We start from the raw sequence: 72089 nt of genomic DNA, 5'->3' as shown, positions 1-72089 counted from the left end.
ATCCTGAAGAAGTTTCAGTTCCAGAAATTATTAATGACACTGGCCCTCCTCATCCCTAAGCTAGTTTGGCAGCCTTTGCTGAAACTGTGAATCCTCTGTTCTCTTACTAGTGATTGCCCTGGAGTAATACTGCAATCAAAGTACATGAGACATTGTCTAAAAAATTGTAAAAATATTTTAAAAATTCTGTTTCCAAATCTATTTAATTGCAGACAAGTGCACATCTAGGAGTTGGACTGCTTATATTATACCGTGTTGTATGGCTAGGAATGAGAGAACACCATTTCACACCAACATTTTGCCAACAGGGCGAGTCTAGGTGAGAAAATGGAAATCAGAAAAGAATGGAGGAATTAACCTCTGAGCAACAATTGATAGTCATCCTAGTCAAATCTCCAATTACTTGGGGGAGGGGCAGCTGTTTTTTAAAAAAAACAAAACAGAGAGTTGGAAGTGTTTGGAGATGTTGAGAATGCAGAAACCACATTTGTGTCTTAAGTTTTTAGCTTTTATTTAGACTGGAGAACTGTAGTGAATACCGCTTGGGAAGTCTTGTCATATTCAGAAGTATGTCTAATTGCATTTCCTGATGCCTGTTTTGCCACAGCAAATGTCTCACATACAATATTATTTCCCTTTCCAGATTTACTTCCTGAAACACTAATGCTTGCACAATGATTCTGAAAAACTGTGAATCACAATCTGTAGTCTTATTACAAGATCCTTATGTGCCTGCGCCGCAATAATGCATTGTGACATTTCTGTTGCAGATGCATTCTGAAATCAACCCTGCTGTTGCACAGATATCTCTGTTCAATCTGAGTCAAGAGAGGCCATGCATAAGGTGAAACAGTTCCTGAATGCTGAGAATGTAGTGGGCTGATTAAGGTCCAATAAGCTGACCCTGATTTGTGCTAAAAGTGGGGTCCCAAAGCGGTCTGTGGACCACCAGTGGTCCGCAAGCTTCATGGAGATGGTCCATGGCATCTCTGCAGTAGCATTCATCCTGATTTCTGGGGTATATTTGGACCCCAGGTACTTTTTTCATTATGTAATTTATGCAATAATAGACCTACATAGGCAACCTTCTAGGACAATGTCACAAATTTTAACCTGTACAACATCCCCAAATTTCAGCCACTTACCACTTAATGGCTTTCTACTGGAAACAAAAAATACCTGGGGTCCAAATATACCCCAATGAAAAGCCCTAAGGGCAAATTTCTGCTTCAGGTGTACTTTTCTTGTGTAATTTACACATGCACAGACCCACCAGCTTGTCCTTCTAGGACATTGTCTCAAACTGTCACCCATACAACGTCCCCAAATTTTAGTCAGTTACCACTTACCATTTTCCTTCTGGAAACAAAAAACCACTGAGGACCACATATATTCTGGCAAAAGACACTGGGGGCAAATTGTATTGTTTACTCATTATGCAGGGGGAAGGGGCCAGCTCAGAAAAATTCTGCCTTCTCTGAATAAGTGTCTTTTGACTCAAGGTCCTTTAATGTTGTCAAATACACTTATGGTGACAACACAGGAAAAAAATGGTCTCTAGGAGACAAAGTTACCCCATCTTTCTGTTAGAAGGATCACACTGGGGTACAAACATATGCCCAAGATGGCCAGTGTGATTTTTTTTTTTGCCAGGTCTGGGTGATACTGATTTTAATTGTATTTTTATTGCTGCTTTTATTTTCTGTATTTATTGTATTACAACTCGAATTCTATGGAATGCAAACTCTAATACAATAAAATACAATATAAGAAATAAAAGAAGCAATAAAAACAATTCAAATCATATAGTGTTCAGCACAGTGCATTACAATTGCTGTAACAGTGAAGAAAAATCATTAAGTGGTCTCCCAGGTCCAAAAGTTGGGGATTTTGCCTGTTCTAGATGGGGTTACACTACCTCTGAAGGAACAGGATGTAGTTTAGGTGTGCACTTGGAGCCGTCTTTGTCCATGGATGACCAGGCGGCCTTCATGGCAAAGAGCGCCTGTTATATTATCAGCTTGGGTGGGTCATCTTTCCTGGGTAGGGATAGCCTGGCCGATGTGACACACGTGCCAGTAGCTTCACATGTAGACTACTGTAACATCCTGCATGCAGGGCTAGCCTGGTCTGGAAGTTGTAGCTCATGCAGAAAGGTGATGTATGGTGCATTAAAATCAATTAAAGTCTTGCCACAGCCTAATCATTATTAGTCCTGGTGATGCAGATGTAGGCATTTTCACTGGTGGCATGAATGTCATGGAATGTACTCCCTGGTGAAATATGAGAGGCTCCATCTGTACTGGCATTCCACGCCCCTGCTGGAATCTCCGCCTGGCACTTCAAACGCTTCCCCACCAACCAGCTTCCCACTCCCTGAAGTCGAACCATCACCTAGCGAAGCCCCACTGTCAGATGGGCCGTTGGAAGCTCGCCCCCCTCCCCAGCATGAGACGGCATGAGAAAAGGGACCTTTAGAGGATGAAATGTTGGAGGAGCCATCGTTTATGGGCAAAGACCTTCCCTACTTAATCAGGTGTCCGCCCAGGCTTCAGTGCTGATTCAACTCTCCCCACATGCTGCAGAGACTGTTTAGGTAGCTTAGCTAGGGAAAGTAGTGAGCTAGAGCAGACAGGTTTATGAAGTGTGCTGCTTTGGATGTAACTATCACTCTAATAAAAAGAGAATTAAATCAAGTCTCACCTCCGTCTCATGTCTCGGGCTCTGGGCAGGACAACTACCTCTGAATACCTCTTACCATGAAAACCCTATGAATATATCAAAAAAGATTCATAGGGTCACCATAAGCCACAAGTGACCTGAAGGCATGTATCAACATCAACAAGAAATTTAGCATGAAGTCTATTACTGTACCAGGCATGCTCAGTAAAAACCAACTGTCAGTGTTCTAAAAGCCAGACTCACAGCTGTTTGGCTTGGCTAATCAGATGGCCACATCCACGCCAGACATTTATTTCACTTTAAACAGTCATGGCTTCCCTCAAAGAATCCTGGGAAGTGTAGTTTGTGAAAGGTGCCGAGAGTTGTTAGGAGACTCCTATTCCCCTGAGAGAGCTCCAGTGGCCAGAGTGATTTAACAGCCAGCCCCTCTTCTGGGGATTGCCCCTCTCTGAGGGGAATGGGGCATCTCCTAGCACCTCACAGCACCCTTCACATTATTGGGCAAGGGCACTCTGTTCGAGGTTTCACTTCAATCAATGCATTGTCTTGCTGTGTCCTCTGAATCTATTGATAATTAGGGGCAATAGATATCGTTAATCAGTTGAAGTGGCCCCTGCTTGAATTTTCTCCTTGTTACTTTCCTAAGGTTTAAGCATGCCTCTGATTGGTTAGACTGATATTCTCAGGGCTATCATCACTTCCAGTTTCTCATTCTTCTTCCCACAGTTCTCTTTCTCCCTACCTTTTGAATTCAGCTAGTATAGATGATTAGGCTTTCCTATCCACGTGTAATAAATTATTTCTTAATAAAATGAATTTATTTTGTTTAAGATAAACACCACTCTCTTTCATATTCTTTTATATCTCCAATGAACTCTACTGCATAAAGCAACTCTCTTCACACTCTTCAGGGATCTGCTGGGTCTTCAGGTCTGGGGGGAACTGGGGATGCCAGGCACATTGGGGTAAATGCAAATACAGCGGGGCCACGGTGTGTATGAGGGATCCACACTGAAAGCTCACCTAGCAAGGAGTGAATGAGTTATTCCACATCCTTGGCTGGGGAGCCACAGCTGTTTGCTGTATATTATGCCCAGGGGTCTGGAGGGATTCTTAGTGGGATTCCTCATCTTCCCATAGTTTCTAATTTGGTTAATTGGTTATATATAATTTTTTCCTCATGTTATATTTTAATAAATATAACATTTAATCCAAGTTCTGTCTTATGAGTCTTCTTTGGGGATGTGGGGGCAATGTGACTTTTCTCCCATGTGTGAAATTTTCTGGTCTTCTTTTTGCTTCCCTCAATATCTTTGACACTTTCTGAGCTGTGAAATGTTGCTTTAGGCAAAGCTTTATGACAGTTCTCATAGAGTCATAGAATCATAGAGTTGGAATGGGCCTATAAAGCCATCGAGTCCAACCCCCTGTTCAATGAAGGAATCCAAACTAAAGCATACCCGGCAGGCGGCTGTCCAGCTCCCACTTGAAAGCCTCCAGGCATTCAGCCCTCCTTGAGCCCATTATTTCGTGTCTTGCACTATGAGATGATCAAGAAGAGATCCTGGCCCTCCTCTGTGTGGCAACCTTTCAAGTACTTGAAGAGTGCTGTCATATCTCCCCTCAGTCTTCTCTTCTCAAGGCTAAACATGCCCAGTTTTTTCAGTCTATCCTCATAGGGCTTTGTTTCCAATCCCCTGATAATCCTCGCTGCCCTCCTCTGAACCTGTTCCAGTTTGTCTGCATCCTTCTTAAAATGTGGTGTCCAGAACTGGACACAGTACTCAAGATGAGGCCTAACCAGGGCCAAATAGAGGGGAACCAATGCTTGATGCAATTTTGAAACTATACTTCTGTTAATGCAGCCTAAAATAGCATTTGCCTTTTTTGCAGCCACATCACACTGTTGGCTCATATTCAGCTTGTGATCAATAACAATCTCAAGATCCTTCTCACATGTAGTATTGCTGAGCCAAGTATCCACCATCTTATAACTGTGTATTTGGTTTCTTTTTCTTAGGTGTAGAACTTTGAACTTATCCCTGTTTAATTTCATTCTGTTGTTTTCAGGCCAATGCGCCAGCCTACCAAGATCCCTTTGAATTTTGTTTCTGTCTTCCAAGGTATTCGGTATCCCTCCCAATTTCATATCATCTGCAATTTTGATAAGCATTCCCTGCACCTCCTTATCCAAGTCATTGATAAAAATGTTTAAAAGCATTGGGTCCAGGACTGAGCCCTGTGGTACCCCATTTGTTACCTCCCCCCAGTTTGAGAAGGAACCACTGATAAGCACTCTTTGAATACGATTCTGTAACCAACTGTGGATCTACCTGATAGTTGTTCCATCCAAGCCTATGTTTAGCTAGCTTGCTCATCAGAATATCATGGGGCACTTTGTCAAAAGCTTTGCTGAAGTTGAGATATATTATGTCCACAGCATTCCCACAGTTTACCAGGGAGGTTATACGATCAAATAATGAGATAAGATTAGTCTGGTAGGATTTGTTCTTGATAAATCCACTTTGCCTTCCAGTAATCACTGCATTGTTTTCAAGGTGATTACAGACTGACTGCTCCAGAATTTTCCCCGGGATCAATGTCAGGGTGACTGGTCTGTAGTTCCCAGGTTCCTCCTTTTTGCCCTTTTTGAAGACAGAGACAACATTAGCCCTCCTCCAGTCATCTGGCACTTCACCCATCCTCCAGCATATCTCAGAGATAAAGTTCTAGTGATGGGCAAGCTTCTCTGGTTTCAATTTTGAAAAGGCTCATCTAAACAGAGCTGATTTGGATTGGGCTCTAATTCATTTTAAGACGGCTCATTCCAGACTCCAGGTTTTGGACAATGATGCCCTTGGGAAAAATGACAAGACCTTGGGGAGGGGGGCTTCCAATGCCTCATGAATGAACTTGCTGCCCCCTTCCATTTTCCCCAGTTATCTGGTCAGAAGCTGATTAGAATTATCTTGGAATTGCAGGTTACCTAGTCTAATAGATCCTTAGTAAGAACCCAGAAGCCCTGGCAAATTACAAATCTCAGGACTACATTCCACACTTCTGCATGTCTAATGAGGGCCAGAGTGGCACCAGATTGCTATAACTACTGAAACTTATTTTGGGAGGAGGATGGGGGTATTAGAATGAAACAGAAGCTTCTCTGAGGGGGATGGGGCCTCATTTTACACTGTTGTATGAAGGAGGGCTAGTGCTTGACTCAAACTAATAATTAGCTGAAAACATACAGCAGAGAGATTAAGCTTAGTTTCCAATCAGCTCCAAAATTCTGTACTCTGATCTTTCGGATTCTGAATTCAGCAGTGTCACTAATAGAAATATACAGAACAACCCTGAAAAAATTCACTGATCTTATTGAAACTCTGCTTTCTTTTACATTTTGGGGATTTTTGCATGACTAGGAGGAGCCTTTCCTCCTCTATGATGCACCCCTTAACGTGGTGAGTGGGTTTGAGAGTGTTGAAGAAGCTAAGAGTAATGCTGTCAGGAGTCTAGACCAAGAGGCTAGACTCCTAGCAGGGACACCCAAGGCAGAATGGTCAAAGCTGAGACACCAGACTAACATGCATCCAGACTCAGAGGAAGGCAATGGCAAACCACCTCTGAATACCTCTTACCATGAAAACCCTATCCAAAATGCAACACAAGATAGTTCTGGAAAGTGAGAGCCCCAGGTCAGATGGCATTCAGCGAGCTACTGGGGAAGAACAACGGTGAAGCACGAGTAGTGCTGTGACTAATGACGCCACTGGGTCAAAGATAAAAGGAAACCCAAAGATGCACACAGATACGCAAGGGGAGTCCAGAGTTGTACAATGTACACAATAGGGTCATGGAATGTGAGAAGCATGAATGAGGGAAAGTTAGAAATTGTCAAGCAAGAAATGGAATGCATCAACATTACAATACTTGGCATGAGTGAATTAAAATGGACGGGAATATGACATTTTCAGTCAGGCAACTACAAAATATTTTATGCAGGAAATGAGAAAAATTAGAAAAAATGGGGTTGCTTTAATAGTGAGAAGTGATGTAGCAAAAGAAATTAGGAACTATAACGCAAGGTCTGAGTGAGTGATATCAATGAGATTGAACGGGAAACCTATTAACATAACTATCATCCAAGTCTATACTCCAACAGCAAAAGCAGAAGAAGAGGAATTTGAGAGATTTTACATAGAAGTACAGAAGGAAATTGATCACATACCAAAAACAAGATGTTCTGATAATCGTGGGGGACTGGAATGCAAAAGTAGGGAACAGAGAAGAACTAGGAATTGTGGGGAAATGGGGCTTACGAGATAGAAATGAAACAGGAGACAGACTTACTGAATTCTGTGAAGCCAATAATTTGTTTCTTGCCAACACATTTTTTGAGCAACCCAAAAGATGACTGTACACGTGGACATCACCAACCGGTCAATATAGGAATCAAACTGATTATATAATTGGTAGCAGAAGATGGAGAAGTTCCATATTTTCTGAGAAAACAAGACCAGGAGCAGACTGCAGATCAAGAACTGGTAATATTGAAAATCAGAATAAAGCTAAAGAAGAACAAAGCAATCAGAATGCCAAAATACAATTTCAATAACATCCCAGAAGAATATAAAAATTAAATAAGGAACAGATTTGAGACTTTAAACTTAGTTGATAGAGAACCAGAAGAACTATGGATTGAAATCAAAGAAATTATCAGGGAAGCAGAGCTTGGAAGATTACATTTAAAAAGTAATAAATTACAGTTACAATTACTTGGAAAAAAGTAGTAATTACAGTTACAATTACAATTGCTCTGAAAGTAACTGCTTACTTTGCTTTTTCTCAAAAGTAATCACTACAATTACATTTCAGTTACTTTAAAAAAAACACCTACAAGGAGCTGGCCTTGGCTGCTTCACATCTAAGTAGCCTAAAACAATATTAAAACTAAACACACACACATAGGGGGTAGTAGAAGGGTTCGAATCCCCACATAGCCATGAAGCTCACTGGGTGACCTTGGGCGAGTCACTGCCTCTCATGAAAACCCTATTCATAGGGTCACCATAAGTCAGAATCAACTTGAAGGCAGTACATTTATTATTTATTTTGAAGATGATGATTATGATAATGCAGCATTTCAAATTAATTCTGTATGAGAAGCATTCCATGCCAAGCTTGGAAAACCAAGGAGGGGGTATAAAATGTAGACAAAAATACTTTTGACAAAATGCCGTTTATCCTTTATATCTATATCTATAATTAGCAATACAGCTGAATGATGTATGTAAAGTATTTTTTCTCTTTCCCTTTTTATTAGTATTTTAGTACTACTGCTAAAGTTCTGATGAAAGAATAAAGCATTCATTAGCCAAATTCAAATGATTAGAACACATCACATAAATTCCACTGAAGGTGGAGTTTTTGCCATAGAAAAGGCAAAAAACACATACCCTATGATAGCCCAATAGACAATCAGAACTAATATAAAACCCTATTGCTTCTCATTTGCAAATGTTGCAAGATCTAAGGTAACTCTAGATCATGTGAGTTCAGGTGATGCATGTTATGTAAATTTGTATAGATATTAGCAGAGATTGTCAACAGTCTGAGATGTGTGTGTGCAAATGTGTGAGTTTACCTAAGTGGCAGGCTTTTACCCTGCACTGAGATCACTGAGACTTAAGACTTAGTAAAATAAGAAAAGCTATTTTATTTATAGAAATACATAGTAGATAGGAAAGGCATACCTAGTTCTAACTAACTTGGAGGCGCAACACTCAGGTTTGGGAGTTGCCCTCATGGCTCAGGAGGGAGAGAGCAGAGACAAAGGTGTCTCCTCTCTCTTGGATTACTTTATTGCTTAACTGCATTCTTTGTTTGCCTCTGTAATTCTCTTTTTTTTAACCCACTGTTTGAATGTCTTTTGGGAATGCCTACTGATTATTTGTTATCATTTTGGGCTGATTACTTTCAGCTATTATCTCACCAAAGCTGCATACACGTGATAGATTTAAAGCACATTTCCACCACCACCCCAAAAAAGAATCCTGGGAACTGTAGTTTGTTATGGGTGCTGGGAATTGTAGCTCTGTGAGGAGTAAACTACAGTCCCCAAGATTCTTGGGGAAAAGCCATGTGCTTACATGTATGGTGTCTACTGGGAGACTCTTACGGATTGATTCTATACTCCCAGAAGTAAATCCTATTTACTGCTATGGGAACTACTTCCAAGTAAGTATGCTTGGAATTGTAGCTTTTAGGTCATGCTTAATAGCCACCTTGTATCAAATTGAACAGTTTCCAATCAGATTTAAACACTAACCACTTAAACTGGTCAGAGTGTCATTCCCTCTATTTCTGAAGCTCAGGCTGGAAGTGTTGTTGCTTTATGTAGCCATGGTATCACCATCCATACCACACATAGTAAGGAGTATTAGTGGGCAAGAGGGAACCCCATGTGTTGCAGAATACAAAACAGTGAGAGAGAAAACAGAAAGGGGATGACTCCCAAAACAGCCCAAATGAGTACTGAGCATGCTCAGTTATGGAATGCTCAGTGGTTGTGTGAGTGAGTGAGTGGTGAGTGAGTGAGTGAGTGGTGAGTGAGTGAGTGAGTGAGTGAGAGAGAGGGAGAGAGGGAGAGAGAGAGAGAGAGAGAGAGAGAGAGAGATGTCTCAGCTAACAGAAAATTATAGAACAGTAGAGTTGGAAGGAACCTTTAAGGTCATCGAGTCCACACTCCTGCTTAATGCAGGAATCCAAGTTAAAGCACACCTGACAGGTGGCTGTCCAGCTGCCTCTTGAATGCTTCCAATGTTGGAGAGCCCACCACTTCCCTAGGTAATTGGTTCCATTGTCATACTGCTCTAATGACTGACAGTCCTTTTTAGAGTGTTGAAAGGTGTTTCAAATAAAATTCTAACCTTTATAATCTCGGTGGGCCCGTTGTTGTGGTCTATCCTGGAGGACGTCGGTTCCTGTGATGATCTTTTGGCATTTTTGGAGGTGGTTTGGAGGCCCGGGAAGCGCCCCTCCAGCGGCCGCCACCCTTCCATACAACCTTCATCCACTTGCCTGATATCGGTGGCGTTTACACTCTGGCCCCTTCGCCAAAGGCTTCTCTAAGAAGAACTGCTGTTAGTTTCATTTTTGAGAGGCTGGTTGTTCCGCCCCTCTCCTCGCTGGAACTGCTGGATGCTGGGGTTGGGGGAGATGCCTGGTTTTGATCTTGTAAATGGACTATCTCCCACACTGGTTTTATGCCAGGGTGGGAAGATTTACACCAGGAACTCCTATCTCTAGTTACACCTCGGACCATACAGGCGAGAAGCCTATTAGTGAAACTGAGAGTTGCCTCTACCTTGTTGTTTAGTTATCATGTATTGTTACAGTTCTTATTGTTTGCTTTCTTATATTCTGTTGTTTTATATGTTTTGTTATGTACATCGCTCAGAGTGGATGGTAAATCCAGGCAGATGGGCGATTAATAAATCGAATAAAATAAATAAATAAAATAAATAATAGTCCAGATTTTTTTAATGTCCATACGATTGATGGGCAGGCTGGAAAGAAAAATGACTCACTAAGGCTACATCCACACCAGAGATTTATTCCACTTTAAACAGTCATGATTTCCCAGAATCCTGGGAAGTGTAATTTGTGAAGGGTCCTGAGAGTTGTTAGGAGACCCCAATTCCCCTCACAGAACAGAATTGTCTGAGAAGAGGGGCTGACTGTTAAACCACTCTGGACATTGGAGCTCTGTCGGGAGAATAGGAGTCTCCTAATAAAACTCAGCACTTGTCACAACCCCGTTCCGCGCCAGGGACTTACCGGGTGAAGGGGCGAGTTTGCAGCCGCAGCCGAAGCCGAGCCACCATCTTGGGGGGGTGTACGTGCGTGCAGTGCGCTGGCGCGCTAACATGGCACATAGTAGGGGGGCAGGGCGGCAGACGGCCATTTAAGGCCGCGCCGCCAGCCACCCACCATCACTGCGAGTTTGGTGGCATTTTCAAACGGCGGCGGGCTCCTGCATTGGCGGCACAATGCTGATCGACTCGCTCACCTACGCACGTGGCTTCTCAAGGCTCTGCGGGGCCAGGCCTTGGTGTGGCAGGGCCGACTGCAAGGAGCCGTCGGCGAGGCTTGAGCGCGGCACGGTGGCGCGGTGAGGGCTGCGGCAACGGCGGAGAGCCCTGGCTCTGGGCCGGGGCAGTAGAGAGCCCTAGGCCTCGGGAGGCCCTCAAGCAGCGGCTGTGCAGCAGCGGCGGCGGCGGCCACAGGGCTCCACTCCAGGGAGGCCTGCAGGAGGCAACGGCAGAGCCGGTGGTGCAGCGGAGAGCCCTAGGCCACAGGAGGCCCTCCAGTGGAGCAACTCTACATGGCAGCAGCACGGCCTGGCGGCAGGTACAGCCTAGCGGCAGCAGCGGATCTCAGGCAAGATGGCCCTGTGGCCGCATTCTTTTCTTGTTATTTCCCAGGGGATCCCTGTGGGGGGGTTCTCAGCCCCTCACCCACCCCATAGTAAGGGAATTGGGCCCCAGCCCCATAGCACACACCTCCCATTTGTCACTTGGCCTCATTTGTCACTTGGTGGCCCAGGTAGCCAGGATTCTTTGGGGCTAGATAAAGGGGCCCATCTGCAGGCCACTGGAGTGTGCAGAGGAAACAGGAGGCACCTCTCATTTCTGCAGGAGGCACTCCGCCCCTCTTCCTTCTGCAACAGGCATAGGCTTTGGGGGGTCATTAGTGAAGGATAGCCCTGGCTACGCTCTAGTTTAGGATGCCACCCAAAAACGGTCAAGGTGGGCCGAAAGGGAAGGGAAGGGCCCCCAGGGCGGAGGGTGGATGCCCACCCCCAGCTGCAGAGGATGGGGGACAGGGGGAAGTCATACCATGGACTGCTATACTGGCTAGGTTAGAATCCCTGGAGAAGGGCTCAGGCCAGCCTGGGGGGTTGTGGGCCCCGCCGGCACCTGGGAGAACAAAGGGACCACCCCCCAAGCGGCCCTGGGAGAAAGCGCTATGTCCAGTCGAGGGGGCTAACGCTTTGGCCATTACATCTATCCTAGCGCGACTGGACGCTCTGGAGGCAGGGCCTATTGGGGCCGCAGCAAGAGCACCTGGAGCAGAAGCGGGAACAGCATTGTCTTCACATGAAGCCCCAGGACCACAGTCCATGCATGGGCCTTCAGCTGACAGCGTAGTGGGTGAGTCTCCCTGGGCAGCACAACAGCAGGGGCAGCCCCAGTGGAGCTGGCCCCCGTGGGGGTTTCCATACTGGCCCTTTTCCCCACCAGCCGAACCTGAGTGGTATGGGCAGGCGGGGAACCCCATGGGGGTGGGGCATGGCACGCCACAACAACAGCCTCCCCTAGGGTCGGCCTGTGAGCAGGTCTGGCAGTCCACTGCCGGGTCAGTGATGGGAGTGGGGGCTCAGCACCCTGGTTGGCACCCCCTCCTGCAGATGACACTGACCCTCTGGGGTCAGTCAGGGATGGGGCTATACCTTTTGGGGAGACATCAGCCCCCCTGGGCTTTCACCTGCTGCCCGCTACAAAGGAAAAAATATGGAAGGGGGAGTACATCGACTTATTCTCACTTCTATACAGGGAACCAGTTAGGAGGGAGAAGGATAAGGGCGAAGAGGCAGAACCTGACAAGCCCAAGAGGCGGCGCATAGAGCTCACTTGGGCTAATTGGTTACCTGCATTTCTGACATACATGGGGGTGGTGATGCAGAAGCAGCCACAGAAGGGCTCTATTCTTATTAAATACCTCAATATCATATATCGAGGCTACTCCGAGTTCCAAGGGGCAGCATGGCTTGCCTATGACGAGGCGTTCCATATGAGGGCGGCCTTTGAGACTTCCCTACCCTGGGACAAAAAGGAAGCGGACCTGTGGCTACAGTTTATGTCACACTCCAAGCCCATAGCCGGGGATAGAACAGACAGCGGCCACCTCTTGGCCCGCCAGGCAGCAGCAGTTCCTTCCCGCGGGCCTGCGGGGCAGGGGGTTCAACCCCGCCTGCTTTGCTGGGAGTTCAGCTCCCGAGGCCACTGTGGTTGTAGCCCCTGCAGGTTCCGACATGAGTGCGCAATATGCGGGGGTCCGCACTCCTGCGCTGCCTGCCCCATGGGCCGCCCCTTCAGAAGTGGAAACAGGGACTCAGCTGGCGCAAGGAGACCAGGAGCTGCTGGCACAGCTCAAGGAAAGGGGCCCCAGTCCAGTTAAACTCTCTGAACTCCAGCGCTCGCTCTGCCTTTACCCCCGAGCCCAAGACGCCCAGTTTTTGCTCCAGGGCTTTACAGAGGGTTTTCATATCCCCTATTCGGGTCCCAGGCACCCCTTCATGTCCTGCAACCTCAAGTCGGTGGAGGGGAAGGAGTCAGTCGTGGGGGAGAAAATCGGAAAGGAGGTCAAGGCAGGCCGCGTGCTGGGCCCCTTTGCGGCACCACCCATCCTTTCACTCAGAGTTTCCCCGCTGGGCCTCGTTCCCAAGAAGGCACCAGGTGAATTTCGCCTTATACACCACCTGTCCTTTCCCCAGGGTAGGTCAGTAAATGACTTCATCCCATCAGACCTGTGCTCTGTCGGCTACACGTCATTTGACTGTGCGGTACGTATGGTTAGGGACTGCGGGATTGGTGCCCTCATGGGAAAGTGTGACATCAAATCAGCCTTCCGTCTCCTCCCTGTGCACCCACGAGACTTTGAGCTGTTAGGCTTTGCTTTCAGGGGTGAATATTATGTGGATAGGGCATTGCCTATGGGCTGCTCCATCTCATGCTCGGTTTTTGAGCGCTTCAGCTCTGGAGTGGGCAGTCAGGAGACGGGCGGGCCGGCAATCAGTGGTGCACTATTTGGATGACTTCCTGTTTGCGGGCCCTGCAAACTTGGGCACCTGTCAGGCATTTATGGACCATTTTGCAGGGATGGCAGGGGAACTGGGTGTGCCCCTCGCAGCTGAGAAGACTGAGGGCCCGTCCACCGCCCTCACTTTTCTGGGCATAGAGATCGATACTGTGGCTCAATGCTGCAGGCTCCCGCTGGATAAGCTGGTGGCCCTTAAGGGGAAAATCTCGGAGGTGGTTGGGGCAAAGAAGGTGACATTGGCCACACTTCAACAGCTGGCGGGCCATATGAACTTTGCATGCAGGGTGGTGGTGCCCAGGCGTGCATTTTTGTGGCGCGTGTATGATGCCATGGCTGGCCTATCACGCTCCCATCACCACACATGCGTCACAGCTGCTCTCAGGGCTGACCTAGCAGTTTGGTCCACCTTCCTGCGGGAATTTAATGGGGTCTCCTTATGGAGAAGGGATCGCCTGTTGGAAGCGGAGCTACAGGTTTGCTCTGATGCCTCAGGTTCCTGCGGTTTTGGGGTCATTTTCCATGACTCATGGTGTCAATGGCAGCTGGCCACAGAACTGGGCGCAGGCTGGCCTAACCAGAGACCTGACCTTTTTGGAATTCTTCCCCATTGTCGTGGCCGTACACCTTTGGCCCAACAAGCTGGGCAATTCCTCAGTTCACTTTTGGTGCGACAACCTCCCTACGGTGCATGTCATCAACACCCTGTCCTCTAGAAACCCCAACGTTATGCGCCTGGTTATAGTGTTTGTGCTCAAATGTCTTCGCTATAATATCCAGTTCCTTGCACGCCATGTCCTGGGTATTGACAATAGTATTGCTGATGCTCTATCACGGAACCAGATGGAGAGATTTCACCAGCTGGCGCCATGGGCAAGGGCTCAGCCGGATGTGGTACCCCCAGTGCTATGGGAGATTGGAGGACCGAATCAGAACGGGCCATAAGCCTGTCTGTGGCACCCAGCACTTTGGCCAGCTACCAGGGGGCAGGTAGGGACCTGGCAAGCTTCAGGGAGTCCAGAGGCTACACCCAGGAGTGGCCCATCCCCGTGGAGCATCTTATGGAGTTCTGCATGGAGGGGAAACGGAGGGGCCTTTCAGTCAGGACCCTCAGAGGTAAGCTCTCAGGTCTATCCTTCCTAGCGAAAGGACAACTCCGGTGACTTTAGGGTCCGTTGGATACTGGAGGGGTGGTCCCGCGAGTGCCCACACACACCTGATGCCCGCTCCCCCTTGTCCCCAGAGCTACTGTTGGGTCTGCAGGGACAGTGGAGGGTGTTATGTTCTTCCCATTTCGAGGCACTGTTATACCATGCTGCGGCCCTCACCCTGTTGTTCGGGGCCTTCTGAATAGGGGAGGTGGTGGCGGGTTCTAAGACGGATAGCTCCCTCCGAGCCCTTCTGGTTTCCGATCTCAGCTGGGAGGCAGAGGGGGTCCGCCTGCGACTCAGGTGGTCAAAGACAGACCAACACCAGAAGGGTCATCTGATTGTGTTATCCCCATGCCAGCAGAAGGAGCTCTGCCCGGTGAGGGCCCTACGCACTTTTCTGGTAGCCCAGGGGCTGCAGCCAGGGTACCTATTCAGGCACAGGGACCTCCAGCCCTTACCAAGTATCAGTTTTGGTCGGTGACAAAGGCAGCACTCCAGAAACTAGGTGTGGATGCCCGCAACTTCAGGACACACTCCTTCCGAATAGGAGCAGCCTCCACCGCTGCCCATCTGGGTTTTTCCAAGGGGCAACTACAGTCAGTGGGCAGGTGGTCCTCGGACGCATACAAGACTTATGTTAGACCACTCACGGAGATGCATGAGGCCAGCGGCTAATGGCAATTGTCGTTTTGGCAGGCTGCGGGGAAAGATCGGAGCAAGTGAGCATCCTCCTCGGCGGCCACAGCATGATTTTCTGGGCAGGCCACAGGGCGGCGAAGTCTCGCATTGGAACGCAGCTGGGGCTCAGTCAATGGGCCTCAGTGCGGTGGCTGGGACGCCGGGGGATGTGTTGGGATGGTCTCCTGCCTACCTTGTTCCAGCCGGCAGTGGACCGGGCGGTGCCCCAGGTGCTGGTTATCCACCTGGGAGGTAACGACTTGGGTCTGTTGAAGGGCAAGACCCTAATCGAGCAGGCTTGCAGTGACCTCCAGGGCATCGCGCAGCGCTGGCCGGGGGTGCACTTGGTATGGTCTGACATCCTGCCACGCAGGAAGTGGAATTGTGCGGGTGACCCACGGGGAATGGACAGGGCTCGAAAAAAGGTTAATAGACAGATTCAGAGGGCCATCAAGGGCTTGGGAGGTTCTGTCATACACCACCCAGAGATCAAGCACAATAGGCTGGAGTTGTTTAGGCCAGATGGCGTGCACTTGACTGACGAGGGCAATGATATCTTCCTGATGGACCTGCAGAGGGGTGTGCACCGGATTCTTATCAGGTGTGGGGTAAAGGGAGACTAAGCAGAGGCTTGTCCCCCTTTTGTGGCAAGGAAGTGTGGGGGAAAGGTTAAAAGGGAAAGGGCAGCTAGGTGACACCTTTAGGCACCTTTGTGGGTGATTGGCGGTCCGGGGGCCTGCAGCTCAGGGCTATACGGCCCGGGGGCAGAACACGGGCCACTTTTGGGGCCAACGTGCGTCATCTGCTCGGAGTTTCAGGGCTCCGGGGGGCGGTGATGCAGGTTGGACCCCCTACACATCTTCAGGGTGTGGCCAGAGCTGGGGCCTGGCACAGGGCAGCCCCAGGCTCAGGCAAGGTTTGGTTGCCCTATAGCTGCAAGCAGGCTTTGCCTGGGTCAGTGAATTCCCCCGCACTTGATTGTCCCTCTGCAGGTTCATTTATTAAAATTGACTCTGTTTAATAAAGTGGCCCATGATTCAACCCAATGAACAGTGTCTGTGTTTATTTCGGCAGTAGGCCGCAAACTACACTTGCCAGGATTCTTTGGGGGAAGTCATGACTGTTTAAAGTGGCATAAATGTCTGGTGTGGGTGTGGCCAAAAGGTCATCCAGTGAGTTTATGGCTGTGGTAAGATATGAACTTAGAACGTCCCAGCTGCACCCAGCCTGGAACTACACTTTCAGCAGCAAATACCAGAAAACCAACTAAATGTGTGCTGTCAATGTGCAAAGCATTTGCTGGGGTGCATTTGGGTAGGTGAAGCAGGAGATAGATGGAAGGGGCTGTTTTCCATGCTTGCCACTTTACCAGTGCAATGCCCCATGTTTTTCCTTATTGACCTCCATCAGGTAGGGAAAAGTGGCCAGGGAAGGGGTTGCAGATAAAAAGTTTCAGCAGCAAATTACCCCCTCTCATCACTTCTCCCTAACAAAATGCCCCCCACATCAGTAGCAGACACCAGCAGGGAAGTTCTTTTTTGGGTTGTAATTCAGCTCTCATTCTGTTAATTCCCAAACTACACCAGTTGTCATTTTGACCTACGTGCATAGGGAAAAAGACAGTGTAAAGGGTGTGCACAAGGGGGAGGGGATGACAAAGGATTTAGGACTTAAAGATTTAATATTCCATGAGTAGAAAAAAATACCCTATGCAAATGTCTATATTATTGCAGAAAAGTTCAGTTCTACATATGTTTGCCATCTTTTCCTCAAGCACAACTGTTTTTGAGATAACAGTCTTATTCTCTCTTGCCCTTCACCTGACCAAAAAGCCATGTTAGTTGTCCAGTATGTGAAATGACTGCAAGCAGGTGCAGCCCAAGACATTTTGCTACTTGAAGCAGAAGAGCAAATGGTGCCCTGCCCCCAAGTCAAGGTCATAGTACCACAGCTTGAAAAGTTATGTTGGCATTTGAGGCAGAAAATCTCACAAGTACCTCTTCCTGACAGTAAATATACAACAACCAAAAATTAAAATAGCTAATAATTTGTTGCATGGTGCCCCAAATTAGCTACTTGGAGTAGTCATCTCTTGCTGCCTAGTAAGAGCCGCTCTATGAGAGGCACATAACTGAAGCAAAACACACAAACAGAAGTGTGAGACTGCACCTACCTCCTAGTCTCTTGCCAGTTCCCAATAGTTTTTGTCAGTCTGGGAATAAAACAGACTGACAAAAAACTAAAAACAGACTCAAAACTCCAACAATATTCCAGAGAGAGGGAGATCCACATGAGAAAACTTCTCAGGTAAAACTCGGGAGGGGGGGATGAGTGGCGGCGGCAGTAGGATGCTCCTGCAACCTCGCAGCGGGCATGAGGGGGAGGCGGCAGCCACGTCAGGCTCAAGTACTGTGTGTAGAGGAATTACTTTGCAGGGGATCGGGCACCTTGGCCCCCAGACACACACAGAGAGAGGTACAAGATCTCAAGCCGCTGGGACGCTCCTGCAACCTCATGGCAGGCACGAAGGGGGGGACAGGCACAGGGGGACAGGCAGGAGCAGGGGGTGCCAGGACGAGCGGAGGGGATGCAGAGGGTGTGCCAGGACAAGTGGAGGGGGTGCAGAGGGGGTGTAAGGACAAGCGGAGGGGGTGCAGAGGGGGTGCAAGGGCAAGCAGAGGGGGTGCAGAGGGGGTGCAAGGGCAAGTGGAGGGGGTGCAAGGGCAAGCGGAGGGGGTGCAAGGGCAAGCGCAGGGGTTGCAGAGAGGGTGCAAGGACAAGCTGAGGGGTGCAGAGGGGGTGCAAGGGCAAGCAGAGGGGTGCAGAGGAGGTGCAAGGGCAAGCGGAGGGGTGCAGAGGGGTGTAAGGGCAAGCGGAGGGGTGCAGGGGGTGCAAGGGCAAGCTGAGGAGATGCAGAGGGGGTGCAAGGACAAGCAGAGGGGGTGCAAGGGCAAGCAGAGGGGTGCAGAATGGGTGCAAGGGCAAGCGGAGGGGTGTGGAGGGGTGCAGAGGGGGTGCAAGGGCAAGCAGAGGGGTGCAGAAGGGGTGCAAGGGCAAGCAGAGGGGTGCAGAGGAGGTGCAAGGGCAAGGGAAGGGGTGCAGAGCGGGTGCAAGGGCAAGAAGAGGGGGTGCAAAGGGGGTGCAAGGGCAGGCAGAGGGGGTGCAAAGGGGGTGCAAGGTCAGGCAGAGGGGATGCAGAGGGGGTGCAAGGGCAAGTGGAGGGGGTGCAAGGGCAAGCGGAGGGGATGCAGGGGCTGCAAGGGCAAGCGGAGGGGGTGCAAGGGCAAGCGGAGGGGGTGCAGAGGGGGTGCAAGGGCAAGCGGAGGGGTGCAGAGGGGGTGCAAGGGCAAGCGGAGGGGGTGCAGGGGGTGCAAGGGCAAGCGGAGGGGGTGCAGGGGGTGCAAGGGCAAGCAGAGGGGTTGCAGAGAGGGTGCAAGGATAAGCTGAGGGAATGCAGAGGGGGTGCAAGGACAAACTGAGGGGTGCAGAGGGGGTGCAAGGGCAAGTAGAGGGTTGCAGAGGGGGTACAAGGGCAAGCGGAGGGGGTGCAGAGAGGGTGCAAGGGCAAGGGGAGGGATGCAGAGAGGGTGCAAGGACAAGCAGAGGGGTGCAGGGGGGTGCAAGGACAAGCAGAGGGGTGCAGAGGGGGTGCAAGGGCAAGCGGAGGGGCATGCAGAGGGGGTGCAAGGGCAAGCGGAGGGGTGCAGAGGGGGTGCAAGGCAAGTGGAGTGGTGCAGAGGGGATGCAACGGCAAGCGGAGGTGGTGCAGGGTAACACATACACTCACCTCCACAGCTCTTCACCTCCATTCTGCTGCTTCTGCCTTCTGCTCCCCCTTGCCCTCCAGCGCTGTCTGGCTGTCCACTTCCTCCCTCATGCCTCCTAACATACAGCACGAGGGAAGAGCTAAACCGCGCAGAAGCCCAGTTTGAGGCACATGTCTTTCCCCCACCATTCCACCACTCACAGCAGCAGATGATTTCCCCTGCTTTCCCCCCCGTAACGTCCAAATGTAATGCAAAAAAGTTGCATTTGCAGCTCAAAAGTAATTAAATTAGCACTCGTTCTATTACAAACAAAATGTAATGAAGTTACCCACTCGTTATGCAAAATAGTAATGAATTACAAGTAACTTGTTATTTCTAACGAGTTACTTCCAAGCTCTGCAGGGAAGAATGCAAAAAGACAATACCTCTAGTTAAAAAGAGAAAAAGACCTCAATGGATGACTGAATAAACTCTTAAAATGATTAAAGAGAGAAGGAAAGCAAAATCAAACGGAGATAAAAACAAGCTTACAACTCTAAAAGCAATAATACAACGTATGTAGGGACAAAGAAAACTATTAACAATAGTTATTGTATAGAAATAGGACAAAAAAAGGGTAGAAAAAGAGCCCTATTCCAAAAGATTAGAGAAATTAAAGGGAAATTTAAACCAAGAATAGGAATGTTGAATAATCAACAGGGAAACAAACTGACCGACCGAGATGAAATAAAAGGAAGACGGAAGCAATACACTGAAGAACTCTATGAAAGAGATGCAAGGTTGACAGATTCATTCCCGGAGGAAGTGTATAATGAAGAACCAGAAATTTTAGAATGCGAGGTGAAAGCTGCTCTTAAAATACTTGGAAGAAATAAATCACCAGGAACAGATGGCATACCAATAGAGTTGCTACAAGCTACTGAATCTGTCCAAATTTTGATAAAAAAATGTCAAGAAATATGGAAAACTAAACAATGGCCCACAGACTGGAAGCATTCAATATACATCCCAATTCCAAAGTAAAGGGATCCCAGGGAATGTAGTAATTATCGAACTATTACCTTAATATCCCATGCAAGTAAAGTAGTGCTCAGGATTGTACAACAAAGGCTCTTACCATATATGGAGCGAGAAATGTCAGATGTCCAAGCTGGATTTTAGAAAGACAAGAGGCACCAGAGATCATATCACAAACGTACATTGGATAATGGAACGGACCAAGGACTTTCAGAAAAAAATCACCTTGTGCTTTATAGATTATAGCAAAGCCTTTGATTGTGTAGATCATGAAAGACTATGGAATGCTTTAAAAGATATGGGGGAGCATCTGATTGTCCTGATGCACAACCTATACTCTGGACCAGCCTTTCCCAACCATTGAGCCTTCAGATGTTGTTGGACCATAACTCCCATCTTTCCTGACCATTGGCAATGCTGGCTGAGGCTGATAGGAGTTGTGGTCCAACAACATCTGGAGGCACACTGGTTGGGAAAGGCTGCTCTGGACAAAAGGCTACTGTAAAGGACATAATATGGAGAAATTGATTGGTTCCCAATTGGAAAGTGTGTGAGGCAGGTAGGGATGGGTGAGAATTTCAATTCAGTTCTCATGTGAAGCAGAATTTATCAAATTTGCAATTTCCAAAACAATATGAGAACTGAAACACAGCCATCCTTCGAAATTCATATTTATAAGAATTTTGAGATGCAGTTCGCCAACTAAACAACATTTACAAAAATGCATGTATTAGGGGAAAGTGTAAATAAAAATGAATACATGAGTGAAAATAACATGCAAAAAGGCATGACATGATGAGAAATTAATTTGAAAAATATGTACTTTTGTCAAAACTGCTTACAAAATGTGTTTATTTGGAGAAATCCGCACTAAAATGGTGGAGAATTTTCATGAGAATTTTTGTTTTTAAAAAATTGCAGATTGCTGTAGAAATGTAGAGAACTGAATTTAACAAAGGGAAGATGAGAAATTGAGAGAACCAAAACAGACAGATCTTTCCATCCTAGAGGCAGGGGTGTATTTTATCACCCTATTTATTTAATCTATATGCAGAACATATCTATTGTGACCCAGGTCAGAGGGGACTCCTGGCAGGAGGAGGACTCTGAGGACTTGAGTGAGGGATTGAGGGAAGAGGTCTTGCAGCACCCCCAGCTTCCCACTTCCCCTTTGGGAACTCAGGGAGAGCTGTCAGAGGATGCCGTCGAGGGCACACCCCCTGCTCCGGCGGAGGAGGAGACACCTGACCAGTTGCCAGATTCCCAGCAGGACATCCAGCAGTTTTCCACGCCCGCCCAGGCGGCCAGCTCCCCTCAGTTGGAGGGGGAAGTCGAGGTCCAGCCCCTCTCCCCCTGCTCTAGCAGGATTCAGAGGCGTGAAGAGCAACGGCTGGCACTTTGAAGGAGCAAACTTGCACGTGAAAGGGAAACCTATTTAAGTGGGGGGAGACAAGGAAGGGGTGCTGAGTCAACGTCTGCAACTGGAGAGTAGGTTGCTCAGTGCCAGGCAGGGAAATAGTTCCTAGAAAGCATAGTTAGATGAATGAGTCAAAGGCATTTACGGTTGATGTAACTTTAATAAAACGAGAAAGCTTTACTGAAACTTGTGTGCCAGCGTTCCTCGGCTCTGAATGGGACAATATCATACGGAAAGTGGGATTGGACCAAGATGAAGGAGGTGTGAAAATTGGAGGGAGAAATATCAGTAATTTAAGATATGCAGACGATACCATACTACTAGCAGAAACCAGTAATGATCTGAAATGAATGCTGATGAAAGTTAAAGAGGAAAGCACAAAAGCAGGACTACAGCTGAATGTCAAGAAGACTAAAGTAATGACAACCGAAGATTTATGTAACTTTAAAGTTGACAATGAGGACATTGAACTTGGCAAGGATTATCAATACCTCGGCACAGTCATCAACCAAAATGGAGACAATAGTCAAGAAATCAGAAGAAGGCTAGGATTGGGGAGGGCAGCTGTGAGAGAACTAGAAAAGGTTATCAAATGCTGAACCCTAAAGTCAGGATCATTCAGACCATGGTATTCCTGATCTCTATGTATGTATGTGAAAGTTGGACAGTGAAAAAAGCAGATAAGAGAAAAATCAACTCATTTGAAATGTGGTGTGTAAGCAGAGCTCTGCAGATACCATGGACTGTGAAAAAGACAAATAATTGGGTGCTAGAACAAATTAATCCAGAACTGTCACTAGAAGCTAAAATGATGAAACTGAGGTTATCATACTTTGGACACATAATGAGAAGACATGATTCTTGGAAAACCAGAAGGGAGTAGAAAAAGAGGAAGACCAAACAAGAGATGGATTGATTCCATAAAGGAAGCCACAGACCTGAACTTACAAGATCTAACAGGGTGGTTTGTAACAGATGCTGTTGGAGGTCACTGATTCATAGGGTCACCATAAGTCATAATCGACTTGAAGGCACATAACAACAACGGAAGAAGCCTTCATATCCACCTTGAAATTCAGCTTTAATATATTACTCAACTTTAATATTTTAACATTGCCTGGCATCTCATCTTCTCCTACCTAGGGTTGCAGTGTCATATACCATGATATTGGAACCATATGAACATCCAAGGATTTTTGTAACAGGGGTATCATTAAAAGAGGGTAGGAAATCAGCCTCTAGGGGCCTTGTGTTCTACTTTACAGAGGACAGTTCTGTTTGAAGTCCTGATGTAGTAAGAAGAGAGAGCAGGGGCCTTGAAGTTGCCCATCAATAATTAGCATCTGGACCACAGACTGAGAATCACACAGATCAATTGGTTATAGTCCTTCTCACTATGGTAAGATGTATTGTATTTCTGTATGTATAAATTATATTAATTATTTCTAAATTGACACCTGTACATAGCATTAGTATATACAAATTTTATGGAAATCTGTGTCTTCTTTTCCTCTCTTTTTTGTTGATGTTTACGTAGACACCCTGTTACCCTCTCCCCCTATTACCTTCTCCTCTGTATTTCAATATTCTTTAGGGGTCGCTTGGAGACCTTGGTAACAAGCAACATCATAATCGTCATAATAAATCTCTGGCCAGAGCACTGGTTCTACAAAATATACCACTATTCCTGTAAACCATTAAAATAACTCTATACAGAACATACTTTCACTATGCTTTTAATATGTGTGTACATGCGCAACTATTTGACCTGTGCTGACAATTCTGTCATAGTTCTTAGAAAAAGTAGACATGAGTTCTTTAAATACCCTTTTCTTTTGCAATTTATTATTAAATATATCCAGGAGTGGGCCTTTGCAGCTTACTCTCCCTTGCTGAAATTTGAAAAGGTGCCCATGCTGCAACATGAAACATGTTCATAAGAAAGATGAAATTAATTCCAGTGAAGTCTTCAAATTAACCATTAATTGTAGCCAATCATTGCTTGATCTTCTGCCTGCCCCACAAGTTTGGAAGATTTTTTTAAAAAATTCAGTCACATCAGAAAGGGATTAATTCTTGCAACAATGCTGCCTTTTCTGTTCCACAGCTGCATGCAAAGCCTGCAGAATCAGGTGTTCATTATTCAAGATGTTGTACTCGCACAGGTTTACTAGCTTGTCAAAATTCTCATCACTGTATCTGAGACAGTAAGTAGAGTAGGGGGTCTTGCAAGTGGAAACATCGACATTCCCTGCAGCCATTTCAGCTTCGCAACAGCGTTTTTCACCTAGAATAAAAGCAATTTACAATGTGTATACTACAATAAAATGCAATAAAACATATTAATTCACTAATAGGCAAAAAACTTTGCAGTTTAAGAACATACTTATAGGCAACATATTTCTATCAAACTTTAAGGAGGGGGAGGAGGAGAAGAGGGAGGGAGGGCTGGAGTGGGGAGGGGAGGAGGAAGAAGGAAGAGGGGAGGAAGAAGGGAGAGGAGAGGGGAAGGAGAAGAGAGGCAAGTCTGACCATTTGCATGCTTATTTAATTCAATGGGATTTACTCTCATGCAATCATGGTTAGGATAGGTAAAACTGACAATGGGGGAGGATGGGGCAGGGGAGAGGAGAGGGAAGGAGGAAGGGATGGGAGAGGGGACTGGAAGGAGGAGAAGGAGGGGAAGGAGAGGGTTGGAAGGAGAGGGAGGAGGGTGAAGGAAGGAGAGGGAAAGGGCAAAAGGGAGGTGATGGTAGGGAGGAGGAGGGGAGGGCAGGTTTGATTATTTGCATGCTTTTTGAGTTCAATGAGATTTACTACTGTGCAATCATGCTTAGGACAGGTGAAACTGACCTGGGGGAGGGGCAGAGAGTGGAGGGGAAGGGCAGGAAGGGGAGGAGAGGTGGAGAGAGGAAGGGGAGGGGTCGGTGGGCACTTGGCAGAGGGACAGTGCCTTTCCTTTCCAAAAGAAAAACATTGTGAACAGTATCATTGTTTTTCAGTGTTTTCACCACCCTTTCATTCCACAGGAGGCACATATAGTCTCCCCCCAAATTTAAACCAAAGCTGTCACTGGTGACCTCACACAAGACTTATATTCCACTTTAGACAGTCATGGCTTCCTCCAAAGAATCCTGGGAAGTGTAGTTAGTGAAGGCACTGAGGGTTGCTAGGAGATGTCCTGTTCCCCTCTTCAGTCAGAGTGGCTGACTGTTAAACCACTCTGTTCACTGGAGCTCTGTCAGGGGAATAGGAGTCTCCTCTCAGCATTGGAGCATTGACTCCAATGCTAAATTTCTTACATTAATTAAAGATAGCCAGGCATTTTTTAACTTTTAAACTGCAGAAGATGAAGGTCAGAGTATGGGGCAAGGTCAGTAATAGGATTACAGGTACTCTGTGAACATGGCTGATTTCTAATTAATTTCAAGAAGTTATGACTGATTTTTAATTAATTTCAAGAAGTTATAAGAACACTGACAGAAAAAAGTCCAACAGCATCTGTTTTTCTCTCTCCCTTTTTACACTTTGAACTCTTGATTCTCTCTGACTGTTGTGTGTATTGCCATGAAAATTTAAAGGGTTGTTAAGCAAGTGTTTCTGAGTTCAGGACTGTAAGTTCTGTAATATTTTGTTTTAAAATGAGGTTATGGGAAGCATCAGAATGGCATTGGGGGTATTTTCAATTTAACATTGCGGAATGCACAAAATCTATGCTGGCTATAGTATACAGCCACTCTCATGGTTGTATAATGCACAATATCAATACAATAACAGTTATAAAATGCACACACTCATGCTCGGATCTTGTACGTTTGGCACAATCCAATTTTGACCATGTTAAATCATGAACAGAACAAGCAACCAGTTGAATCCAGACTTTGTCATGTGTAGCGTATTTCTATTGAATTTTATTGACAAACTTAATACCATTGATTTCAATGGGTCTACTCTAAGCATGACTGTCTGGACTCTGGATCCAATCCAATGTTGATTTGATTTATGTTAAAGATTTGAACTGTGCCTTTTGACAAAATGATCCCACAAGGGTTTACAACAGATGAGAGCAGAGCAATTAACTGATCTCTTGGGGATGGGGCAGTAAAGAGTGATCATGGGTGAACATCCTGCATTGCCAGGAAGCACCAGATATAACTGCCACTGGGGGTGGGGTTTATCAGTAAATTATTCAATAACTTACCAGGTGCTTTGTAGTATCGGAAGGTATCATTCACTAATGGGAAGAAAAGCAGGATTGGACAGCCAGAGACCTCTGATTGATTAAAGTAGTAGCATTCCCTCAGCTCTTTCCTGTCTTGTTCCGTAAGGACAACATTTGGGAATGGGATACCTTGCTCTCTGTAGTACTTGCAAGCTTGTTCTAGGGGCTTCATTCACATGGAAGTTAAAATAAGAGATTCCATGAGAACCAAGAGCAAACCATTTTGAACGCCAGCAATCAGTGTTACAATACTAGTCACAGATTTTTCGACCCAGGGTTCAGACGAAAGTACATGGAAAACTCTGAGAGCATTGAACAGAATAATCATATGGCGTACCTCTTAAACTATAAATATTAGAATTAATAAGACAAATAATTGGGCATGTAGTCATATAAATTAACATTGTCTAAACTTGAGAATTCATAACTTACACAGGATGAGCAGACACGTGAGACATGAATTTCCAGGAACTGCCTTGATAAGATCTTACTTTCATCGACTGAGACTGAGTGCATTTTCTATTTTTTAAAAAAATTGTATTCTATGTAACAACTACTTACTGAAGAAATAAAGTTGTGTTTAAGATTTTTTAAACTGGTAATGTTTTAAAGTTACTGCAACTCAAAAGAAATAAAAAAGCCATTTGTTGAAAGATGTATGATCAGCAATATGTTTTATGCTATTGTCTACTGCAACTTCTCATCAGGATGTAACATTTAGATATTTTAAAGCAGGGGTAGCTAGTGTGGTACCTTCCAAATGTTGTATTTTAACTCCCATCTACTCCAACCAACATGGCCAATGGTCAAGGATGATGGGAGTTGTAGTCCACCAACATTGGGAGGGTACCACACTGGCTACCCGTTTTAGATCAAGGTGAGGCATCTGTGGCCTTACAGGTACATACATATAATTAGGCATCTAACCTTGGACAAATTTCACAATTTTTCTACATAAACACTATTGAATTTTGCTGTACCCATGAAATATATCATATAGTTTGCACATTAACAAACAACAACACAAAGCCTATTACCAGTGTTTGTGAGCCTGCACTGTAACTCAAATGCACAATGACATCAACTTTTCTCTCTGGTCTTAAGAGTGGTGGACAACTTGTATTGATGAAAAATCCAGCATCCACCAGTCCCAGATGGTCTCCATGTTCCATCAGTTGATTGGGACGATGATCCAATACAGTAGCTGGAAAGGAAATATATTTTTGTCATCAGAAAACAACTTTACTGTCTAATTTGAAGTACCATGAAATTAAAATATACAGGGCATTTTCACCTATGACATTATGGCTGCAATCACATGTCACTGCTGCATGGTAAGCTGCATTGAATTCAGGGGAATTCTAAATATCACTTTTGATATATCAGAGTTTGGGCTCTGCTTTTCCAAGACAAAAGGTGGAAAGCCTCACTGGCTGTGATTGAAGTAGATTTCTAGACTATGGCTGAAGATTTTCACTGTAAACACATTCATTTGGAAATATGTTCTAGCAAAGTCAGTGGAAGTTATTTGAAAATGATAGTGCATAGTTCTGAGGTGCAACATATAGCCAGTTCACACAGAGCTTGGAAAAGTTACTTTTTTGAACTACAACTCCCATCAGCCCCCAGCCAGCATGGCCACTGGATTGGGCTGATGGGAGTTGTAGTTCAAAAAAGTAACTTTTCCAAGCTCTGGTTCACTATATATCTATTTGGCAATTGGAGTTGGAGAGGGGGAGAGAAGGCAGAGCTTAGACTCTAAAGCTGGTTTTAGCTCTAAAGAAATGTGTAAATGTTAGCCTCACTGTGTATGCAAAATGTTTGGATGTGTCTGGGTGTCCCAGTTTTCTGTACAGGGACATACTGAGTCCAGGAATGTATGAATTTAGCAAGTCTATTTCCAACCCATATTCATTGCAATCAGTACTGCTTCTGTTCCACTGTAGTTTAGGTTTTGCCAAAAATGACATTCTTTTTCTCAGTGTTTGCTGTGGCCAAACTGAGTGTGGTTCTACATCATTCATTTCAATGCAAAGGAAACATCAGATAAATGGTGTTGGTGTTGGGGGAAGCCATCAACTACATATCGGTGCAGAGTGAAAACACCACCACCAAATGCCTCTCATATTCACTTGCCTGATTTATGTTCCTGACCACAAAGAAACATGAAAACTGAGGCAATTTTTGCTTCATACCCACTTGGAGTGGAGTTCTCTCAATCCTCAACAGAGTCAGGCCATTGTTCTACTAGCTCAGTATTGTTTCTATTTACTGCCAGTAGCTCTCCAGGGTTTCAAGCAAGAATCTTTCCCAGCCCTACCTAGAGATGCCAGGGATTGAACTGCATGCAAAACAGATACTTACTATGACCATTCCTGACATGTTTATTCAGAAATTTGTGACCTTTGTGGTCAGGAACAGAAATCAGGCAAGTGAATATGGTAGGCATTTGCTGTTGTTGTTTTCGCTCTGCACTGATACACAGTTGATGGCTTCCCCACCATCACCACCATTTTTCTGATGTTTCCTTTGCACTGAAACATAGTGTAGAACCACACTAAATCTGGCCATAGCAAACACTGAGAAACCTTAACCCTTTCATGCTGTTGGCAAATGGTGTATGACTGGATATAAATTATTTCAGTAGTAGCACAGTGCAGTGGATATAAGGGGGGATGTATCTCCCCACCATTAGAAATTGAGGGGATATGAACAGGTACATTTCCCTTCTCCCTATATTTTAGGAAGCTTAGTCAACACAGAAGGGTGATGGGAATCCTGCTGATAGGGTTACCAACCGTACTCTTTTAAGAGTACATGTACTCTTTTTGAGATGGTGCAACAGCATCCTCTTACTTTTCACTTATCAAAGCCAAATGTACTCTTTTTGAAATGACAAAATGATGGTAACCCTACCTGCTGACAGCTGTCTTTGTAAAGAACCATTTTTTATTTTATTTTAAAAAAGACTTTCTTATAGAACAGCAAACATCCATTTAGTTACTTATTATTATTTACATTTATACCCCACCTTTCCACAGTCAGCACCTAAGGTGTGAGTAAATTGCAGGTGCTTTATAAATTATTGTTATTAATATATTTAATTGTTCTGATCAGGGTTTGGGTGTCTCCATGGGTGAGCTGCTTTGCCCTGTGATTTGGGGAGAATCTTTGCTAAAGGAAGACAGTCTAGGATTTCAGCAGGAGGGGTTTTCTACAGGCCAGAAAGCAGAGCAAGTATTCTTCTAAAACATTTAACCCAGGATTAAGACATTTGCACCTTTTTTTGTAACTTGTATCAGGGCTTCTTCATCAGAATATGGCTCCTTCTTCTTAAAGCAATATCATGATACCAAGAGATGGCTCTTGTGCTACATGCTTGGGAGAGCATCTCTGAAACCCCATGACAGATGTTTATGGATTACAACTCCCATCATCCTTGACCGTTGGTCATGATGGCTGGGGCTCTTGGGAACTGGAGTCCAATCAGGTTGGGTTCCCTGCCCTATGTGTTGTGGAACTCATCAGAACTGAAGAGATGCACCAACCCTCTTTTCTCCTCTCAAAATGTTTATTGAGAAGGAAGGAGAGAAGACAGCCTGCCATGATTTATTATTTATTTATTTATTTATTACATGTATATCCCACCCTTCTTCCCAGTAGGAGCCCAGGGTGTCAAACAAAAGCACTAAAACACTTTAAAACATCATAAAACAAACGTTACAAAATATTAAAACAAAACATCTTTAAAAACAATTTTAAAAGCTTTAAAGACACGTTTTTTAAAAGAAAAAGATTTAAAAACATATTAAGCAATTCCAACACAGACACAGCCTGGGATAAGGTCTCAACTTAAAAGGGTTGTTGAAAGAGGAAGGTCTTCAGTAGGTGCCGAAAAGATAACAGAGATGGCACCTGCCTAATATTTAAGGGGAGGGAATTCCACAGGGTAGGTGCCGCTACACTAAAGGTCTGTTTCCTATGTTGTGCAGAACGGACCTCCTGATAAGACGGTATCTGCAGGAGGCCCTCACTTGCAGAGAGCACTGATCATCTGGGTATATAAGGAATAAGAGTCTTTCAGGTATCTTGGTCCCAAGCTGTATAGGGCTTTGTACATCAAAACTAGAACCTTAAATTTGGCTCAGTAGCTAAAAGGTAGCCAGTGCAATTCTTTCAGCAGTGGGGTGACATGTTGACAATACCCTGCCCCAGTGAGCAGTCTCACTGCCACATTTGTCTTCTCTGGCTAGGTATGTGATTCCATGGACATTTAGGTGGTGCAAACTACTGATGATGGTGATGGTGATTTATATTGCTTCCTCTGGTCAATATGAACAGGCATTTAGGGTGAAATCCTACACCTACTTACCGGAAAATGGGACTTAGCTCTGAGTATTTATTATCATTAAAATTAACATTTACATTAGTAATAATTTCATTTTTAGATAATGTAATCAAACAGTAAAATACAATAATATCAATACATTCAATAAAACATAATACTGGGCTCTCAAGGAACCTAGAAAAGGGTGGGGAACAAAATATTGAGTCATTGATCAGTCTAGCCTAGCTTTCCCCAACCTCCAGATGTGTTGTACTACAACTCTCATCATCCCCAGCCAACACAGCTGATGGTCAGAGACAATGGGATTTGTAGTACAAAGCATCTGGAAGGCACTAAGCTGATATGATCTAGTCTAGATTAATCTCATATTTTCAGTGTCAAACGTGTTTGAAAGTTTCTCTCTATGCTCTTAGACAGAGGTCCTTGAATGTGCTCTAATGTTGAACAGTGGCTCCAACAAACAATTGCATACACTCGTTTACCTTTCCATCTATGAAAACGTTCATTCTCCAAGTAATAGTTATGCATCTGAAAACCCTTCAGGAAATTGTGGTACTGAGCAACTGAAAGGCGATCAGTTAAGGCCCCTCGAATCATATTGGCAAGATCTCCAGCTGGGATAAACATGTGGCTTCTTATGTCATATGGCTTTGTAGTTAAATCAGGCTCTTCCTCTGTAATAAGACACAAAAGGCGACAAAAGAAACATTCATTAACTTTGCTTAATATCCAAGCACGGATGGCTAAGCAAGGATGCAGACAACCAAGTTACAGGACAGATACACTTGTATACCCACTACAAGATGACTGTAAAAGGCAACATACAGCCCAGTCCTAAGCATGTTCACTTGAAAGTACGTCTCATTGAGTTTAATGAGATTTTGCTTCCTAGTTTAGCATTGTAGCGTTATGTGTGCCAATATATTTTTTCTTTATTTATAAAAAATATTTGTATACTGCAATTTCATTTTAAAAAAATCAAAGTGGTTTCCAGCAATTATAATAAAAACTACACAAGTATTAAAACAGATCACCAGCTGACTATTATGGAATATGTTTTTCTTAATTGTCTGCGCATAAGCCTTGAAGCAAAGAAAAGTTTTCAGTAAGCATTTGAAGGTTAATATAGAACGTGCTTGCTGAATCTCTGTTGGAAGAGCATTCCACAGGAGTGGGCCAAGAACACTGAAGGATCGGTTTCATGTGGATGTCAAATGACCCTAACTCAGTGATCGAGTTGGGATATATGTACACAACAGTGTCTGAACTTCATCACTGATCATGGAACTAGAACATTTGGATGCAGATTCAACTTCACATTTTTAGTTGAAGCATCAAAATAGTTAGGCAGTTCTGGTATAGAGGCAGCCTTTCACTTGGTGCGTATCCTTTCTTTAAGAGTACACATTGTCCAAGTTGTTTTTCTTATTCAAGATGGACAGTCCTATGCTTATCTGAGATGAATCAAAAGGAAAAGGCATTATTTCCAAAAGGTATGTACACAGAACGTTTCTGTGTGAGGCTAGCTGCCTCTTTGTTTTTCAGCCTTTATTATATCAAACATGTGGTGGCTAGCTCATCAGAGATATGTGTCATTGGTGTGCCTTATGTTTTGGCATGCTACTATTCCACCCATTTTAGGAAGGTTTGTTGTGGTGCACCGAACTACAGGCTGTGCTCATAGTAAATGATTCCGAAGACCTACACAGACTGAAAATTGTTCATCCAAATTGACACTCATTGGTAATATTCATGAAGTTCAGAAAAGAACTCCAATCCCTGGTCTCTTTCAGCAACATATCAAGTAGACTAATTCAAAGTAGAGCAATGGACACTGCAGAAGCATGGAAACTAGAAGCTCACCAATATCTATTATCTTGTCTCGAGTCCATCTATGCCAGAATTCCTCTGAATTGTTAACTGTGTTCCATATATACAACAGGTTTAGTGAAAATATGCTACTCCACATACCTAAAGGGAGAGAGAGAGACAGAGAGAGAGAGAAAGGCAAGGAAAGTGAGTTTACAAGGAATAAATGTAAGACCTCAAAGCAAATCTGTTGAGAATGACTCTTCCTTTTGCCCAGTTCTCAATCAACAATGACAGCAGGAATATGAGCATATTTAATTCAAATATTGTCTAAATTTCTGTTTTTAATGCCTGAGTAGACAGTATGCCGTCGGATGATTCACTGGACAAGGAGTTCCATGTTGCACTATCATATTGTTGTCTCAGGCTGCTGAATATGTCCTCTGGCTTGTTGGAATCATAGTCCTTGGTTGACCCTGACTGCATCAAGACACAAGCACTCATTTAAAACATGCCCCAGGGAGATCTAGCCAAAAAGGTTGATATGTTTTGAGATAGACTTGAATCTGGTCCTTTTCCTCCAAGGAACAGAGATCCTGCACCAGTAACTACTCTTGCTAATGAGGTTCTGATAACAATACTTTGACCTTCCCTCAAGGTAGATACATCACCGTGAAGATAGCACATTCTGCTTTCTGGAAGTTTTTTTATCAGACGGCCCATGAAGAATTCACTTCCAAAGTTTTCTGGATGCACAAATGCTCCATATTTCAGGAACCCCGCCTCAAAGGGAGTGAACTCCAGCCATTCTACAATCAGAATAAATAAAATACTTTAATGGGAAAGAGGGTTACTTTCAAATATGATGAAATTAAATGGGCTTCTGGAGCTTAAGTAACACTAGCTTCCCATTCTTTGTGTTCCCCTGGGGCATTATCTGCCTGTATGTACTGGGGGAGGAGAGAAACAGGTCTCTATTCAACCTTGAGGGCATCACGCAAGTGCTGTATCCACACTAGGGCTGCTTTCACACATGGGGCTGATTGCATTGGTTTAATGGATTAAAAAGGTAGTGCTTCTGTCCCGATTTCTAAAATCCCTGTCACACTGCAGTACCTGTTACGTTAAGGAACAACAGCTTTTTCAGCTGATATACTGGCATTTTGCACAAGTATCTTTCACACAGCTTGTATTTGTCCCTCACTCATGCACACTGTTCCCCACTGCGTAAGAGGTCTAAGATCTCGTCCCGTTGCCATGAAAGCCCTCTCCCTTTAGGATCTGACTTTTTAAATTGTTTTAGTTGTATCAAGTTGGGTGTATGTGGGAAATGCTGCTGCTATCTGTGCTGATGCTGGAATGCCAGTACAACATTCAACAGGCAAAAAAAAATAACATGCGACTAAAGGGTGGGAACGCACTGCATGCTGGGATGCCTGTCACGACAGCGGCTGCAGCTAGAGAAAAACTGCGATCTTCTGGGTTCCCAGCCTTGTTAACAGATTATTTCTGGTATCATTTATCATGGAAATTAGTGCTAAACTTCCACTACATTCCACTAGAATTCTGGAGCTAGCTTGTGTGTCGTGTGAAAGATCAAATATAATGTGCAAATTACCAGGTGAGAAATTGTCAGAATAACGGAATAAAGTGCAGTGTGAAAGCAGCTTAGGGAAAAAAAACCACCCCCTTAATTTCTTTCTAACTCTTATTGACCAGGTGTTATTTGTCAGTGAACTTTTTTTAAATCCTATTTTCAGTCAGATACTTTTCAGTATAGAGATATCTATGAGTGAGTTTATGTGAAAATACGTGAGAAACAAGCACATTTATGTACTCTGGTTACTTTAGGCCTGGCCAAGGGCTTGTGCATGCCAATGGAATTTTTGTCTCCTTATACCTCTTTAAACAATAGAATTACATACTTTTAAAACACAAACTGCTTTTTGATCCCAGGATATGGTAAGAAGGCATATCAGACTACCACCTTGCTGACATTAAGCAGGTCTGGGTTATGTCAGTGACTGGATGGGTGAACCACCTGGGAACCATCTGTATGCCTCCATAATGGAGGGAAAGTGGGATATATACCCAGCTGCGTCCATAGTCACAGCACTACTCGTACTTGTCGTTTGTTCTTCCCCAGTAGCTCGGTGAGTGCCTTTTGATCTGGGGGGTCTCATCTTCCAGCACTATCTCATGTTGCATTTTGGATACTCTGTTCATAGGGTTTTCATGGTAAGAGGTATTCAGAGGTGGTTTACCATTGCCTTTCCTCTGAGTTTGGATGTCTTACTCTGGTGTCTCAGCTTTGACCATTCCGCCTTGGGTGCCCCTGCTAGGAGTCTAGTCTCTTGGTCTAGACTCCTGATGGCATTGCTCTCAGCTTCTTCGACACTCTCAACCCCATGCATAAGAAACCTTAGTTTATATTAAAGGTTAAAAATAAAATATTAAAAATTTTGTCCAAAAAAACCTGACCTCAGATTCTGATGTCAACATCTGAATATTTTAAACATTTGACAAGATCTGAAAAGAGGAATATTTACCTGGAAGTAAATATTGGGAAAGTTTATCAGATGTAATGGTAGATTTGTAGGCTCTGGCTTTGTGGATTTTAAGGGACAAGCTTCAACTTAAAATCAGTAGTAAAATCAGTATTTCACTACTATGGAGATAACCAAGATATGCAATTTTGTCATTCTAATATTTGAGTTCTCTTTTTCCCCTTTAATCTATTCTCTCACCTTTGAAGTCATGAGTGCTGTACTTGTCCTTGATATTGATGGTTACATAGACAGGCAGTGGATTTTGACCATCTATCAAAGCTTCTCTCTGCTCCGAAAGCCTGTGGTTATCTTTCTAATTGTGAAGGGGGGAAAATGTTATATACAAAGTTATGGAACGTATTACATAAAGTAATAACAAGAAAATTATCTTAGAGTTTAACCCTATGCCTAAAATAAAACTACGCCATAGAACGGGTTAGGAAACCTTTTTGGCTTATCAGGATTGGCCTTGCGGGCCAAATTTGGCAGGGGGGCAGGGCCATTCACATTTCAATCAGATGTCAGATCTCTTGCCGGGGGTTCCCAAGTGCCGACTGTTGCTGAGGGAAGCTCAAGAAAGAAGCCTGCAATTTAAAAGGCAGGCTTTGTTCTCTTGCTTATCCCATCTGTAGCAGCAGTGGCAGGGAGAGGGGTGGGGGCGAAGGAGAGAAAGAATTCTTCCCTTCATCCCCCTCCACTGCCTTTGGAATAAACAAGAGAATAATGCCTGCATTTTAAAAGGCAGCCGAATGGGGTTGGGTGAGGAACAAAGCGGAGAAAGAATTCTCTGCATTTTCCCTTCGTTCCCGCCGCCACCTCTGCTGCTGGGGTAAGCAAGAGAAGAAAGCCTGCTTTCTTTCCTCGTTCACCCCAGTAGTAGCAGCAGCTATGGCAGCTAGAGGAGGGGGGAGGAAAGAGAATATTCTTCTCCCCTTTATCTCCCCCACCACTGCTATTGCTGGGGTAAGCGCCCTGGGAGGGCTTTCTCCTCCTTGAGCAACGTGTGCTCCTACCAAGCAAAAGCCCACTGTAAGCTCCCAATTCTTCCTTTGAAGGCCCACCCCTTACCCACCGCACACCTGACATCATGTATGATGTCAGGTTATGGCAGGTGGGTGAACATGAGTGACTAAAGCAGATGCTTTATACCAGTATTCCCGCCATTGACAGACTCCAAGGGCTCTAGCAATGGCGGGCCTTTGCAGCCATGTCAGGTGGATCTGGCGTGGCTTCAAAGCCCCCTCCCTTTTTCTGATGGTGGTGTAGCCATGCACACCACATTGTGCAAGGGGCAGAGCAGGGTGGCTATTGAAGCCCTGCTCCACCCTCGCTCTGCCTCTTTCTGGCCTTGTGCGATGGCAAGGCAGGTTGCGAGTCACCTTGTACTCTTGGTGGTGGCCTGTTGAGGCCTGCCTTCTGGGTGGTGCAGCCTGTTGGCAAGATCACCTTTGGGGCTAACCTGTAACACCCACTCAAAGTTGTGTGGCTGTAAGTGGGGGTGGAGCAGGAAGGCCTCCCTAACCACCCTGAGGGGATGGGGCCCGCAGAAGGGGCTTGGACTTGGACCACCCCATTTTCCATGGCAGGGTGTCCTTGCCCAATTGGGTAAGAGTTCGGTCCTGCACTTTTCTCTGCAGATCATTTATTATATAATCAAGCACTTAATTTGCTTTATTTGAATAAACGTGGCCCTTGATTTACCCACAGTTCATCTTGTCTTGCCTCTTCATTTTCTGGCTATGGGTTGCAATAAGTGATAGCACATAAACAAGCCTGAGGCTTGGCCAGAAATTATACTTGGATATATGGATGTGTTATACTTCACACTTAGCAGCCTTTTCTGAAACCTGTGACCTAGCCACACAACATATCTGTGGGCAGGGAGAAGAGGCTCTTTTCTGTTGGCCCCCTACTCTGACCTTATATATTGCTTGTTTTTTATCTTTTTGTACACCGCCCAGAGAGCCTTCGGGCTTAGGGCGGTATATAAATAAAATAAAATAAATAAATAAATAAAACATGTAAGCTCTCTTTTGATCTTCTGGGGCAGCAGGAATAATTCTTCATATTTACAGACATGTCACATCAGTAGGGTTCTTGGTACATAGATGTGAACTTTAATTTTTGTTTAGCATTTTGATCAATGACATTCCACCCTTGAATTACCATATGGCAGATATTTTAAATACCTGCTACCCTAATACCCTACAATTACTAAAAAAATAGCTTTACTAATCCAACAAAATATTGATTGCTTTGAAGTTTCCTAGTATTCATCACCCTATATTATTGTCATTACCCTTCCAAATCCTTATTGCCCGATTGCTCTTTGTTTTTATAATACAGATAGCTGTAGTTGCTTAGGACAAAAAGAAAGATTTGATATTGTACCCCATCATTTAACAAATACTCTATGATGAGTCCCCAGAGATCTATAAATGTTGTCTTGTGTCCTTCTTGTTTCCGTTGACGCAGCTGTTGATAATAGTATTTTGTACGCTCCATGGTAAACATTTCTATCTTGCTTTTGGTCACTTGTTTCTTAGCCTCATTTATTTTTTCATCTAGATCCTTCTGGGACCAATAAGCATCTCTATACAGGTGTGCCATGGCCCTGAAGAAATACAAAAAGAAAGAACAGAAACACTTAGAAATTTATTATGGCCTAAGTTTTCAAGGACAAAAGAAAAGAGTAAGCATGCAACTGCAGATACACAAAACACTATAGTCTACAAGTCAGAAATTCTGAGTCCAGGGGTAAAAGACGCATGTGTAGTGCACTTACGTTCACATCATAGATTTGTATAAAGGCAACATAGTAGATGCTATCAACAGGGATGTAAGAAGGCAGCAATTTCCATTCTGGCCTGCCTTTGTTCCTGTTTCTGTTCCATTGCAGTTCACTTTCCACTAAATAATATATTATTCATCTCACTGACCACTATTTAATGTAATTTATGTAATTATTTAAGTTACACATTTAACATAATTAATGACATGATTGTTTCCACACTAATACAAAGGTCATTCATTTCAATGCGAAGGAAACACAATTTAAATGGCAAAATGTTATCAGTTAGGTTTTTGTTTGCAGATTGAAAACAACAGTGAATACCAATTTGTATTTGCTGGATTGATTTCCATTTTGGACATGGAAACTTTTGCTTCTGTTTCCATTTTCATCAGAATTTTCTGACAGTTATCAGCATGCCTTTTCTACATGTATTAACAGTCTTCACAAAGATTTCAGATGAAGTTTCACTTACCATGAAGTGCCAGACAGACAAGATATGTATGTTACACAGTCTAAGATATTTAATTTTTTGAGACCCGTTATAGAGCCATAAGTTGTTGTGAATGATCTTGTCCCACCTCCTGTTGTCATGACTGCCACCACAGGAACCTGCATGGCACACAGTCATAAGAAATTCATATATAGCAGGATGAAACATTTAGGTAACATTTAGGCTGACTGAAGTTAAACTTCTGCTGCTGACAATGCAATTGTCTCATAACTGGTATAACCTTCTATATATGCAAGAAGTTTAAGCTTTAACACTGCATGTCTATGCATGTTTATTAGAAAATATGTTCCATGGAAGCTGTGTTTAATGGGCTTCCTTTCAGGAAAATATGCTTAGGATAATAGCCTGCATTATGGACAGTAGTGTTTAATTCATGATCACAATGGTATTTCAAAATAGCTGAACCCTGGGAGGATAAAGTTGACATAACTGACAAAGATATCTGTATCTATTCTGGCTCAGTGGATAGATGTGTTCAGAATTATAGCCCAAGCTATAATTATAACAAAGGGCCCAAGCCCCAAAATCAGCTGATTGTTAGAACTTGTACAGTGCCATGCATGGAACTATGTAGTCCTCAGCAATCAGCCAATTGTTGAGGTTTGCATAACTCCATGTGTGGTACTTTGCAAGCCTTGATAATCAGCTGATTATCAGATGAATTGCACAACACTCAGACTTTTATTATACATAAACTGAATAGCTGAGTGTATGTGTGTAACACAAAATACTATAGTCATGCAAAATAATATAAATTTCAGATTTCTGTTTTGATGTTATCAGAAACAGTCACAAAATCCAAGGGGAGGACTAATAACATGAACCTAATGCTTTCCCTTCCATTATCCCCTAATACAACACTCAGGATTATTAAGGTTGCTTGGCTGACTATGCCGTTGTCTACACTTGGCTTCAAACCATTTGAAGTAAATAACTTACATAACTTTTTACAATAGCAAATTATATCACCAATTCAGTTTCATGTTGTGATGCTATCTTCTGTCAGAGTTGAAAAGAACTGCTTTCTTCAAAAGTGAGCATGCATTCAGAAAAAGTATGACCATGGCAGAGTTACAAGGTTGGAAAACTGGTATGTGATGACTTTTCTGTTATAAGTAACAGACTAAATTCACATTTAGGCAGACATAAATCAGCATCCCATTTCACATACCTCGTGATCTTGCAAGTCATAATCTAGTTGGAGAACCTGCTTCAGAGCTTGAGCCACTCGTCTCTTTCGTTTGTATAAGAACTCTTGTTCCTGTGGGCACAGATCATATCCCAAGCGCACATCTAGGTCTGCTGGGCAGGAATAATGACTAGGACATACACATACATTAGACAGTCAGACAGACAGTCCAAATAAATGAGAAATCTTAGTATTTTATCAAGCAGAAATGAAGTAGGAGAGATTATTGAATGTGATCATTCAGTATCATATTGTGTGAAATAACCATAGACAATGTGATTATTGTTCTGCCCCCAAATGGGCATGGGGTTATTTGATATTGCCCCCTAGTTTCCATATTGAGAACTGCTATAATTTTCCTATTGTTCATCTGTTAGATACTGACTTGATCAGTTGCTATTATCATGCATTAATTGATTGTTCCTATTTAGAATATCTAATCCTGTTTACAGCAAATTTCACAAATGAAAGAAAAGCTCCCTGCCACTCCCTTGCTCCCTGCCACAGCTGCAGTTGCATTGTCTTTTGATTTCATCAATACCATTTCGTTCATCTCCATCAGATTCAATCTTTTGTATAGCTAAATATTTGATCATCTGCATTTATATGTTGTTTGCTGTTCATGTTGTGTTCAAGTTATTAAAATTGAAGTGTGGACTGCATGTGAGTTTAGGTGATCGGATAGACACTGTGAGGTGAGATTTGAACAGTTATTTCACACAATATGAACACTGCTCAGAAACGTTTTTAAATGTTTAAAATGTTGTTTTATTATTTATATTAAAACTGTTTTAATTCATAGGAACATTTTACCCTGACTTCCTTATGCCTACACATCACGTAAGGTGGCTTGCAGCGAAAATTGCAATATTACAGTAAAATCATAGCTTCAGTAGAATACAACAGAGACAGGCATGACATAAATATAAACAAATCTTAAAATGAAAGTATTATCTACTTGGCAGGATTCTCAGGGTTAAGACCGCTCTGAAACATTACTCTGTATTGTATGTTATAGTGCACAGATTCCCTTATAGGGCAAATAAAATTAATAAAATATTCAAATCATGCACTACCTTCTGGCAACTGTTATATACCAAATGTGGTGTTGAAATACTATTTCAGGGAAAAATTTACAAGAGCTTATATAAAGTTGATAGCCAACTTAGTTGATATTGTCACCATAAAAATGAAATATTAAGAGGACGCTTACCAGTCATCCACTTTCACATGCAAATCGTACTTTTTCTCCTGAAAAGCAGGAAATAAGAGTCATAAAGTGCAATCATAATCTAACCTTGCCATCTGCATTCAAATTGTCTGAACTGAAAGACTAGATGCACACGTACTCTTACACATAGAAGCTGACTGAAAAAATGGAAATGGACTGCCTTCAAGTCGATTCCGACTTATGGCGACCCATTGAATAGGGTTTTCATGGTTAGCGGTATTCAGAGGTGGTTTACCATTGCTGTCCTCTGAGGCTGAAAGGCAGTGACTGGCCCAAGGTCACCCAGTAAGCTTCATGGCTATGTGGGGATTTGAATCCTGGTCTCCCAGGTCGTAGTCCAACACTCTAACCACTACAGCACACTGGCTTCAGCACTGGTGACGGGACAGCATCCTCCACCATACCTGAGGGCAGCAGGCAAGCTAAGGGGTGTGTAGGACAGGCTGTATGGCACACATAGCTCTGTCCTCCAACATTTCCCCTGCTCCGCATCTCTTTGGGGAAGTTTATGGTGGGGTAGAGAAAACTATCCCAATTATTTATTTATTTGATTTATATCCCACCCTTGTTCCCAGTAGGAGCCCAGGGTGGCAAACAAAAGCTCTAAAAACACACATCATAAAAACAGACCCTAAAATACATTAAAACAAAACATCTTTAAAAACATTTTTAAAAGCTTTAAAAACATTTTTTTAAAAGGTTTAAAAACATTTTTTTTAACAAAGTCTAAGATCGTATTAAAAAGCTATTCCAACACAGACTCAGACTGGGATAAGGTCTCAACTTAAAAAGCTTGTTGAAAGAGGAAGGTCTGCAGTAGGCACCGAAAAGATAACAGAGATGGTGCCTGTCTAATATTTAAGGGGAGGGGATTCCAAAGGGTAGGTGCTGCTACACGAAAAGCCCATTTCCTATGTTGTGCAGAACGGACCTGCTGATAAGATGGTATCTGCAGCAGGCCCTCACCTGCAGAGCGCAGTGATCGACTGCGTAGATAAGAGATAAGAAATATCTTTCAGGTATCCTGGTCCAAAGCTGTATAGGGCTTTGTACACCAAAAGTAGAACCTTGAACTTGGCCTAGCAGCTAACGGGCAGCCAGTGCAATTCTTTCAGCAGTGGGGTGACATGTTGGCGATACCCTGCCCCAGTGAGCAGTCTCGTCACCGCATTTTGCACCAGCTGCAGCTTCTGGATCAACCTCAAGGGCAGCCCCACATAGAGCACATTACAGTAATCCAGCCTGGAGGTTACCAGTCCATGGACAACAGTGGTCAGGCTATCCCGCCCCAGGAACAGCTGCAGCTGTCTTACCAGCTGAAGCTCGTAAAAGGCACTCCTAGCACTGAGGTCACATGGGCCTCTAGTAACAAAGATGGATCCAGGAGCTCCCCCAGACTATGGCCCTGCTCTTTCAGAGGGAATATGACCTCATCTAAAGAAGGCAACTGACCAATTATCCGAACTCAGGAACCACCAACCCACAGCATCTCCATCTTGCTAGGATTCAGACTCAGTTTATTGGTCCTCATCCAGTCCACCACCGAGTGCAGGCAGCAGTCCAGGGCTTGCAATGCCTCTTCTAATTCAGATGTTACAGAGTAATAGAGCTGGGTATTGTCAGTGTACTGCTGATACCTCACCCCAAATCTGATCACCACTCCCAAGGGCTTCATATAGATGTTAAACAGCATGGGGGACAAGATGGTACCCTGCGGCACCCCACAGCACAACTGCCAGGGGGCTGAAAGACAATCACTGAATGCTATTCTCTGAAAATGACCTTGGAGATAGGATCAGAACCACTGTAATACAGTGCCTGCAGTACCCATCTCACCAAGTCAGTCCAGATGATACCATAGTGAGTGGTATCAAAAGTCACTGAGAGATCAAGTAAGAATAACAGGGTTGCACTCCCCCTGCCCTTCTCCCGATAAAGGTCATCCATCAGGGTGACCAAGGCTGATTCAGTTGGATAACCAGGCCTGAATCCACTGGAATGGGTCAAGATACTGCTTCATCCAAGAGTACCCACAACTGCTGCTCCACAACCCTCTCAGTCACCTTCCCTAAGAAGGAGGTATTTGTGACCAGTCGGTAATTGTCACAAACCAATGGGTTCAGGATGGGCTTTTCCAGGAGCGGTTGGATCATCACCTCTTTCAGGGCAGTTGGAACAACTCCCTCCTCAACAAAGCATTGACCACACCCTGGATCCACTCGGTCAACCTCCCTCAGCAACCTTTAATAAGCCAAGAGGGGCAAGGGTCGAGAGGACACATTGCTGGCCGCATCATCGCAAGCACCTTGTCTATGTCATCAGGCCGCATCAACTGAAACTGTTCCCAAGAAGTTGCAGCAGACATTGCACTGGACACCTCACTTCAAAGTGTCTTGCAAACAATTCACTGTGGGCCTCTGAAGGATGTAAAACTCCATTTCCTGGAGCTTTATGTGGTATGTAGATATATGTAGATATAAATTATGTGGTGAGCCACTCCACACAAACAGACTACCATGTGATAATATAGACCTCGCACGTAAAAACTGAAGATGGCTCCACATAGTGGCCACACCAGCTAGGGATATTTGATGAATTGAATTTCTGTGAATTCTTACGTGAACTGATCTGATACATGCCTCCTAGTCTAATGTGCAGATCAAAACATAATTATCCTTTAGATTTCACTCTTCTCAAAATTGTGTATTGCAGTTCTCAGGACAAAAAACACACCAAAATGTGCTAAAATGCATATTTTAGGATCAAATCTATTTAGAAATGCGTACATTTAAATAAATACATATTTAAAGATGAAGTTTTGTAAAGATTTATTTAAATGGAGAAATGGGACAGCCTTTATGAATGAATACATGCAAAACTGACATGGACCAGAAACAGATTCATCCTAAGTATGAAAATTGGTCCCTCTTTCCTACGTAATGGATGTATTTGTAGACTTGCAGTCTGACATATTTTTAGCAGCCCAAACAGTGCTCTGTGCCTTGAAAAGTTGAATCCCAAAGAGCAGCTCAGTTATAGCATTCAGTACTTTTCAGTGTCATGGACCAAAAGAAATATCCCTGCATAACTACATAGACTAGAATAATCATTGTAGATATAAATGGAAACGAGAAAGTAGACCACAGAAGTTCCTTTGTTCTAAACTCAGATTGCGAATGCCATGCCAACAGTGAACCATGAAGCAGTGGCCCCTGTAGTGGGGAGGAGCTGTGGAGCAGCTGTGGAGCCACCACCCCGACACTGGTGTTCTAGCAGCTTACCTGGATGGGACTGGAGCAGGGCAGCTATGAGACTGGGGCTGAACAGACACATTAGTAGGAGTACTGGAATGGTTCCACTTGTGCTTCCATAGAGCCTCAACCTTACTGCTGCCCTGCACCAGCCCTGACCCTCCCAGGTAAGCTGTAGCAATACCAGTTTCAGGAGACCAGGGCATGGATCTGCCCCATCAAATGATCACTAGACCTACCCTCTGTGGCCAAGTTAGTTTGTAATCTAAAGTATAAATCTTTGGAGTCAACCCTGGATTAACCAAATCACTATCCTTCTGACCTATAAAAAGGGACTATTAATGAACTCAGAGATGGGAAATTTCTTAAGTCTAGAAGGCCATATGTTGGGAATCTGTTCATTCACACATTCCTGAATGGAAAACTATGGGAGCATCCAGAATGGCTAATGTCATTCACATGTAACAGCCTAGGATTTAGAATGGATGGATAGAAGCTAGCTTGCTTCAAAAGGAAGATGATTCTCTAATAGGAACCAAAAAAGTGCTTTCCAGAATCCTCTAGTTCTTAAGAGTCAGGCAAAAATCTCAGGGTCATTCCTACTTTACATCATAGAGTTACTGCCATATCATCACCTGCCTCAGTCTATATTCTTACTAGTTTAATAATTTCAGCATCCCATACTACTACCTCCTAAAAGATGAAGAATGGCACTCACCTCTACTATTGGTACTTTCTCTCCCATGGGCAAGGAATTCAGCATGACAGGTGGAACATCTCCTTTGGTGCTATAACAACAGGTACTCTGAGGAAAACAAGAAATTATCACCCCAATCAGAAAAGCTTTGTTTTGTTTCATTCTGAAGGGAAACTTGTATGGTTATTTGGATTATTAAGTCAGTTGACATACTAGATTACAGCGTGACTTCTTTGGCGGTAGCATAACATCCAAAACTGGATCCTTGTACTTGACATAGTGGAATGCTGTGGGACATGGCGGTGAAACAATAGCATCTGAACCCAACTTAAAACAGTGAGTGCCTTCACAAGATCCTTTCAATGAAAGTGAAAGATTTTTCTCTAAAGACAGGAGACAAAGCATGTGGAGAAACCTGCCATTATATGTGTTTCCATAACAAGCAATTAATCTTAAAAGCTCCATTTTGAATAAGTAAGTCATTAGTCACAAAATCACTCAATCCATCAAGACAAACATTACTGTGGGAGGGGGTGTGCCTTTAATGAAAATTCCCTGCCTTGTGGGCTAGCCATTAACTCAGGTATGGGAAAGTTGTGGTCCTCCAGATATTGTTGAATTTCCCACCCCTGATCATCAGCCATGCTGGCTGGGATTGAGGGAAGTTGGAGTCCAACAACATCAGACATCCCTGCATTCAATAGATCTGAAAATGTGTATCTGCCTTCAGGATTAGTACTGCCAGATATGCCTGAAATGGAGTTGCTGGTTTGAAATCCAAAGCATGGGGTAGCTTGGTAGTTGGAGCCCAGATTTGTCAGTCATGCAAACAGGGCAGAGGGCAGAAGAAAATGATTGGTCTACTCTAGCTTGTGATGCTACAGTTGTCATTCATTCTACATTGCAAGGCCCTATTTTTCTTATAGCAGCTCCTATGGAAATGTGGCATTACCCTCTGCCAGGTGAAAGACCACAAATTCGCTAAGTACCGTCTATTACCTCCCAGTGTTTCTCAGCTTTCAGAAAGTACTTCTGCCCATGCTGGTGAAGTGGCTGAGAAGGGCAAAATTAAAAAGACTGTGGGGTCTGGTTTATTCTGTGTAGCTACATCAGAGGTTGATAAATCAAGAAGGAACTCACTTGACTTATGGGGCTTTTCCTGGTTCACCTCTGCTTCCAGTCTGCAAACCTCACGACACTATAACAGAAATAAGCAACAAACAAATTCAGCAGAGATCATCTGGAACTGGAAGTGTTTGTTACATTACTTTGAACAAAATATAATCAGAGATGTTCATCTCTGAAAGAACGAATGGCCTGAGAGATACATTGTAGGTAGGGATGGATGAATCTGTCAGTTTTGTTTTCTGTTTCTTGTTTTTCCAGTCTTATATTCAGTTTGTACCATTTCTACATGAGTTTGTAATTCTTTTTAAAAACCTGCATAAAAATCATACGGTTCTTAATGCACATTTCTCTTAATATACCCATTTTAGTGTAATTATGCCTATTATACACATTTTCCAAGCAATGTCCCCACTACTAAAATGGATTTTCACTAAAACAACCATTTTTGTGTGCACTTTCCCCTGATATATGCTCTTTGTATACATGTTTTGGTTAGAGAACTGCATCACAACATTTGGCAAAGTGCAAATTTCAAAGGATAGCTGTGTTTTGGTTCATGTATTGGTTTGGGAAGTGTGAAGGTTTGCATTAAAATGCAAATTGAATGAATTCCTCCCTTATCCTTAACTGTAGGAAACTTACATATTAATAGAAGGGCCTGTTATTGGACAGAAGAACTTTCTTGGAGTCAACCTGTCTCCTCAATCACATGGAATAGGTTTCCTCTTGTTTTCCCTACTGATTAAGACTGCAGACCAAACCCCCTTATGCTGGGCTGAGGGAGATTTGGACTAAGTGGACACATCCCTCCACTCGTTTCTGCCGGTTCTGCCTGATAGCTGTGTTAGCCTAAAGCTGGTGCAGGAACTGGTTCTGACCTGCTTGCCCTGCCCCCTTTGCCCCCTGCTGCCATGTGTGACCAAGCTGCAGATGTGATGGTAGCTCTGCAGAATCTCGGCAGCAACAAGTTTGATGAAGTCTAATTCTGCAAGAGTGAGGGGAAGGGGCCATAGGTCTGTGATAGGACATAAGCTTTGCCTGTAGAATGTCTTAGATCCAACAGAAAGGACTCAGGGGGTCCTGCTATAGATCTTGGAGAGCTGATGCCAGTCAGAGTATAGATGCATCTATGGCATCTGTATATATTCATATTAGGAACTTTATTCCTGGGGAGTCATGGCAAGGAGCAACCATCACAGTCATTTCTTCCCTTCCTGAGATAGTGAGACTGAGGACAGAAGGGTGGGACGGGGTGGAAAGAGCTTAGGACTAGTAGCTCCTGCTTACATAGAACCCAATATTCCTTTCAAGAGACCAGAAAATAAAGAGAAGGGATCATATATGGTTGAAACAAATTTTAACTAAAATAATCCAGAATTTATATATTTGTTAATATGTAATATGAAGAATAATATGCAGCCAAAATTAGGCACTTGAGTTCACTATTCAGTAGCAGTGGATTAAGCATGTGCTAAACATTTCCAGTGAAATCACTGGAACATCAGGATTATCTTTTACTGGACTGTGCCCCAAATTTGAAAGGCAAAATTCATTTTACATGGCAAAGATGTCAGAATTTAATATTAAGCCAATAAAACAGAAATATAACTTCGAGGTAGATCGATTTATTTCCTTTAAGTAAGGTGTGGATCTTATCTGATGTTAGCATTAGAAACCTGTTGCTCTGTCCCCAGAAATAGAGTTCACTTAGATGGCCAAAACTAACTGTGAATCCATCAATTCAAAATGCATGTGTTTGTCCCAGAGTACTCTCAGCAATTGAGCGTCTGACAATTTCATAGATTGCACAGGTGTTACTAGCAATGATAAACTGCAGAAATATAAAATAAAAAATTACCACTAGAACTCCATTCGTTATTATGGTTTCAGGTGGACCTGACCTAGAAAACAAATATAAACACATATGTACTTCTAAATGGTAAAATATTACTCCTGCAAGGAAGTAAAAAATTGTTTTCACTCTGATCCTAAATAAGGGACTTCCTTCAAAGAAAATGCAAGCTTAATATCTGATGCATATACCCTGAGTTTCAAACACTGCTTTAGCTTCAGTGAACGCAAACGGTAGCCCAGTTTTTTACTTTTTAGTTGCAATATAGTTGCTGCTTCTGATGGCTCCAAACCACCTTATTCTGGTAAATGTAGGAATGCGCATCAAGGCCATATGGGAGAGGTGGGATTTCACTGAAAGAACAATACTAGTGCTGCTTCCCAAACAGGCTTCTGACACTGACATGATTATTCTCATGTGGATCAGACTCCTCTCATATGGCTCCACATTCCTGTAGTACCGGAGCAGTGTGGGATAGACCACACCTCTCTCATGATGCAGAATCAGGTCTGTGACTTGCACTTGCAAAATTTAAGGCAAGGCAAGCGGTTTACACTATGCTACCCATTAGGTTGACTGTCATACAATGATGCCAAATAGTCAAATAGGTTTTTTTTTTTTTTTAAGTAATTAAATTGAGAACATTTGGGATCTTTTCCATCTCTGGGCAGGGTTGCCATGCTATAGTTACATCTTTGTAAACGTATAAAGTCTAGACATTTATTTCTATTAATAATGGAAATCTTAAAGGGTACTGTTGTAAATTGCAAGGAAAGAGACAAACAAATAATATGAGGCCAGATCAAGAGAACTTGGGCTTTGCGCCTATAAAGATCAGCCTTCAGCAACCAGACAATCAGTGCTGTTCACCTCCTTGGAAGAAAGAGAGATGTTTAGATCAGTCCTTCAAGCAAAGGATAAGCACCAGATACATCTTTGTTAAAGTTGGATGCACCTGGTATCCTTTCCCTTTTGCGTGTGTGTGAATGCAGGGAACAAGCACAAGCTGGATTCATGTGCAAATCAAGTTGGTCATAATACTGTGAGCAAAGCTGAAACTTACTGGAGATTACCAAATTTTCAAGCAAATGCTCAGCTTTGCTTACCAAGATTTTAATTTTTATCCCTTTAATTCAGCAACATTGTATACATTTATACTCCACCTCTCTTCCATCATAGAGCTCAAGGGGACATACATAGGATTCCCAGGTGGTCTCATCCAGGTACTGACCAGACCCAAACCATCTTAGCTTCAAGCAAGGTGGCTCCATGCCTTTGAGTTAATATATATAAATCTTTTGTCCCAATATTTATCAACAAAGTTTCTGGTTTTTTGTGTATGTGTGTGGTCATCAAATAAAATTTAAAATCAAAATGGGGAAAATTGAAATAATTAGAAAAAAAATTCAGATTAAAGATTTTGAAGCCTAGACACATTCTGTGTTTGTGTAAAGTTGTATTTTAGCTCTGTAGCTACCTGCATCATCTTTATATTCAGGATGTGTGTGTGTGTGTGAAATTACTCTAACATGGGTTTTTTATTATTACAATTGAAGCTAGGAATTCTGATACTTATTATTAATTTACCTTTGCCTTAATTTTGCATCCAATTATTATATTTATTTATTTAAAAAAATAAGTACTATTTTTCATGTTTTAAAAAAGCAATGCAGAAAAATAAAGTACTTACGCAGGTTCCACTAGAAATTCAACTTCCAGCTCTTCTTGTTCCTACTCGCAAGGAAAAAAGAAAACAAAATAGCTACATCTATTTTCCTTCTTTCTGACATTAAAAATATCACATTACAGAGTTGCTAGAGGACATACATTAAGAAAATATTATTAGCATGAAGATTAAGTTTGTGTGCCAGCAAACTCAGCAGCCTTCTCCCAGAAATATGAATAACAACTGGTGTTATTTAATAATGAAACAACATTCACTTTCCTTTTGAACACCTCTTTCATTTACATAACAATCAACACACATATGACCGTTTTATTGATAACCTGTTGAGAGCAACAAGAAGTGAAATGTTTTGACTGCAACATTCCTGATTATTACACCCTGCTTTGACCAGGTTTCAAAAGCAGTCTGAACAAGAGCTTCTTAGGAACTGGTTCCTAAGTTCCCATAAATGAAAGTCACCTCAAAGGATTATCCTGCTAGTGGAAGGGGCGGGGAAGCAATTTCTGTCAATTCCACTTTCCCCTATGCCCTCAAAAATATTCTCAGGAAGTTTGGAGGACTCCCCGACCACCACCACGAACAGCATGAGAAGTGGTAATGTTGGATGCTGAAGGGGAAATTGGTCAAAATTTACCTCCCTCAACCTTTCTGCCAGCAGCAGCGTCCAGTGGATCTTAGCCCCTCCAATTTGCAGATGGACAACGCAAAATACAAGCCTATGTTTTTAGGCGCTAATGTTAGTAGCACAGGTTGGGATTCATGATTAAGCAACCATGTTCAAAAGTAGATCAAACTGTACAACTCTCAGGTGTTTTCATGTTAACAGAAAGCTGTATAATCAGTGATAAAAAGAACATCAGTAATAAATAGGGGAAAAATCTTTCATCTCAATAGCTGGAAGTTGTTCACCTATTGATTTTTGTTGTTATGTGCCTTCAAGTCTAATTTGCTTAACACATAAGCAATAACAGATGGAGGCAAGAGAAGAAAGAAGCGAGTCCCCTCCCCAGAACAAGTGGCTTGCCTTGCACCATTGCTAGACTCCTGAGGAAATTATAACTGAATCATAAATTAGAAATTAAAATTTATAAATTAAAAATTCTAAACATGCTTTTTTGAAAGTGAACGCAATAAAAAAATCAATAGGATTCACTTCAAAGAAAAGATGGGAGAGTTAAATGTGACATCTTATCTTTTCTCTTCCAGAAATCTATCATATATGCAACACTTCCCACCCCCACCCCAGGAAAGCACTTTGTCCCTTCAAAGTCCTCACCCAATATTTTTTCTGGTGCCACCACTGTCCAACATTAGTCAAATTCTGACAAATATTTCTTAGGATGAATGAAATGTAAATAGAGTATCCCTAAAATCTATTAGCATTAGATTTGTTGATATAGCTGAGAAATCCAATGTGGAGATAAGGCCTGCATAGCTTATGGCCCCCAAAACCTAATGCATCCAAGTATTTTTGTGTGCTTAGTGCTTGACCCATATCCTTTCCTTGTTTTTGCAGATTCAGATAGGAAAACAAATACACAAGGTTTATTAAGCCCCTGGTGGTTTGATTGGCTGTGTTCATTATGACAGGGGACAAATTGTTCAAGTTGCACTTGAGAACATTGTTCTTACAAGCCATATTTCAGATCTCACCTGTGGTTCAGACTTAAAATACATGAGAACTCTTTCACCAATAGGAAGCCGAGCTACATCAAAGCATATAGTGAAGAGGTGGTCATCTGCAGTGATAGCATCTTCATCAAAGACAGACAGCTCTAGCACATTCTGTGAAAATCAGTTAAATATATTAGATGCTTGATATAATCTGTGCTTATAAAAGGAGGGAACTGCTAGGAATCCTCTGCCATTAGGGCCTAACTATACATGGTGCTAAATCTGGGGTAGAAAACTGGTATGTCCAAGCTGATATGTTGCTGCGGCTGTTTTTCTGCCGGTATTTTGAGTGATTTTAATTAAACTATTGTTTTTAGCTTTTAAATTATTATAAGCCATCTTGGGGGCAGGTGTTGCATTAAAAGGCAAGGTATATATTTATTAAATTAAAATGTAGTGGCATTCAAAGTAAGCAATGTGTTCATGTTCAGTGAAACCACGGGGCATTTTTACTCACATTGCAATACTTTTTAATGAAATTGTATCAAGTTAGTACTTCAACATCTTGTAATAGAATTAGGAGTTTCCTAGTAAAATGCAAACTACCTTGTTTATGGAATACTGTAGGTTTGAATATGAACAAAGTATTCATTATTAGAAGTATAGTAATATCCTTAGTCTGTTGTAGCAAACACCACCAAGGGTCTTGTAGTACCTTAAAGATGAGCAAATTTATTGCAGCATGAACTTTTGTAGGTAATTACCAGTGTTAGCAGATGCATCTGGTGAAGTCACCATTTACTTGTTAAAGCTTCTGCCACAATAAATGTCCCTAAGATAAGTTAGAGGAAGGTCTGTAGCTCAGTGGTAGAGCATCTGTCTTGTGTGCAGAAGGTCCCTGGTTCAATCTGCAGCATCTCTAGGTGGGGCTAGGGGAGTATCCTGCCTGAAACCCTGGAGAGCTGCTGCCAATCAGTGTAGACAATACTGAGCTGGATGGGTCAATGGTCTAACTCAGGATAAGGCAGTTTTCTATGTTGCTATGTTGCCACAAGTCCCTTTGATGCTTGTTATTATACTTTTCCTAAAATGATGAAACTGAGGTTATCCTACTTTGGACACATCATGAGAAGACATGATTCACTAGAAAAGAAAATAATGCTGGGGAAAACAGCAGGGAGTAGAAAAAGAGGAAGGCCAAACAAGAGATGGATTGATTCCATAAAGGAAGCCACAGACCTGAACTTCCAAGATCTGAACAGGGCAGTTCACGATAGATACTCTTGGAGGTCACTGATTCATAGGGTCGATAAGTCGTAATTGACTTGAAGGCACATAACAACAACAAACTATACTTTTCAGATTGCACTGATTCTCCTTCCTGTCTTATTCGTAGGCTCAGGGCATTTTTACAAAGTTTAAACTTACAGTGATAATGCCAAAGTTATAATTTAGAGTCTGATTTTGCCACAGCTTGATTGAGGTAAAGTAGCAATTAAACCTCCATCTTCCCGAAAAAGTACTTGGACCCAAGTTCACTTAGGCTGCAATCCAGTGCGAACAGGAACACAATGGGATTAATTTCTGTGTGAACATGTATAAGATTGCACTGCATGGATGCATTTAAGAAGCTGCCTTATACTGGGTCAGACCATTGGTCCAACTAGCTCAGTGTTGTCTACCCTGACCGCAGCAGCTTCTCAAGGTTTTAGACAGGAGTCTTGAAACAACCCTGCCTGGAGATGTCAGAGATTAAGCCTGAGCTTTGTTACATGCAAAGCTACCACTAAGCTATGGTCCTTCCTTGAAATAGAAGTAGTTTGTCCAACAAGTAAGTCCAGAAAGGTAATATACATCTTTACAATCCATATTGCTAATTCAATGGGGAGTAAAGTTAGTTGGCAGCACTGATAGTAGAGAAGGGAAGCATTATACCAGTGGAATTAGTGCTTGCGTAAGCAACCCTTCTTTGAGTTCTATTACAAAGATAGTACAAGTAGATCTATGATGGTGGCAGGCAAGCAAAGCCCATCCACACATGTGCAGATGTCTTGGCATCAAGCGCAAGTAAAAAAAAAAAAGCATATTAGGAACAGGAGAGGAATACACATGTGATGGTATTGTCCCGTTAGGAGACTGCCGGGTCAAACCAGGACTGACCAATAGCAACTGAAAGGGGAACAGCTTTGCTTCTTACCTTGACTTGGCTTTGAATCCTATAGTAAAAGGTTTCATTCCAAACAGGGTTCTTGCAATTGTTAATTGTTTTTGTCTTCAGCTTTTCACATGCAGCCGTTGGTAGCCAAAGGGTTACATAGCAGTCAGACTGGCTTACTGTGTAAAAGAATAGTATAATAAACAGTGTTGTCAGCATTTGAACCACACACTGTCCCATTAACAGCACTTTGATCTGGAGCCATTAGCAAGGGGGGGTCATGTTTACCTCCTCTCATAGGTTTCCACTTCTTCATTCCCAGCTGTAAAGTTTGCATTTTGTCCCTATCCTAGCTATGTAATAGCACCTGTGAGAAGTAGTAGAGAAAACTGCTTGGCTGATACTCTTTACCTTCACTTGCCCAATCATGGTTTGGAAATCCGGGTGATTTCACCTTTAACGGTTTTGGTAAAGCGAGACAACTTTGGCGCACATCCCAAACTTCATTCCAGACAATGCTCTCTGTATCCAAAGAATTAAACCATTCCACAAGTTTCTAATGGTGTTGAAACTCATAATTTACTAGTTTGGAATACAAATTTGTGAACTCATGATATTAGATACAATATGAATTGAACTGGCAATGAGGCTGCTGCCACAGATAGCAATTCAAAGAAATCTCGACATGGTGGCCATTTTATGTACATTAATCCTTATTCTTGGGTCTCAAAAATGTTATATATAAGTGTATTATTTTATCGTGCTGGAAGGGCAATTTAAATACAGGCAACACTGGCCACATTTGGATGCCATGGTAAACCATAGTTTCAGGTTGGTTTGTTTCAAATAACATTAACATGTTTCAAATTAATGTACAACATTCACAGTTTGTGGGTTTGCAAATTAAAGGACAATCTGTGGCTAAACAGAAACAGAAGTAAAAGCTTCCAAACTCATCTTGGCAGCTGGACTGAAGGAGGAGTGAGATAGAGGGACAACACAAGTCTAACCATCTCATTCCAGTTCATTTATGTCATGCTAAACTATGGCATCATAATGTGGCCACACTATGTAAAATGTAGGACTCTGATAAGGAAGTGTGTGGTAGTGTTATTAAATCCACCCTAACATTAATGCCAAGCTATTTACACAACAATCACAGGGACATGCGCCATTAATTTTGGAACACCCCATACAAAAAGGTATGCTAAGAAACCAACTAGCTCTGCAACACCTGTTCATATGAACATTTCCAATATGTTGACAAATGCATTTGTTACCAATCTATATTCCTTTAACTGGCAAATCTGTAGGGATGCTTCCAAAATGCTTCCCAACCAATTGTTTTATCCAGATTTTGGAGATCCAAATTTCCTGCTCTTGTTTTCGAAAAGGAGCTGATGTACTAGGAATTCCCCATTGTCCTGTTTTCTATTTCTAAATTTTGTAGAGCACTGTGCATGTGTAGTTCACTGCAGCTTATTCTTTCTCCTGTTATTCACATCTCTCTCTTTCTTCCTAGATTAGTGATAAATACCTGTACATTTATAAACACTGCAAAAAAAAAGCAATCTTGGTTGTTTGTATGAGTATATCAAGATTCTTTTAGCACCGTGTTTTACCAGTGTGCATGTGTGCTTGTATGTATTGATTAGAGAGTCACAATTTTAACAAATCTTGATGTGATTGTATGACTGGTAGTATCAAGAAAGATTCCTTTTTGCATTATGATTGACAAATCCACAGGAGCAAAGTAACAATAAAACACCACACAAGAAGAATCTTGATAAAATCATAGGTATATTGCAGTGTTTTATTCATGCACATATGTACAGTAAGGGCAGGGGAGATGCAAATATGCAGAAGAGATTTTAAGGTCATGTTTCAGTTCCGGGACCAATTTTAGAAAATTATCTTAAATTTTGTTCAGATGTTCTTATGCTGTATTCATGCGGGGGGGGGGAGTGCATGCCAATGTGCCCCATCTACCTTTGATGTGGGAAAGTCTTAGGAGGAATTGTAAGCACTTACGATGAATATGCTCACATTCCATCCTGTAATAGTGAGCCTTGCACAGTGAGCATTGCCATCTGCAGGGAGGATTGTAAATGCATTCAGCCAAACACGCCTAAATTCCCCATCAGACCTTCCTGCTCACTATAGGGAGGTTGGCAGTGGAGGGGGCAGGATTAGGATGCACCATCCCATGAGCTCTCTTATAGATGTGATCTAAGAATTCTGGAATGTGGCTCTAGTTAAAATGGAATTCAGGGGGAGAACACAGGACAGAACCAACCCACAGAACAATAAAGGTATGGTAACATGATTAGATCTACATATTTGTATGTGAGTAAACATCCCTGTTAATTCCTGTACTTATTCACTTATTCATTATTCAGATGATTTGGCTGAGGCTTCAAGGGATAAACACTGTCCATCTTCACTTCAGGCCCCAAGCACCAGCATCAATATCAGAATTCTGGTTTAAAACTTAAATGAATTTCCTCCCGAAAAACCATCCTCATTGGATGTGGAATATTCACTGGATATTTTCTGCATGGTCACTGAATATTTCATATCCAATGATCTCTGATTTCAATATTTAATTTTTATATTCAATTTCAGTACAGTAATACCTCAGTTAACACAGTAGATGTGTTCCTGGACATTACTTCTTTAACAGAAACGTACCAGAGATAGGAGTAACATGGAAAGAACAGAGATAGATTCCTACACCTGCTCACAGATGGTCGGAGCAATTTCAGTAGAGGCTTTAAAGGGTGCCTACCCAGCACCCACCCACTTCTCCTCCTCTGAATTCTATTGGATCCTTCCCTCCCCAGCCTTGGGAGAAAGCAAGGGATCTCTTTAATGCGAAGCAAAGACACAGGCTGGTCAGTTTCACCTTAAAGCAAAGTGTTGCATAATTGATAGTTCAAGCAAATTGTAAAACCAATTCAATCGTTTCAGCATAGCCATGGCATATTCTTATACTGCCTCCAGAAAGGGAGGTCAGACTAGCAGGTACAAGGGACAAGATGTTTGCTTTGGTGGCCCCACAGCTTTGGAATTCCCTCCGCCACAATAATCAATTAGCCCTTTTCATGGTAGTGTTTAAGCAGGCTCATGATCAGGTCTAGAAATCATAAATTATATTAAACATTAAATTAAATAAGGTCTAGAAAAAATATACATAATATATATGCAAGTGAATTCAACTTCTTCCAGATATAAAATGCCTCTGAACTAACATGTTAAGTAGTAACAGACCCCAAATTCCTTGATTCCTTGTTAATTCCACAAAGAGTATGTGTTAGATAAGGTCAGCTTCTGCTAATCTAACTTGCAGTAAAAAATGGCTACACGTTAAGATGTCTGGCTGGAACATTATTTCTATTGCCAGTCCAGGAATAGTAAAAAAATGTCCACTGGTATTTAATAATTGTTGTGCTTCAGCATTTTAAATATGGCTAAACGCAGATGTAATATAAGTGTAAGCAAACCAGCACTATGCCTTTGTGTTATCTCTACACACCTGTTCAACCTGTTTGTATAACCCTCTTTTATGTCTGATAGTATCATACCATCTTTGGGAGCTACTTTTGTATTTCACAAACCTAAATTATAAAGACAATAATAATGTTTAGGTTTTGCTTGAACACATGAAGGATTAAACTGGGAGTGGAGAAGTGTGCACACGCAGGTGTACTCTGGCACATAGAATGCTCTTCAGATCTTTGTGTGATTAGCCCATGTCTGAAGAGGATTTTTAAGTGTGTTTGACTGAACATGCTTAGAAACTCTGTCTGCAATGGGAAACTCTGATAAGCCAGGGTTTCTTCCCTCTTGTGGGTTCCTAAGCATATTCAACTTAACATGCTTTTAAAAAACCCTTCAGTCCTTTGGGCTAATTGCACAAAGGTCCAAATAGCAGCCTCAGTACAGCTAGTGCAGCATGATAAAAGCTTGAGACTCCATCCTATCACATTCCCTTAAATGCAAGATAAATACTGTGCTTGTTATTTGGTTTACAGTTTCTAGTATGGTAATTTAGTAAAACACCATCATGGTTAACCATATGGATTGCTTTAATTGTCATTAACAACAATTTACTAAAATCGATAATTTAGAAAACTTTGCAGCCTAGGGGCCTAATTCAAAAGCACTACAGATGGTGGCCATCCTGAACTACTTCTACATGGGCATTGCCCTAATGCAAATGATGTCACATTTGTAAACTGGTACTCCATACATGGAGTCCCCATTTCAGCATCAATGGCCTCCAGGAACATATAGAACTGGAGTGAATCTCTCCATGTGATTGGGCTGGAGCAAATAGTAAGACATCGTGCCCCCTGTGTGGTGCACTACTTTGTGGAAGCAGGCTTCTGATGACTTCTACTTGGTGACAGGATTAAATACAGCCCATAATTGCCACCTAAATTTCTTTGATATAGCAGACTTCATAGGTCTGTGGGTTATGTGGTAGACCACTACTCTGTACAGCAGGATGGGCTTAAATTCCTCATTAAGATAGTGGCCTGTATTCGTGCCTCTCACATGGGAGAGTAGAGTTTGATTCCTTGATGGAGGCCCCCTCTCTTGAGATAGGGGGCATAGCTTACTGGTGGAGCATGTGTTTTCATGCAGAATACCTCTGGTTCAATTTGTAGCATCTCCACTTAAAACAAGGATCAGGCTGCAGGTGATGGAAAGGACCTTTGACTAAGACAGTGGAGAGCTGTTGCCATTCAGAGTAGATAATAATGGGCTAGATGAGACCTAGGCTAGGTGATTGTGAGACTATCTGGGACCTCTTTCTGCTATATTCAGGACATTCAAAGGAAATAACTCCTCCATATACTAAAGAGAACAATTTGATGGACAGTTTTACATATCAAAGAAACCCGATGGCTACTTAGATGCCTTCAACCTCACTATGTGGGAGCAGCCTATTTGCAATTAACAGTGCAATCCTATACATATTCCTAAACTATGGAACTCCTTCCCTGCAGAGGTGTATCTGGCAACCTCACTGGAAGTTTTCAGCAAATGCTGAAGACACACCTATTTGCCCTAGCATTTGACACCTGAGATGTATATTTTTAGGACCCACCCAATTTTTGTGATTTGTGATTTTAAGTTGTTTTAATTGCTTTTAATAATAATAATAATAATAATAATAAAAACTGTTATAATCTACCCTGGGTCCCTAGGGTGAAAGGTGACTAATTTAGTAGTAGTAGTAGTAGTAGTAGTAGTAGTAGTAGTACCAACTAAGAAATATCAACTAAGAAATAAGCCCCATGAAATTCAGTGAGATTTACTCCAAGGTGTAGAGTGTTGCAGCCTAAGCCAAAACAATCCCTAGCACTATATATTTTTTCTGTTCCACAGTTTTACCAGATATTTGATAGGACAACCCACTTTATTCTCCTGATTCCTCTTTCCACCCACAAATAATGCAGATATTTCTCTCCTTCAATTTAAGATTTTATGAGTCACCAGTCTGCAAATCATACTTTGACACTGACATAAATACAGTTCTTGTGCAACTTGTCACCCATGAAATACTGTAGCAAACACAAGGCTAGAGGTGCCTAGCAAACACAAGGCTAGAGGTGCCTAACAACAGCCGCCCTGAGAGCTATTTGCTAAGGGCGGTATATAAATGCAACCAAATAAATAAATAAATAAACAGTGGTTTAGTTTTTAAACAATGTGAAAGACAGGAAGAACACTCACAGACATCAGCTTGCCGAAGATTTCTCATTCGTATGACTCTTACAGTAAGCAAGTTGCAAGGAAATGTTTCCATCTGCTGAAAAACAGCATATAAAAGGAAAGAGTGAATATTAAATTGTATTCAAAGGAATAAGCAAGTATTTATCAGAGGAGTAAGCAAGATCATGGTTAGTAATTCTGAAAAACAACATCTTGGTAATTGCCTAGGCTAAAGAATGAAACACACATTATCCACATCCTTGTTATGCTCAGATCACAGGGTGGCAGCAGTTTTCAATAGCAAATAATGAAAGTTCTGAAAATATGAAATGGACCATCACTGCTCCCAGTTTTCCTTTAAATCACAGAGAGGTAATTCTGTTTGGACAGCCTTTCCATTATAACTAACTTTTTTGCCCCTAAAGCAAATGAATTGTAAAGTTAAAAACCAGACAAGACTGGGTTCAACCTACGGAAATTTATACTATCTTTCCTTTAAGGTGAATTTAATCATACTAAATAAATTTTAATACCCTACAGTCTTTTTTCTTTTTCCAACAGCATCCAATACTGGTGCTTCAGGCAACTGGGCGATTATTAAACTGCCTGCTTTTGATGTCATTTTCCTTATATTTTGCACTCAGAGTTTAGGAACAATCTTTGGCCAATAGCAATCAATCAATTTCCTGAGTTTGCGCAATATTGCTGAATCAACCTAGTCATCATTACAATAGCCAGGTGCACCCTGTGAGGATTCATGATGTTCTTTTATATTTCCCATTCACTCTAAATGTCATCCTTAATTCAACTGTCACATCGAACTCAACTGGAGTTATGACTTAATTCCTCATGGGCATTACTCTTTTTTAAGGAATGTACAAAACAAGGTATATCCTGTCATCTTTTGGTTTTAAAAAATGCTGTAGATATCTAGCCATGCTGATGAAATAGCATTCATCATTTCCTGTAATGAAGATGTTTGATCATCAGAACTAAGCATTCCCACGTACTTCTCGCAACCTATCTTTCCTGTAGGTGGGGTCCTGAGCGCACACCGGGGTTAATGGGTAGGTTCCTCTTAACATAATTGTTATTTATCACTTATATAGCACTCCAAATGGGGATAATGCCTTATAGTCTTTATCTGGTTTGTCTTCATAACAACTCTATGAGGTAGGTCACTAATCTACTACATACAAGGAACTGAAGCTGAGAAACTAGCTCTGTCCATCAAAATTAAAGATCTCCTCTGCCTCTCCATTCCTCCCTTCTCCTCCCTGCCCTCCTGTCTCAAGTTTTAAGTGTTACCCCAGTCACTTTTGTTATACTTCTCAGAAAAGGGGAGGAAAGGTTGTATGCTTAATTTTTTGGAAAAACTGAAGCCACAGGGTGGCCTGGAAGCTTAGGGGATCCCTGACCCACCTTGAGAAGCCTTGTTAATGGTACGATCCAACTCAGGAATGTGACAGCATTATCCAAATTACTCCAATTCACCCAATAATTTGTGGTACAAACAGAGCCAATGCACCCTTCTAGTAGGTATCTTTGCCATTTTTGCCTGTGTTCTATTTTCTTTAGAAATTTCCCCCATATTGCAGCACATAATTTTGGGGGGACAGTTCTGAGGACAGAAGTTGTTCAGTTTTGCATTTTCTTCCTTATTGATGCTTGAATGCATCTTATACTGCATTTATTTATTTATTTAGCTACTGAATTTATTTGAGGTTTTGTCGATAAAATAACAAAACACATATTTAGTTTAAAGCACTTATTTCAGAGAAAATAGGAAAAATGCATCAATAATACTTGAGAACAGTGGTTCTGACTAGTAGTGTGGGCTCCATATTTCATAGGGAAGGCATTCCAGAGCCAAGGTGCCCACTCATGCATCACTATCAAGTGTACAATCCCCAGCCATGGAATCCTAAAGAAGGCCTTCCTGGATGGGAGAGAGGCATTCCCTTAAGTACCATCCCAAGCCATTCAAGGTGTCATATGTTATTTGCAGAACCTTGAATTCTGACTGGAATGAATTGCATGCAGCTGCTGAAATGGCCAGAAGTAACCAACATGGTGCAGTGATATCATCACTGGGCAGGGAAAAATAAAGAACAGAATATGCAAATAATGATTATATGGAAAAACAAAACAGAATATGAATATGCAACTTAACTTTTAAACTTAATTCTGCTCAGAAGAACAATATGTAAGATTAAAATTAGCAACCATTGCTGAATCCTACATTGGTCCACCTAAACTCCATCAGCCATCTAGTTGCAGCATACTATATTTGTTGAGGGGTGGACATAATCCCAAACCTTATCAAGGTATAGGGAGACTCATGAAGGCCGCTTAGAGTTGCTAATGAACCTTGTATCTTCTTCACTGTGGTATATGACCTCAGCTTGACTGAAGCCTTAGCAACCCTCTCATGTTCCAGCACCGGGCTCAGGCAGACCTAGATATGTCTGCCCTTATAGCAGGCATTCAGGCATGCTTAAACCATGAGCCAAAGTTGTCTTGACCAAAGTTTGCTTCCATTTCATTTCAGAGCTTCTGGGGAGTTGACCTTCACCATGCATGCAAAGTTATCCCCAAAACTGAGGTCAGTAACAGCCAGGAGTGCCTTTGGTCAGCTGAACCTAGGGTGCCAGCTGCACCAAGAGGCACCCAGAGGTGCTGACAGGATTTTCCAGGCCCAGGATAGAGACTGTATGTGGACTGGGCTTTTTAGCCCTCTCATAAAAGGGGACACAAATTTGTATTCTCTTTTGTAGCTGGAGCAAAGGATACAAAACTAAATCAGGGACCACACACAAGTAATAAGATGTCTGATAGAATGTCAACAGGTGAAGCTTTCCTCATAATTATATTTGATACCACAAAAGGCTTCACCAGTTGAATTTCTGCCTGCCACACAGCTGTTAAAATCACAAGGGCCATGCTACTCCTCAATGCCAATCCTAACCCATGCAAAGAACTCAAGTTTCATGAGTTATAAACCAGTTATATTACTGCAGTTCTTTTATCAATTGATCTTTAGCTTGCAATACAACATTCAGTGTAAGATCAGGAGTGATATTTCACATGGCAGGAGAGATGGCAGAGTCAAAAGGGATTTAAGATTTCCAGCAACCAAGGTTCAGATGCCCATGCTTGGATAAATTCAAAATTACATTGTTAAACAGCAAGCAGTGTGTTCTAAGACTGTGTGTTCTGGTTGTTTATTTATACCTCATTATTTTATGTTCTTTCTTTTTTAGTAAAAAAGCTTTGAGTTTTTGACATGAGTATACCAATTTAGGTTTTATACCAGCAGCAATAATCCACCCCCAGGGACACCCCCATAGGTGGGAAAGCCATAAACTACTGTTCTTCATCCTTCGGTCTCCAGATGTTATTAGACTACAGCTCCCATCATCTTTGGCCATTGGCTAAGTTGTCTGGGGTTGATGGGAGTTGTAGTCTGACAACATTTGGGGACCCAAGCTTGAATAACAGTGCAATATATAATTCCTTCTCTTCCCCCATTACTGCTCCAATCAGTTTAACAGTCTCCTACCCCACCTGCATTTCCCTAAAAAAAACCCAAAAATATAAAGAGACTGGATAACTGCACTGGACTAAGCTCTGCAGGGCTGACATAACCCACCCTTTCTGAACCATAATACTCCCTGGCGGCAGGGCTGGAGAGACTAGAGTGAGACACACATGAAAGAAGCTCCCCAAACAGCTTCAAAATAAATCAGGAAGTGTCTTCTTCATTGCCTGGAGAGGGGACTTCCCAGGAGATATTGAAATCCTTCCCTTATATTTGTATGACTCTAAATTTCTCTATAGTGGTAGGAGTCAGTGGGGTGGCAAAGACATTGTGACACTGGACACATGGCTTCCAGATATTTAATGTCACTGCCACTTACTGGGAGGGGCAAGGGCACGGGATGGGGAGCTCAGGTGGTTTGGCCATGGCGGCAGAACCAATCCTATGCTCCTGCCACTGCGCAGACCCATACCTCACCCCTCCTCCTCTTGGTAAGCAACAGCAATGCCTGGTGTCTGGAAGCCAGGTGCATAATAACACCCCACCTTTGTGGCCCTACTGACTGCTATTGCTCTTATAGTACTCGTCAAGAGCCGCTCTGACTTTAGTTTATTCATTTCCTGAAAGGCAGTAACATGTTTCAGACAGCAATTGCTACAAATGGCACTGGCACATTGTGTTTCATAACTTTCATTCTCAAGGGGCTAAAGACTTCTTTTTTAAAAATGAAACTTCAGAGTCTGGGCCCTTGACTGCCTCCAGACATGGTATAGCAGTACTCCCCTCTCTGCAGTCCTGGCTGCAACTTTATCTGGGCATGCCAGACCTGGCCATGGCAAAACATATCTTAGCTGCAGCCAGGTTTGATTGCTGAAACATACTCTACATGAGGCTGTCTTTTGAAGAGTCTTCAAAAATTTCAGCTGGTTCAGAAATCAGCTGCAAATGTGCTAGTGGGTGCTCACCCACAGGGTCACAAAACACCAATCCTGTGACAGCTGGATTGGTTTCCCGTATGCTAAAATACAAAGTGATGTCCATTACCTTTAAAGCACTAAATGTTTTAGGTCTAGGATACGGGAGGGATATCCTCCTCCAATACTATTCTGCCCCCTAAGTCCCGAGGGAGAATGCCTTCGCTGTCCCCCACTTAGGGGGAAAGCATTCTTGAGTGGGACAAGAGAGAGGGCTTTCTTGGTGGTTGCACCCAGATTATGAAACATCTTGCCCTGGGAAGTGCAGATTGCCCATCCCTAGCTGTTTTGCACCAGTTACTGAATACCTTTTGATTCTGGTAGGCTTTTATTTTATGAGGCAGATAATGCTTTATGATTTTTAAATTGCTGGTCCTGTATGGCTTTTTGTTTTTGTTTTTTGTTTTTTTGGTAATTGTTCTATATTGTAATGTTTTAGTTTGAAAAATATCTGGAGAAGTGTTGTTGGGGGGGTTACACTGAAAGGACAGGATATAAACGTTTCAACGCATTAATGAGTAAATCAATCGATCAATGATAAAACCCAGCCATTTATCTCCCTTTAAACCTCCCTGTAACCAGCCTTATTGTATGTGTGCATATAACATCAGCCCAAAGTAAGTATATGGGATATATCCCAGATCATTCTAGGCCAAGAATGATAGGCCAATCCTAACAACACAAATAGTAATGAAATGCAAGTTTCAGCATATGAACGTGGGAACAGGCAAACTATAATGATATGTGGCAATTATAACAATGATTAAAATTTACAGACTCTATAGATAAAGCAAACAAATTAAAAGGTGTCTCACCCAAAACTGCTTGTCATTAACAATCTGTTCAAACAGTTGGTAATTCACTTTCATTATTTTCCCTCTTTTGTGCCACCTTTCCTCCAAGGAGTTCAGAGAGCACAGATAAGTGCCCCCACCCCAATTCTGAATGTTCATCGTACCTTGGATTGAGAATTACAGTGCACTTCATTCCACAGGTTCCCAGGTTCATTTTCTATGCTTTCCACAGGATATGCATTTATACTGAAGTCCTGGGGCAGGGGGGAGGAAAGAAAACAACTTTTTAAAAGATATTTAAGCCCACCCCCTTATCGTGTTGCAATTGTATGCAATTTGCTGATTCATAGGGTCCCCATAAATTGTAATCTACTTGAAGGCATATAACAACACACAAAAATAAATGTTAAAATTCTGAAATAGAGCAGTTGATTATTAAATGGGTGTAACAAGTGAGAGCCAACACTTGAAGAACTAATAAGTGGATGCTTTGGGGCATGCTTTCTTGAATGGTAATACTGAGTTACAGGACAAAGTCAAAAGAGTGCAAATGACATCTTTCCCTTTGACATAATGTTTTACAGTATTTTCAAAAGTAAATCTAATTGTTTTCAAAGGAGCTTGCTGACAGATAAGTGTGTGTAGGCTTGCAGTCTAAGTCATCAAAGCATGGATGTTCAGGATTTTGTAAACTTTGCATTTAAAACTTTCAGTCTGAAGTCTCACCTTGGTGGTACCTGGACAAACTCTCCATTTAAACTATGGGAGAAATGAATGAAACATGAAAGAGTTGATGCATTCCGCTGAAGTCTAGACAACCCCATTGTTCTGATCAGACTACCTCTATTATATTTATTTGTATCCAACCTGCCCATCCTCCCCAAGATACACAGTGCAGAGAAGGGGGGGGGAACCCAGCCAGTCTCCCTTCACCAATCTGGTTAATGGGCAAAAAAATCCCATTTCTTGGCCCCTTGGTGACCAGGCTATTTCTGCACTGTGATGCCAGGGTGGACACCAGGAACAATTCAGCTGTCTCCAATGGGAGCAGGTGCTGGCCTTATACAACCCATCTGAAGTTGAGCTCCCATGTTGGTCCTCTTAAAAATAAGGCTTATTCTGGGCATCAATGACTGCATGTCCTGCTCGTCTTTGGACCTCAATGCAACACAGCCCTGCTATACTCTTTTCAGGGTTAGGAAGATTGAACGTGAGTCTTGAAAATTCAGATTCACAGCCTATTCCTTCCTGACATCATCTCTTTCTGCCATCTTTGGATTGCCCCAAATAACAGCACAAACCACCATCCACAATAAAATGTAAGGGGCATTTCCAGAACGGGGGGGAAACACCACCCACATACTCTTTTCTTTTATAGCATTCCTTACCCGACAAGAACTGGAACAGCATGCTGCTGTTGTGGTCACATTCAAGGCATGAGCTACAACAGGCAATTCACTTGGCAGATGCTCCTGAAACATCCTTTCAGCTGTTGTGCTGGCAAGAGTCATTGAGCAGGCATCTTAAAACTAAACTCAAGGCCCGCCCTTTGGAATTGCAAAGGAAATTGATCCCGCCCCATTTTCTCCCACTACAATAGAGAGGAAGCCTATGAAATGGCTACAAAAGGAAGAGGCTCATTGCCTAGAGGAAGAAGATTGTGAAAGGTACTTTCTTAATCGTTCTCCTTCCATCACTCCCATTTTTCTCTTGTATACAGTGAAGCAACAAATGACTGGGAACATTTGATCTGAGCTAGATAACAAAATTAGCATGTTTTTCCTGTGAGAGAAAGCACAGTTTGTGTGGTTTATTTTAACACTTTTATCCCATTCCATGGCTCAGAAGAGCATTGAATAAGGACAGTTTACAATACTAACATACATGGATGAAGCTATCCAATTATATGAGAATTCGAAGACCCACAGATTGTGAATCATAAAAGATTTGTGTTGAGCCACGTGTTTTCCATGCTGTAAAATGTCTTTTTTCCTCTCTGTATTAGTGTGACCTGTATTAAAAACATAAACAAAAAATTAAAATCAATGAACAGACATAGAATTGCATCCAGCTGAGTCATACTCAGACTAGACCCATTGAAATTAATGGACTTGTTAGTCGAGTCTCAGTATGACTACACCAATACAGCCCACAGACATCATAGGATCAGCAAAGCCTTTACTCAAGTACTAGTTACAATTAAAATATCTTGCTGGGCTGTTTATTTATTTATTAAATTTATTTATTTATTTATTAAATTTATATACCGCCCCATAGCCGAAGCTCCCTGGGCGGTTCACAACAGACAATATCAAAATACAATAAAACACATATTTAAAACAATTCAAACAGCATTAAAAATGGGCATCCTTAAAATTTTTTAATTTAAAACGTTTATAACACATATTAAACACATATTAAAACACTTCTTAAAATGCCTGGGAGAAGAGGAAGGTTTTGACCTGGCGCCGAAAAGATAGTAATGTTGGCGCCAGGCGTACCTCATCAGGAAGACTATTCCACAGTTTGGGGGCCACCACTGAGAAGGCCCTTTTTCTTGTTGCCACCCTCCGAGCTTCCCTTTGAGTAGGCACCCGGAGGAGGGTCTTTGATGTTGAGCGTAGCATATGGGTAGGTTCGTATCGGGAGATGCGTTCCACCAGATATTGTGGTCCCGCGCCGTGTAAGGCTTTATAGGTTAAAACCAGCACCTTGAACCGGGCCCGGAAACATATAGGCAGCCAATGCAAGCGGGCCAGAATTGGTGTTATATGTTCGGACCGCCTGGTCCCCGTTATCAATCTGGCCGCTGCATTTTGCACAAGCTGCAGTTTCCGAACCGTCTTCAAAGGCAGCCCCACATAAAGCGCATTGCAGTAATCTAATTTAGAGGTTACCAGAGCATGGACAACTGTTAAAAAATGGTACCAATTGGCAAATATGTCAAAAGTTAGACTTATCTTGCTTTTAACAAGGATATCAAGATGTTGAGAAGAGTCGCTATTTTCTTAATGACACTTAATAGCCATGGCATGAGCCAAAGTTTACAATGCAAATGTAAAAGACACTGGTGAAGTTCGACTATTTCAGTTATTTTGATTTTATCTCTGCATGTTTTATTATGGTTACTAGTTCCTTATAAAAACTTAATATGAAAACTGGTATGACAGAATTTTAAATCTTCAGACGGATTAAATAATTATTCCTTTCATTGGTTTGACTGCCAGGATTTAATTGTTGGTTGTATTGATTTATGCTTAATCTTGCTTTATTTTTCATCAGATTTGTTATATTCCTGTTTTATATTGTGATAGTCTATGGTTATAAGCAATGTATTTGAACTTAAGTTACAGTTAAAAATGCACCATTTCTTCTGTCAGAATGAAATGGTCCTAGCTATTTCCCAGAAACTTTAAATCGGATGTGCCTGATAAACTTCTCAAAGGAGAAATTTACACATAGGGTTGCCAGGTCAGAAGCATTCCAACCCTCAGATTTCAGGGGCGGGCCTGAGTGATGTCACAGGAGCAGGCCCAAGTGATGTCATTAAGCATGATACATAAGCATCAACCACATTTGCTTTGTGCATACAATTCAAACAAAAACATTTCTCTGATTGGAAATTAAGATAGAAATCTTAGCTAAAAGATGGAGCCTGGGCAGGGGACATTTAATCTAGCCTATTTACTTCTGGCAGCACACTTATTTAGGGACTAAGTCCCATAGAACTCAATAGGACTTACTTCTGAGTAGATATGGTTTGGATTGTGCTATTAAGCTTGACTACGGATCCTCTGCAAAGATATCCATATCCAAGCAGGGTTGGCAACCCCTGCCTGAAATGCCCAGCCCCTGCTCCAAACTTCTTTACAAATTTGACCCTTCACTTCAGAAAGACGTCTGGGAAATGAGTAAGAGTAAGAAGATTCTCTACCCTTTTCTGTTTACCCTGTGGGCTGCTATAAACTCACTTTGACAGTCAACCCAGTTCCAGTGAATAATAATTGAAAGAGAAAACACACATGGTTTAGTCTACTTTCACAGGCAGCAGTTTGGGAACAACAATTGCAGCCACACTTCCCAGTATATGAATTCCCTTTTCTCACTATTGGGCAAGAAACAAACCACCATGCAAACAACAAGGTGTATCATCAGTGGATTTAAGAGGGTTGAGCTGAGTGCATGGAACCACTGTTGTTGCATTTATGGATGTAAGGGAGTGAGGTTAAAGGTAAGTGAAATGCAAATAGAAAAAGAAAAAGACAGTGATGAATTCCTAAATGCAATACCATACCAGCCACAACAAAATTCCTATGAGTAAGACAAAAAAACTCAGCATCCCACAACCAGTCAGGGTTCCTAACAAAAACTAAAAAAATCCTGGCAGCCAGTCAGACAAGGTCACCGAAATCCCCATGCAGCACAACCTGATGCAGGGGCTGCAGTTAGTGCAGAATGCTGCACGATGATTGCTGATATGCATGAGACCCTATCAGCACATAATACCTCTGCTCTGAAATCTGCACTGGTTGATGATTTGATACCAGGCCAAGTTCAAGGTGTGCTTTCCATGTTACGGGTGCCACATCAGTACTTGTTCTGCTCTTGTAAGAAATCAGTCCTTTAGTGTGGCAGCACCTATGCCTTGGAACTCCCAGCCTATTGACATTAGGCAGCCGCCTTCATTATACTCTTTTCAGCACCTGCTAAAAACATTTTTGTTTAGGCAAACCTGCCCAGGCAAGTAGAAGCTATTATGTTTTTTATCTGTTTTTAATTCATTGTTGGTTTTATTATTTTGAATGTTTTTAAATACCTGTCTTTAGCTGTTTTTGCCAATAATTTTATTGTTTTAATTCCTTTTGTAAACTGCTTTGAGATTTTCGACAATGAAGTGGTATATAAATATTATAAATGAAATGCATAAATAAATTTTAGAGTCACTGAGGCCCTTGGGTCTCTTTCCATTTTTAGGAACAGAGGAAGCTGCAGTTTCAGATTCAACTGTTAATGCACCCGAAATAGAAGATAACCTCCAGTTTAAAACACAAAAGGCTGTCTTCACCATCATATGACATTGACCAACAAAAAGGCTTTGAAATTAATAAAAATGAATTTGACACAATTTCTAGGATGAATAATGAGAGAAATATAATTTTCTAAGTTAAAATCTCTGTAGAAACAGTAGTAAAGCAGAAAAGAAGCAAAGTAAGAAGAACACCAACAAACATACAAAAATGTAGTTCTCCATCTTTGGAGATGGCAGGTGTTGCCACAACTCACCATATTGTCAGAGGCACATGTTACCAAATTCTTCCAAGCTACACAGGAAGTGGATTGGACTGTGAAAGACCAACCCAAATTGTGTTTGCATTTTGGCAAGTTTGTAGGGCAGTACAATATCTCAGAGAGGAGGCCTGGTCTCTTGCTCCCCCGGTGCACTCACTACAGCTGCCCAATTTCCCTGCCTTTTAAAGTTTGATAGAAATATCTGTTGGCTATAGGTACATATACCGCAAGGGGTTTTTTTTGCCTGTGAGTGAATATTTATATAAGCATGACTGTCAAAGATGTTTATTATTTACACAACCTATCAAGATGTTTATAGTGCAATCCTATGTTTGTTTACTCAGAAGCAAGTCCCAATGTATTCAATGGGGCTTACTCAAACAGGGGAGCCTGAACAGAACTGCAATCTCAAGTGATAAGGAATTTCACTCATACAACCTAAAATTCAGCATCATGTCACTTTAAGCTATTTTGCAACTGTTTATATTTGTTTTTATGGTTATTGGATTTTAAAGGGATTTCTTTCTTATTGTGAGCTCCCTTGGTTTCCAGTCAGCAGCCCTATCTCACAGGGTTGTCGGAAAGACTCCACATACACACATGCACACACACACTGGAAAAGTAAAAATACATACACCCCATATAATAGTTTATTGCCAACACACCAAGGAAGACTCGTGACACATGTATGGTTGAAATGTTATATTTATTAAAATATAACACATAATCAATCAAATTCCAATCCGCCAATTAAAGAATCTCAAATCCTTCGGGCAGGAATCCGCCAATTAAAGAATCTCAAATCCTTCGGGCAGGTGAGGCTCAACCTATCTATGAGGGTCTAGACCCTCCCAACCAGAAGGCAAGTCAGTCACATCGTACTGCAACTCCCCAGACAAGGATGTTGGAAAACCTCTCCCTCCTTGCAATCGGAGTCAGGTTTGTGGTTCCAACCTCCGCATCCTGGCCCCACCGTACAGACGTTCACCATGATGTGCAAGCCGGTCCCACGTGGACACCCCCCGGATCCACACCAGACATTACGCCTTAATGTTTCACCAGGGGGTGCCCTTTTCCCAAATGCCTCATCCACCTCAATTTTAACCCCAATTACCTCACCTGCCCGAATCCAACGCCACAAGAGGGGATCAGCTGAAGCTTGGTCCCCTCAACCCAAAGAAAACAAAGCCCCCAAACCCAACCTATAATCCTCCAATAGCAAATCACATCCAATATCTGAAAGATGAACACCATCATCTCAAAACAGATATGGAGCATGAAAACGAATCCTATCATGTGGAATAAACGCCTCACCCAATGACAAAACTAACTTCCTAACTTTCTTATTCACCCACTTTCTGGATCTGTCGATCCTGTTGGGGTGCAGTGCACCCCTCCAAACACGCCGCACCAGCATGTCGGACCACACTATAACAAGGTCCGGGTATGACCGGATAAGAGCATTAAAATCCCAGGTAATCTTAAGCAGCAAATCCATACCCGGCTGCTGCACCAAGTCGTTTTCCCCTAAATGAACCACCAACACATGTGGCTGGTTACGCGATGCCATAAGGCGACACACCAAAGGCATGAGCGCATTCCAAAGCATGCCCCTCCGAGCCTCCCAGCCAACCGTTGCTCTAGCGGAAAGCTGAAGCTGTGTCCCGGCAAGCATAGAAAAGGCTCTCCAATGGGCCCAAAATAAAATCGAGTGGCCACACAGGACGACCCTCGCAGGCACCGGAAGGCTCAGCACACCTAAGAAAAGAAAGAACAATACATCAGAATCAATACCTGATATAAGACTTGAAAGCGGAAGAACGCCACCATCCAATCGCCTGAATATCCTGAACGCTCATGCCCACGAGGGTGGCGGCCGTAGCCGCCCCAATCCGAAAGGAATGCAGCCCATAGACTCCAGCATCGCGACCACTGGCCAACAAGGCCCGCCGAACAACGGCCCAAAATTGAAATTGAGTCAGGGCAGAACCGTCCTCATTTATAAAGAGGTAACGCAGGCCCACTGGCCTCATTGACAGAAATAAACGCACTGCAGCCACTGGGCACAATTCAGGGACCTGGCAAACTCTCAATGAAATAATACTGCCACGGCCCTTTTGATCAGTCTTAGAGACTCGAAGGGAAAGCCTAACTATATCTGCACCTAGCATGCAATCGCCAAAGCAGAAGGCTCGGTAGGACACATCGCGCTTCGAGGAAGCCAGTACTTTGCTAGGGCGAAAAGCACCATAGAACATCGTCAGTGTTACTGCGGCGAACAGGTGCGACTCATACTGAGATGAGCACAGAGACCTAAATAAAGGCAGGATCTGAAGGAGAACATCGGGCATGATTGGCCTCCTTCGGTCAGCGGGCCTGTGAGCGGAACGCGACCAACCCTGAAGGACCTTCCTGACCCTAAAATCTACAGAATGATCCTGCATTCCTCTTGCCTTGGAAATAAAGGCCAGCGCAGAGAGGTGTCCGGCGACAGTAGAAACAGAATTATTTAGCCCTTTTAAATATAACATAAACTGCAGCAAGTGCGATACAGGAATAGGCCACTCATCAGGTAAAGCACCCTTGGCACGAAAAGCCCGGAACGTCACAAGAGCCCGCTGATACGCTCTCTGAGTGCTTGCAGCAAGCGCAGACGCTATGGGGGCCCCAACTTCTAACTCCCAAGGCTCCACAGGAAGAAAGGGACCGGGACAGAATCCTGAGTCGCTCCTGGCACCAATTCCCTGAAGCGTGCCATCTGTAAGCGTGAGAGAGCGTCAGCAACACAATTCTGTAGCCCCGGAACATGGCGCGCTACAAATAAAATGTTAAATCGCAAACATTGTAACACAAAGGTCCGCACCAGGCGCATCACCTGAGGTGATTTGGAAGTCTGGGTATTGACCACGCACACTGTAGACTGGTTATCACACCAGAAACGTACAGTGCGATTTTGAAATGCTAGAGGCCAAATGTAAACCGCCACCACAATTGGGAAGAATTCCAGAAAGGTCATATTTGAAATAATCCCAGAAAGTAACCAATTAGTGGGCCATCTCTCAGCGCACCCATGAGACCTAAAGATTACCCTGAAACCAATGCCCCCCGCGGCATCGGAATGCACCTGAAGCTCAGCTTCC

The 72089-nt window shown here is 42.7% G+C and overlaps 1 protein-coding gene across 2 annotated transcripts; it reads right to left on the bottom strand.

Moving 5' to 3' along the window:
• Nucleotides 1–23310: 23310 nt before the first annotated feature.
• On the bottom strand, nt 23311–65145 carry LOC133377367 (cytosolic phospholipase A2 epsilon-like). Of its 2 annotated transcripts, none has more exons than XM_061611334.1 (21): nt 65049–65145; nt 63825–63914; nt 58373–58448; nt 52670–52806; nt 50512–50643; nt 48862–48902; nt 47178–47220; nt 45332–45389; nt 44405–44574; nt 44213–44299; nt 40226–40263; nt 38995–39142; nt 37785–37921; nt 36910–37132; nt 34717–34831; nt 32641–32778; nt 32024–32131; nt 30643–30834; nt 26850–27016; nt 25792–25978; nt 23311–23877 (listed from the first exon to the last, which is right to left on the bottom strand). In XM_061611334.1, exons 1-21 carry the CDS (start codon nt 65139–65141, stop codon nt 23660–23662), a joined length of 2598 nt encoding a protein of 865 aa, XP_061467318.1. In that variant the 5' UTR covers nt 65142–65145; the 3' UTR covers nt 23311–23659. The 2 variants fall into 2 exon arrangements, with proteins under 2 accessions (XP_061467318.1, XP_061467319.1); XM_061611335.1 differs by having other exon boundaries at nt 58373–58445.
• Nucleotides 65146–72089: the final 6944 nt, after the last annotated feature.

Source organism: Rhineura floridana, chromosome 2 (assembly GCF_030035675.1).
Source record: "Rhineura floridana isolate rRhiFlo1 chromosome 2, rRhiFlo1.hap2, whole genome shotgun sequence".
NCBI lineage: Eukaryota > Metazoa > Chordata > Lepidosauria > Squamata > Rhineuridae > Rhineura > Rhineura floridana.
The sequence above is the reverse complement of the archived record's forward strand: the minus strand, read 5'-3'. Positions and strand labels throughout refer to the sequence as shown.

Excerpts from the sequence above, each read along its gene's own strand:
- LOC133377367 (XM_061611334.1), bottom strand. The coding sequence starts at position 65,141 with ATGTTTCAGGAGCATCTGCCAAGTGAATTGCCTGTTGTAGCTCATGCC. Across the intron at positions 47,221-48,861 it reads GAATTTCTAGTGGAACCTGC|GTCAGGTCCACCTGAAACCA; the intron begins GTAAGTACTTTA and ends TTTGTTTTCTAG. Across the intron at positions 32,132-32,640 it reads CAGAATGTGCTATCTTCACG|GTATGTGGAGTAGCATATTT; the intron begins GTGATGTATCTA and ends CTCTCCCTTTAG.